Source organism: Photinus pyralis, unplaced genomic scaffold (assembly GCF_008802855.1).
Source record: "Photinus pyralis isolate 1611_PpyrPB1 unplaced genomic scaffold, Ppyr1.3 Ppyr1.4_LG2, whole genome shotgun sequence".
NCBI lineage: Eukaryota > Metazoa > Arthropoda > Insecta > Coleoptera > Lampyridae > Photinus > Photinus pyralis.
Window position 1 is genome coordinate 33,129,902 of NW_022170403.1, and position 72,089 is coordinate 33,201,990.

General features: G+C 35.5%; 2 protein-coding genes across 8 annotated transcripts; both read right to left on the reverse strand.

The window, feature by feature from the left end:
* Positions 1–3,205: 3,205 nt before the first annotated feature.
* On the reverse strand, positions 3,206–8,256 carry LOC116164418. Of its 2 annotated transcripts, none has more exons than XM_031478601.1 (6): positions 7,935–8,256; positions 7,746–7,874; positions 5,978–6,182; positions 5,751–5,926; positions 5,136–5,576; positions 3,206–3,387 (listed from the first exon to the last, which is right to left on the reverse strand). In XM_031478601.1, the coding sequence occupies exons 1-6, from the start codon at positions 8,118–8,120 to the stop codon at positions 3,274–3,276; spliced, it is 1,251 nt and encodes a 416-aa protein (XP_031334461.1). In that variant the 5' UTR covers positions 8,121–8,256; the 3' UTR covers positions 3,206–3,273. The 2 variants fall into 2 exon arrangements, with proteins under 2 accessions (XP_031334461.1, XP_031334460.1); XM_031478600.1 differs by having other exon boundaries at positions 5,127–5,576.
* Positions 8,257–16,298: 8,042 nt separating this feature from the next.
* Positions 16,299–60,620, reverse strand: LOC116163123 (tropomodulin). Of its 6 annotated transcripts, none has more exons than XR_004143673.1 (10): positions 60,435–60,620; positions 23,784–23,936; positions 23,559–23,726; positions 23,384–23,507; positions 23,108–23,328; positions 22,807–23,058; positions 19,833–19,980; positions 18,518–18,590; positions 17,786–17,843; positions 16,299–16,931 (listed from the first exon to the last, which is right to left on the reverse strand). XR_004143673.1 is itself a non-coding variant. In XM_031476973.1 (9 exons), exons 1-8 carry the CDS (start codon positions 60,486–60,488, stop codon positions 17,806–17,808), a joined length of 1,158 nt encoding a protein of 385 aa, XP_031332833.1. In that variant the 5' UTR covers positions 60,489–60,619; the 3' UTR covers positions 16,299–16,931; positions 17,786–17,805. The 6 variants fall into 6 exon arrangements, 2 of the variants coding, with proteins under 2 accessions (XP_031332833.1, XP_031332832.1); XR_004143674.1 differs by lacking the exon at positions 60,435–60,620 and adding an exon at positions 24,102–24,429; XR_004143675.1 differs by lacking the exon at positions 60,435–60,620 and adding an exon at positions 24,004–24,078.
* Between the last annotated feature and the right edge of the window lie 11,469 nt (positions 60,621–72,089).

A 72,089-nucleotide genomic window follows, 5' to 3' on the forward strand; every position in this document is an offset into this window, starting at 1 on the left:
ACCAATAATTCTTTTAAATTTTGTTTATAGTTTATTTTTTTCGAGGATGTATTAATAAAACATGATAGCGAGTTAAAAATTTTAGTTGCGTTGTAACAAAAGTTCTTCTCAAAAAGTGATGTCTTGTGGGATGTTGCTTGTATCAATTTTTTATTTCTAGTATTATAGGTATGATCAGCGGTTTTGAAAATTGATTTGTGTGCGTAAACGTATGAGCAAATTTCCAATATGTAAGTATTCACCACAGTCATGATTTTCAGCTCCTTAAAGTATTCTCTATAAGATTGTTTGTAGCCTAAGTTGCATATTATGCGTATTGCACGCTTCTGAAGCCTCAGGATTCTTTCCACGCTATGACAATAGCCCCAATTGATAATATTATATCTCACGTGAGAGTGAAAGTAGGAGTGACTATTTTTTAAATATTGCTAAAATATCTTCTTTTTTTGCCTGACAAACTTTGTCTTGGCCCTTGGGTAGTGTATGTTCGTAGTTTCTTGCGTTTTTACGAATTAATAACGCCATTTCTTATACTAAAATTAGTGATTACATTTTTGAAATCAGAAAAAAATTCTCGATCAAACGACACAAAAAGTAAAAATGACTTCCATAAGAAAAAACAAAGTTGATGATGGGTAACCGGAGATGAAACGTCAGACTTAAAATGTAACACTAGCATCTTGAGAGACAAAAGTGGCCATATTAATGTGTCATCTAATTTAAAATATCTCTTTAAATAACTTCGGTAAAAAACGATTGCAAAATTTCGTTTTTTTTCCGGATATCTCCGAAAGCAGTCTGAATTTTTTCTGTTTCAAAATTGCATTTTGTTAAGCATCAAAATACGCAACTTTGACAAATCTAAACTACCTATACATATCTCTTACAGTTTCCGAGATCCCCATGGTAGCCCTCGAATTTGAATCAGCCTATATAGGCGCGCCATGTGCTCTTTTTGGGCCCAACTTAAAATGCTAATATCAAAATCATTCACTTAAAAAATTAAAAAAATTGTCAATTTCCTAATGATCCTATATTTCTTTAATAAAAAGAAATACAAAAAATATTTATTGCAAAGTTTATTTATAATGAATAGTGAATAGTTAATTTGTCGTTCTCAAATTAAGGATAGGGGACCAGGTAAAAAAGTTATCGGACCTTATCTCATTTTTTTTAAATAGAACACTACAATTTTAACTAAAAAGATTGCATATCCAATTATTTTTCAAAAATATGCATTACAATAAACAATTTTTAAAAAATCAATATCAATTTAAAAAGATTTTAAAAATTTAAACACACTCAAAAGATTGAAATTTATTGTATGTTTTTGAATGATTAGAAAATTTTTTAATTTTTTTAATATTTTTTTGAATCACTTGAATCTTTTTGAATATCAGCATTGGTGTGTTACATTTTGTAAAAAAGAATGTTATATGCTAACTATCGACTTAAAACATACAGAGTGTTCCATTAAACAAATGAGGTTAGATCCGATAATTTTGTTCACACGCCCCTGTATACTTATTTTGAACACGGCAGATTACTGGACAATATAAAGGAATTTCAAATTCTGATTATACCATTGCAAGCTTGACCATAGATTACTATGTCTATACTGCTACGTGTTTATTTCGTCCGGCAGGATGAAATTTTCGGACATTCTAATTAAGATGGACGAGGGCGGTCTCCATTTTTGTGTAATTAACATTCGTAATTAAATTCTATTAATTGTCGTTGGTCAATGTAACGGCGTGGAAATTATTATGTCATACGAGAAAGCAGTCAAGGTTGTTTTTGTTTACATTTTATTTTATTTAAACGTAGGAAGTTCCGGGTATTGTTGGGTCTTTCTCCGTTACTTATCAAATGTAAATGCTTAATTTAATTGACAGTTTGGATTTATCTCTTAATGTCTGATAATAAATTGATTGGGAAGAATTACCGATCTCTTTTTTTGCCTCATAACGTGCGTTGAGGGGATAGTCTTTGTTGTAAACTGTGTATGATTGATTGTAATTTTTATTATCGGAAGAAGGGTTTCGCCTTAAATAGGACGTTAACAATAAAGATGTCGCTTTTTTTCCTCGGTCAACGTCAACGCAGAACTACGTTTCTTTGAAAATTTAAATCCGCTTTTTGCTACGTTCAGCACCGAGTTACGTTTCGTTGAAGAATTTTTTTTCGCTTCTTGCGAATTCCATCGTTGATTATTTGTTTTGAAGCCACGGCCAATATCGAAAGATTTATTTTTGTCCAATGTGAGAATGAAGATTAAAGAAGTTTCGTTTGTGAAGCCGGAAGCCGAATTCGCGGCTAATTATTGTTCTACGTTTTGAAGTTTTGGCCATCAAAGGTGCTACAAGGAGAGGTGTTTGTCGGTGCCCTCATAAGTGTGTTTTCAACGTGACTCAGTTTGAACTTCAAACTTTGAAGTTGAGTTTTTTTTTTGGGAACGTCTTTGTCTACCCGAAGAGAAGATGCTGCGGTTACTCGATTTCATTAGCGTAAAGTGTCGTTTGTGTTAATTAAAAATTGTTATTTTTGTGTATTTGTGTTATTATATATTACAATTCCGGGACAAGTTATGTAAGTAGTTAAGTCATAATTTTAGTCTATTTATAATATTTGTTGTTGTACCATTTTCCTCTCGATTTTCCTTTTGTGTGTTTAGATTAAATCGCAATTTGTAATTTTCACATTAATTTTCCGTGTGATTAATTCTAACGACTTCATTTCTAATTTACCTGTGTTTATTGGATGTTTGCCCAACGTCCATTTTAATTATACAAAATTTTGCAGTTCAGTTTTGAGTTTAAAAGGTCTAACCCACTATCTGTTAGAAGTTAACAGGTTAACTGAGAGCAGATTTGAATCTTTCCTCTGTATTGGATGAAGTTTTGTGCCGTGATAATAAATAAAGGTAAAGAACTAGGTAGGTTTTTGTTGTGGTGTTTTGTGTATGGTTTTTCTGGCCTACGGATCAGTGCACACAGCAATACGTATTATTAAATTTTATCAGTTGTAAATATAGTCAAATACAAATTTATCCCGTTTTTATTAATTTTGTACTAACCCAGGGCATTTTGCATTGTTTTAACGTGTTTTTATTGCGTGACAAAAAAATAACACAAAACTTCGGGCAATTGTAGGTACTATGAGCCGTTACAGACACAACACAAATCTGCAATAAAAAAAAACTGTACAAAGTATTTAAATGTATATTTTATCACAATTTAAATAAAACAGTTTAAAAATTAACAAGGATAGAACTTATTTACCTACAAGATCAATCATAGCAAAACGCCATGTCCACCACCTGGCTTGTCGATTATATTCTTCCCTATTATCCAAATATAATTTGCCAATGTAGGGTTCCATACATACCTACAAAAAATGCAAAATGAATTTTAACAACAGTATACTTAATGTTAACAGAAATTTTCAGTATTAGTACTTCAGTTAGGGGCCTTTTGGCGACGTGCTGACCACTTGTCTTGAAACTCTGTGCTTATTCCTTTATCAATCTATCAACGTGTATCTTATTTTAAAAAATCTCTAAAACGAGGGCATTAATGGAAAACAGCTTATCTTACAGACTTCTTTAACTAAAGCATACCTACAGTATTCCAAAGTGAAAATATGGTAGGCAAGTTGTTTAAATAATAGCTATTTATATATCAAGAGAACAAAGTATATAATTTACTCCCGCGGGCAAATTTGGCCAAGGGAGGAAATTATATTTTGCGCTCGTGGTATATATCTACTTTTATCTTCGCGTTCATCAATTCGCCCATAAAATCGTTTTCGCTAAAAAAACAGAGTCGACGCAACTTGGAGATAGGTAACGGGCGATCAAAAATGATTTGCTGTCGAGTCGCCTTTGGAAGTTCAGGTTAAGTACGATTAAAATAAAAACAAAAATTCCAAGGGTTACTCGACAGCAACTCAATTTTGATCGCATGGTACTAAAGTTAAAGGACATCAATTTACCCGCGATCGCCTTTTGTCATATAGCAACCAGCTGTCAATACTAACAATTGACAAGTAAATTCCAAGTTTCCAAATGTGCATTTAAAGTAACCAGAGTAGTTTGGAAATCTTTTAATAGTGACAAAAGCGATTTAGATTTGCAAAATACTCTTCTTGTGATGTCAAAAAAAAGAACCAATAATGCCACAAGGTTGCACCAAAAATCGCAACAAAAGTGCTTGCAGGTTTATTCGGTACGCAATCAATGATGCTCGCAATGATGCATAAAAAAACTGTGAGTAAGACGAATGAAATTGCAGTCAATATATTTTTACGAACTTTGCAAGGTAGGTATTTAATTAGATTCGCTTTGGTCTAAGTATTCAATGTTAAAAGCCACCTTAGCCGCTAAGAAAAATATGGACATCATAAGTAGGTAGGTACCCAAAATTAACTACATTTCTGAAACGCCAGAATGTAGGTTACAGACCAACACATTTACGTTTCAATGGAAATTACTTTACCTCCCGCAGGGAGTTTTTGATTACTTTACCTCCCGCAAAAAAGTAAACGCATACTTTGCTCCCGCAAATGAGGGAGCAAAATCTAGTTTTCGGTAGAGCGCGGAGATAAGTTATTTTGCGCTCAGTTAATCATCAAATGGATTTTTAAATTGTTTCTATTTTTTAAAATAAATGAGCATCAGATAATATTTACTTTCTTTTTTTAATGACATTCATACAGCATAACGAGCGATCAAAAATGGGTTGCTTTTGAGTCGCCTTTGGAAGTTCAAGTTAAGTACGATTTCCCATGTAAACAAAAGTTCCAAAGGTGACTCGACAGCAACTCATTTTTGATCGCATAGTACTAAATGGAGAAGCTATTTATTTTTAGTCACCAATAGCTAATTTCTACGCTTACATTGATGGTCTGTAAACAAATATGATCTGTTTACGGAATTAGGGCTCAGTATAATATACTTTCATCATGGCGAATACGAGGTATGAAGTTTATGATTATTTCTAACATTTTCTTTCATCCTTTTTACCTGAATTATAATCGCCGCTCATTTTTATCTTTCCATCCAGCACAGAAGTACATCACAACAAAATAAACAATAAGTACCAATAATACTGTAGGCGATATCTTACCGCACTTACCACGCAGTATGGATCAGTTAATAAAGACTGAATGGACAACAACACTTTATTAATAGTAAGTGCCAGAGACCAGTTGTGATGAATGGCATCGATTCCAATATCACCATGTCTTGAGATATTCGGGTGAAATATTTTAGTCAAGAAACGTACAATTGGTGGTTTCATAGGGTACGAGTATGGAATTTGAATATATAAGAAAAAATTTCCACCTTCATAAGGACTACCAATTGGGCCTTGTATAGCAGCCTGCCAGTGATAGCAAGCGATATCTAATGGCTTTGCTTGAATACCATCAAGAGGATCCATTCTCATGGATCTTAGCTCTGTCCTTAATCTATGTTTCCTCCATGAACTTTCTTCAATGTTGCTGCAATGCTCCTGTGCTGCCATCTGTTTGACACATTTAATACAGCAGCAATTCAGCATTAATTTAGTATACATCTGCAACAATGTTGAAATAGTTGATCACAATTATATGGTATAGGATGTACTGTTTACTTTCCACCAGTTATTCTTACTAATAAAACCATAAAATGGCTACAATATAACTATTTGGATTACGAATTTAAAATATACTGAAATCAATCCAAAAATAAAAAAGAGAATATTGCTTACATTATACCAGTCTATATCTATAGTTGGAATGCATAAAAGTGGCCATCGTTGCAAAGTAAGTACTCGCCATATTTCAGGTCTGATGTGCATGTGAAGTATTTCTCGCCAACGAGAGCATACTTGTCCTACAGTCCATAACGAGATCTCATCCAAGTATTGAAAAACTATTATTAATACTAAAATAAAATAATTATTTTACATAATCAGAATAGGTATACAATACTCGCCTTCAGGTGGTAATTGCTCAATATTAATGTCTATGGTATGTTGAATCACAGATATTCGATTCAACTCTCGGTCAAGCCTTTCAAAATCAACAGGTGGTGTGGAGGTTGGCCTATCTGCTTGATTGAGGGAGTGAAACTCTAATACATTGTGACGGTAAGTTACATCTGTGGGCTCATCGTTTCCCGAATCACTGTCATCACTTGCCTATAATTTAATAGTGACCTTATATGTGCAGTAAAAGTAAATAGGAAAGTAGCACTTAGCAGTAGACTTCCTCAATCTTATTTTTTAAATCTAATATTTATTATGGTATGAAGAAACCTAATAATACCATAATAGAAGAATACATTTAAAGACCAAAATAAAATATAAAAATACATTATATAATAAAAAATATATTGTACATGTGTCCAAGATAAGGATGTCTATCATGGTGATACCATCATAGGAGATACGACAATGGTTAAATTAGGAGAAAGTTTCGCAATTAAATAGTTATTATCACGCCATAAAGAAAACCAGAAAATTCCAATTACTTCCAACGATATACGAGACAAACCGAACAGATTTTGTTTTAATTTTTTTCCAATGTTATTTGGGCAGATACAGCAAATAAGACGTGTAAGTTTAGTGCATTTTCCATGAATTGATAAATACTTTCCGAAAGGGCATGTAACGGCTGTTTGCCTTCACTACAAAAATCTATGGTTAAAATTTCAAAATATATCTATAAGAAGAAAGTTGACATTGCGCAGAATGCGCATGCACTCGTCTGATTTTTACAATATACGATATGCTTGTCTTTACTAGAAGCATCTGTGGTTAAAATTTCAAAAAAATATAATAGAAATAAGAAAATTGACATCGCGCAGACACATAAATCGTCAAGATTTTTCTTGGTTGAGGTGCCAGAGCTATACGCTAACGAATGCAAAAAGAACGAAATCTTGAAAACTGTAAGGGTAGTTAAGGCCTCGAACAGAGGGATGGAGAAAGTGGCCATAACAGCGCCTTCCAACATGAGTGGGAAAATGCCCTAAAAACAAAAAAAATCACATTCTCATTGCCACTTTTTGAGCTCTACAAGACACCATTGAGTGATTTTCAATACCTACAATGTTTTGTTTTAGAGGAGTCATCAACTTTATGATGTATAGCATGAAAAACACAAATGTTGGCAACTCTGTTGAGGATTGTGCACCCGCGCACATCATCATGTGAGAATAGCAGAAACCTATTAGGCCAATTTCCTGCGAAATGGATAATTTGTTTGATAGGTATTCTGGCACGCTTAGGGCATTGTACGTGGGTGCAACATTCTGTGAAAATCAACAGTTTTCAAATTTTGTTTTTTTATGTGTGCAAAATAATAGTCATTAAATACAGTGTGTACTTTTTTATGAGCCTATAAAAAAATAAAGTTGATGATTTCTCCAAAACGAAATGTATTAAGAATCTCTCAAGCCTGTCTTGTAGAGTTCAAAAAAAGGCAATGAGAAAGCGTCTTTTATTTTTCTGTATCTGCCCAAATAACAACACAAAAAGATAAAAAAATCAGCAAATTTTGGTTTTTCTGGCATATCTTCGGAAATAATCGTGTAATTGCGCAACTTTTCCTTAGTTTAACCATGTCATATCTTCTACGGTTTCTGAGATCCCCATGCTAGACATCCTTATCTTGGACACAGTGTATACCTACAAATATGTTGAAAGGACTACAAATGTAACAATATTGCAGAGCAAAAGATATAGCAAATTTACACTTACTTCTGCAAAAGCTGTAATCTGCATACCTTCGGGAGGGAGCGCTGGGTATAAAAACGCATGACAGGTTGCACAAGTGGGATCTTCGAAACAAGGACCAAAATATCCATTACATGTGAAACATGTTGGATTCTAATGTAAACAAAATATTTAAGTACACAGTTTTGTAGTAGCGTACCTAGTTTATTGTACCTCAAATTTAAACAATTTCTGGGTTCGAGATTGATTTAATTTGTTCTTCTTACTTATAGTTCCATTGGAATTTGAATCAATATTATTTGTGTTGTAAGGAATGCTTCCCAAAAATAAACCATCCCTTATTTCATTTGCAAGTTTGTATAACTCGCCCAAGGTGTTATTGTCATTGTTGTCCTTCATTTTATATTTTGAATACAAAATAATTCAATAATCGGGAAAATATTAAAAGGATTTAATTAAAAAACATTAAGCATCAAATAAAAACAAATATATACTTTTAACCACAACGATATAATTGACACTTGACAGAACAGAGTTGTATAGTACTCGCCCGTCACGGAATTATTGGGAGCATTCCGTTAACTTTCTTTTAGAAACAAGCCCGTTTGGAACGATCACTTAAGTCAAATTTTTAGTCCCTTTTACTTCAATAAAGATAATGCTATCCAAAAATGTCATAAATGATGAAACTAACATTCCATAATATTGTCAATTTTTTAGTAGGTACCAGTAAAATGTAAACATTTGCATTGTATTTGATAACATGTGCTATATTAAATCAGAAACTAAATATTTATCGCAAACCATTTATTGTAGATTTAATTTCCCCTGTTGTTGTTTTTGGGCGAAGACTCTTTCGACCTTGTTCTATCTCCTGATAGGCTGTTAATTTCATGTGCGTATTCCTATAGTCGCTTGTTTTTACCACATAGAAACACGGTCTAGATTTATACAGCTCGATAAGTTCCGCCAGTTGGTCTTGGGTCCAAGACATTTTATTTTACTATTTAGTTTAGACTTCCGTATTTTTGCGACCACGTGGATTTTGATCAAAACATGTCAAAATGGTTATTGATGCACCAAGATTGTTGGGAAAAAGACCAAGAGCATTATCTCTATGACCAAAACATGTCAAAATCATTAGTTATGCACCAAGATCGTTGGGAAAAAGACCAAGAGCATTATATTGTAACGTGATGTATTAATTCGGGTTCGATTTATATCAATATTTATTAAACAGAACTAAAACACTATAAAATCCGTACAATTTATATCGATTATTTATATCACTCACACTTCGCAATTTATATTTCCGCGCTCGATGTTTACGTACTCGTTCGGTAGTAGACTGCCGCGATGTTCGGTCCGCAACCATTTATACACGCAAGCAATGTAAGTCCAGTACATTCTCGAATATTCCTACAAAATCCCACTATCGCGCGCGTAGAAAATTCCAGAGCGCCAAAGGCGACGTCATGTCTGGAGCATTTCCGTTACAATATCTCAATGATCAAAACATGAATTTGATCTATTTTTGGCGACTACGTGATTTTGATCAAAATATGTCAAAATTGTTATTTATAAACAATATTTATTAGTAAACAAGGAAACAACATTGAATAATGTTTATTTTGTATAATGATAACTGAAGCTGAACAAACTATTAGGTACATAAAAACGTGCTCTTCTCATTCTAATCTAAAACCTTGACTACTACCACCGATCTACTACATACACCTACTGGCTGGGTCAGCTCTACCTACTACGTCAACATTTATGCACCAAGAACGTTGGGAAAAAGGCCAAGAGCATTATCTCAATGATCAAAACATGAATTTGATCTATTTTTGGCGACCACATGGATTTTTATCAAAACATGTCAAAATCGTCATTCTTGCACTGAGATCGTTGGGAACAAGATTAAAAGAAAATTTAGTAATTAGAAATCGAGTACAGTCAATCTTCATCAGAGGCGCTTTCTTTCGGTGATCCAAACGCGTTTGGATTGTCAAATCACGTTCTTTCGAAGTGTGATCTTATGATCATGATTGCTAAAATCGTGAACAAAGTGAACATAAAAGTTTAATGATCACGAATTCCTAACCTTATAAATGCAAGGATATTTTTGCTCAAATGTTAGGTTAGTCAATATTTATAACTGAAGAAGAGCATAATCGTGCAAGTACTTCCACTTGTATTTAAATTATTTTCATAATCCAAACAAAAAATAGGTAATTCGAATGCAAATGTGTACTACGTAAACTTAACCATATTTTGACTTAAATTCGCGCGTTCTTTCGTAAAACGTGATCCTACGAATCACGATTTTGAAATCATGATTGCTAAGCAGCCGAAAGAAAGCGCCTCTGATGTACCGGTGTTTATACTGTGCAAGATAAACTGTCTACAGCAGTATACAGCTTCATCTAACAATCCATCGCGTAGCCACAGTTTTTCTTCCAATTCTTTTAACGTGGTTTATGTCCCCAGATCCAGACTTACTTTTTGATTTGTAGATAAAATGTGCGTATATTTACAAGACCATATGACCTCCTCCTTCGGTCAGATTTATATACACTACGTTCATCTTCTGCCGTTGGACTTTGCTGTCTTTTTGAAGGAGATTTCATCATTGTCATATGGTATGACTTGTCGATGATATGACTCATATCATCGACAAGTTTGGCTTCACTTCTACAGAATAACAATAGGTCTTTCTTTCGGAGGAACATAAACGTACTACCTAATTTTGATTATGAATTTTGTTGATTTGCTGTCACAGACACTTTTATAACATGCTACCGCACAAGTTGTTCCCGGCATATTGGATAAGAAGATAAGATAGCACAGCTTAACAAAAGGAGTTAAAAGCCGCTTTACATTAGGCAATTTTAGTGCAATGCAAGGCTTGTGCTATGCAATCTAAAATTGCCTTGCATTGTTTATTACGGTTTTCATTTATGCAATTAGGCGCTTTCTTTCGGCTACTTCGCAATCATGATTTGGAGATCGTGATTCGTAAGATCACGTTTTACGAAAGAACGCGCGAATTTAAATCAAAGTATGGTTAAGTTTACGTAGTGCACATTTGCATTCGAATTACATATTTTTTGTTTGGATTATGAAAATAATTTAAATACAAGTGGAAGTACTTGCTCCTCTTCAGTTACAGGTTATTATGTGGTGGCGCTTGCTATTAAAAAAAAAAGAAAAGAAAAAGCGGAAAAAACAAGAAAAAAATTTTGCGTTATTACACGCGAAACCAAATAAATTGTGGTATTGACAAAATTACTAGAAAAGTTACTAGAACTTGCGCCAAACTTGCAAGTGAAATAGAACTTTCTCTATTTATTTTTCTTGCACCTGAATTGCGTATGAACATGCGCAGTAACGTATCTCTAACTTGCATTGCTCTTGCATTGCACGAAAATTGCCTAATGTAAAGCGACTTTTAAGGTACTACAGGCACAGGTTCAATATTCATAATCTTATGCGCATGTCATAAGTATCTTAGACTATGAAAGAGACTTGCAGATGTGTTGCACACTGACTCCCACGGTACTGCGCAAACGCAAGCGCGCTTAAATTTGAATTTGCTTTAACGCGCTCGAATTAATAAAGCCTTCTGTCATCACTGTCAATTCCAGTTACATTATAGCCCCAACAACCGGCATGATCCTTTACAGCATAATATGGAATAAACACAACAAGAATTGTAACGTTATTATTTTTTATAATCAAAACCCTTCTACCATCACGGTGTACAGAAACTAAATTAACAGATTCTATCAGATAAGTCACTATAAACCAAGCTATAGACTATTGTGTTCCATTTTTCCTATCTCGCGTTAACTTCTGGCGCAGCTAGACTACTTGCGACAATCTCGCGCGAGAAACTTCCACATGTATTTACACTGTGAGCGATAAGTGTCGCGATAAACTGTCGGGCAAGTTGGATGAGCCATTGCTGTCCAAAGATCTCACAAAACTGAGACTAGTAGCACTTTTAGCTTCTGAAAATGCTGTCAGTTGATACCATGGTGTATTGGGTTGATGCCTACCAGTTTTTGAGAACTTATCTCACGTTATGGTGCCAATAGCACATCTTTGTGTTACCGCGGCTGCAGTTTTATGCAATGTGAAACACAAAAAGATGTGTTGGGGGAGAGAATGGATTTCAAGAAGAGAAAAGTATGGGGCCTACCATAAATAAATTGATGAGCTGAGAATCGGAGAATCAATCCCAACAATTTAAAAATTTTATTCGTATGTCAGCGGTAGATTTTCAGGAACTGTATTACAAAATTTAAAAAAAGGATACTCATTTACGTGCCACCTCTGCCACAATATAATAAAACTCATACGTTTACTCGCCAAAATATCGAAACAAAATGGAAAGTTTGCGAGAACTTGGTGAGCTGCACTTTTGCCTGTTTAAAGTGGCAAGAAAAGTGTCGCAAGAATTCTTCCGCGAGTTCTATCAAATGGAGTCGCAATGCTATTTACACTTAAGAGTGTCCGACAGTAAATCTTGATAAAATTACATTAACATATACCTACTACACCTACTTTTACAATAGGTAATCACTTAATCAGGTAAGGTAAATTATCTTCTATTATAACGTTTCCAGGTTATGTTTATTATTTACCCCTTACACTTGTAAGCAATTTCAAATTTTAGCGCGCTTGCGTTTGCGCAGTCCATTGAGTTACTAACTCAATCGCGTCCGAGGGAGTCAGTGTGCAACACATCTGCAAGTGTGCATGCGGTATTACGGGTCCCCTCTCTTTCCTTGTCTAAGCACAGTCATTGTTTAAATACTTTAAACAATGGCACAGTATAAAAGGTAATGACAAGAAAACGAAATTTGAACGCCCACCTGTGACGTCACTAGCAAGCGACTCGATCCCCTATACTGGCGGCCATATGGCCGAAATCATATCATACAATTTTCTATCTAATAAAGTCAGTTTCATTGATATTAAAAATATATTTCTTTGTTTTATCATGATTTAAATTTGTGTCCCTCTAAACTAAAAAAAACACCCATTACTATTTGATTGCCTAGCAATCATTAACAATCAAAAACAAAGAATTAAAAACAGTAGGTAGGTACTGCACCTTCCATTTGCAATGTCATATATCAAGAAGCAATTGGACAAAACCCTCCAACAAAGGTAATATTGGCCAATGATAGCAGTATAGCTGTCAAAACGTGTTTATTAGCTTCCTAGCGTTAGGTAGGTGGCTATTGCGATCACCGTTTTTTGACATTTCATCAAATGTCGACGTTTTAGATCATTTTAAGCAACTTTTAAAGAACACAATTTTTTCCGTCTGTTTGTATGTGCGTACTTTGGCAATTTTCCGAGGTAACGACTCGACGGATTTTGTTCAAATTTTGTGTATATTAGGCATACTGAAACGAAAAATAACGAGCCGAATTTTTGAAAACAAATTTTGGAGCGCCGCAACGGCATCGAATTTTGCGAATGTAGGTACATTAGGCATTATAAATGATGGACTGCCAGAAAATTTTTTTAATATCTAAGTTTTTAGCGCCGTGACGTCATACAACTTGTTTTCAATAAGCGATGAGCGATTGCAGAAGTTCGTTCGTTGCATGCTTTTTGATTTAATCCAAAGAACTAAGGTAAAATATCAATACCCATGTTAACATATATACAGTGAATTTTTTTTAAATGCGAAATAGGAGTTTGCATGCAATTTCCCTATGTTCGATTAAAAAAAAACACATCAATCTATTGAGTAGTTCAAATGAGTAGTAGACACAATTGACAGCTGTCATATTTTTAAAAATACCGCCTTCCAATTTAATTACGAAATCGGTTTAGTCCAGTCAAATTAGCTCTAAAGGTAGTATAAACTGGATGTTGTCATTTCACTGAACGAAACCAAGCGTATTCTATGTAAAAAAATCCGCTGAATCGGAAAATCATAGTCTCCCCGGCCCGACACGCCCGGAACATATTGTTATAAACAAAAAACGAAGAAAAAACGGGAAAATGTCGTGTTTTTTCACATTTGACTGCCAATATCTCGTTAACTATTGCTCGGAGGGAAATGAATAGAAATGAACTTGTTTAGAATAAAATTTTCTATAAGATACAGTTGGTCCGGAACGCTCATTTTCAACTGTTACTGTTTTTTAGGAAAAAATGTAAAAACAGTAATCTCTAAAATTAACTTTGTCATTGTTAAGTAAAATTCATTCGATCTTTTTGAAAATCCGTATTTAGTAACTACTTTTGATAACAAAACAATATGACAAACCAGATCACCGTAGGTTTCATACTCATTGATTAATTAGATAAACAAATAGAAAAAGAGATGCTTCGTCTTTCTATGGGGGAGTACAAGAGTGTTCTCAATTTTTTTATACATATTATAACCCTAAAACAATCTTTTCCAATAATTGTCCCGATGATTCCTGCAAATCGACGGACTGTGCAATTTTTTTTTCAAAATCTGAAGACTTTTCTTAGTTAACAAATGGAATAGCTCCCGAAATATAACAAAAAAATATAACTATAATAGGCGAATGTAAAGCTCTCGGAAAGCCGTACATTAAAAAAAAATACGTCCAAATCCGATTAATAGTTCACGAGAAATCAGCTTTTGACTTTGAAGCCAGTTTTTGAAACAACCAAAAATGGTTTTGGAAATCGGGTCGCACCGATCGATTCTTTACAGCGTGAACTTTTTTCATGCTTCTATTTCACCCAAATGAATGATTTTTATTAATCCGAGTGCTAAGGGCCGATTATAGAGCTACTTTTCTCGTTAAATCTCGGAAGCTATTCGATTGGTAGTTAACTAAAAAAATTCCACAGTCCATTGATTTGCAAAAAATGATCGGGACAATTATTGGAAAAGCGATTGTTTTACGGTTCCACTATGTATAAAAAAATTGGAAACACTCTTGTACTCGCCCAGTTTGAAAGACAAAGCATCTCTTTTTCTACTTGTTTATTTAATTAATGAGTATGAAACCTACGGTGATCTGGTTTGTCATATTGTTTTGTTATCAAAAGAAGTTACTATATAAATTCGGATTTTCAAAAAGATCGGATGAATTTTACTTAGTAATAACGAAGTGTTAATTTTCGAGATTACTTTTTTACATTTTTCCATAAATAACAATAACAGTTGAAAATGAGCGTTCCGAACCAACAGTATCTTATAGAAAATTTTATTCTAAACAAGTTCATTTCTATTCATTTTTTCCCTCCGAGCAATAGTTAACGAGATATTCGAAGTCAAATGTGAAAAAACACGACATTTTCCCATTTTTGTTTATAACAATATCTTCCGGGCGTTTCCGGCCAGGGGGACTATGATTTTCGGAATCAGCGGATTTTTTTACATAGGATACGCTTGGTGTCGTTGAGTGAAGTGACAACATCCAGCCCAAACTGTAATTTGACTGGACTAGTTAGGTTATTGTTTAGAATGTCAAGGAGGACACTTCGAACATTTATTGTGATTGTTTTCGGTATTTATTTTCTTATTTATGTATTGAATAGATCAAATTAGTAGAATACCAGGTGCACATGACCTACAAATAATTGAAGGTTGGTTCACAATGAGTAGTGGTGTCAGTGCGTGGCCTGTGAGGTCAAGTTATCGTAAGTTTAAGAAAAATGTATCTTAAAGTTGCTATGGCCTCACATAGCTTCTTTAAAAAAATCTTACCGAGTGCTCTTCATCATAAAGACTATTAGAGTTGCTGTTCATAGTCACACAAGTTGCGCGATTTGGGAATGTGAACCGTGCACACCTCATAGATTGATGTTTTTTTTTTAAATCGAACATAGGGAAATTACATTGCATGCAAACTCCAAGGCAAACTCCTTTGTTCGCATTTAAAAAAAACTCACTGTATATATATGTTGACATATAAATACTACAGTTTTTAGAATGATTAATTAATATCACAGATTTAAACACTGAAATCTAAGTTAATATACCGTAAAGAAAAGTACAACCTGACCAGTGGCGGTCCCCCCCTCATTGTCCATTTTTTTCATAAATTTTGTGTCGACCTCATTTCCATTATGCGAGATTTCTTTTATTTTTTTCCGTGTTGGGACAAAGTTCGGGTTTCGGCCCCTCCCTATACCAAATCCTGGGACCACCACTGAACCTGACCCATCTATAACATCTGCACCAGACCGCCGACAAAGAAGGTCATTGACAACGTAATGAGGGTGTAGTGCCATGTTAAGGGATAAGTTGTAAAATGTCATTCTTATTGTTACCTGCCGATTGAATTGAATAAGGAGTTTTGTGTTTACTGACTTTAGATAATAAATGAATTATTGGTAATAAGTATTAGTAATAAACACAAACAAAAGTAAAAAAAAGCGTGCGAAGACGTTAAGCGGCGAAGAGCGCTATTTGGTCTGAAGTAAGCTAGGGAGCTTTTCTGTCAAGAATTTGACTCATTTTTAATTAGTTGCTCTTTATTTTTGTACACCACTTAGATTAGGTCCAAAAAAACCATTTCTTGTCATAAAGTAGTTGGGCAAAATCTACCATTAATGGAGACTGAAAACATTTTATTGATTTATTGATTAAGGCTTCTGCAAGATAGCTACATGGATACAAAGACTAATATTTCAAGTGAAAATGACCACTACATGAAGTGAAATGAAATATAATTACTGGGCACGATCGATCTTAAGCAATTATGTTGTAATATTTTACCGTATAAATGCCACTCAATGGCGTTACCCACATTGAATGTCATAAAGATATATAATTATAAGTAGGCAATACAATACAATTCAAAACAATATTTACAGACATTAAATATACATACTAAAAACTAATCACTAAAACATAGATTACAATTATTTCAGTTCACCTCTTACTTTAGATATCTCCTCTATATGAAAAAGGTAAGAAGTTAAAAAATGCTATTAACTTGTGTCATTTCTTTGGCAGTGTTAGCAATTTTAATGGTGTGCCACTCCATCACAATAAGAGAAAGAGGGGATTCTGAAAACAACTGTAAAGACACATAAAGAACTGTAGTGTTTCCTTAATAATACATTAGCACATTATATCTAAAATTAAGAAGCCTGTCTAAGCTTAACTGAACTATACAACGCAGCGTGCTTAGTAGCGGGGAAGATAACCCACCATGTAGTTGCGGGAGAAACGTCCCATGCGACGTTTCCGATCTGCAAAGTAATACAATTAATGAGAATCTTTCTTATGTGTACACAGACTCAGAATGACCTTCGAGCTATAATATCAATTATTCTGACTCGTAATCTGACTAACTATAGCTTCATTAAGGTTAAGTTACTGTCTAAAAGCAAATTTATAATAATTAATTAGCGTCAAGTAGTAAAATCATGTAACAAATATAAAGCAGATGTTTACAATATTAAAAAAAATTTGAAAATCTACTGTTGACGGTTTAATACTATTTGGACAACAATGTACTGTTGTGAATTATAATTAGAATCATTGTGTTGCATTATTTTACTGTTTGCTTAGCTAAATCAGTAAATCCCTATGTGCAATAACGCAACAACTAATATCGGAGAAAAAACACACAGATAGAAATTCAATAGGATAGTGTTGCTGGTAGCTTTTATTGTGTGCTTTTGTCTACGATTATACTACACAAGCTCAAATGGGTACTAAAAACCTAAGGAGTTTAAATACCCAATACCTTTAAGTAGAGAATAATAGTATAACAGTTCATAAAACTGCCGTTTATTATTCCAAATATCAAATTCGAATTACTAAAGCATATGATTATGTTCGGTTTGTATTTGAAATAAAATCATGGAGATAATGTCATATTGGTCCTGTTTGTAACATTAAAACAATTCCAAATTCATGGAAACGCTTCACTACAAACTACATCATTTTAGAACAATCGGTTAACATTCACATGCATTTTGAAGATGCGTTCACATGCAGGAGGCAAATACTTAGGTTTTAAATATTAAGCATAAATACAGATTCGTCTATAACTATACATAAGAGAAGAAAATAATATTAAAATAGAATGAGTACGTACATATATCCTTTAATGGCATGCTACGAGCTGGTTGCGCCCAGTCGAGATAGACGACGTTCTGCAAACATACAGCACAAACATATATACAAACGAAGATTAAGTTAAGTATAATGTACACGTGGTCACATTGGATTAATCACAAACGCTAAGAAAAGTGACTCATTCAAATAGTGTTATATTTTTCTACACAAATCAAGGGGCTGTTATTATTTCACACAGTGCGTGTTAGACACAGTCCTTATTAACTAGTGTGTGTTAGTGCATACAATTTAAGTCAAATGTCATGGTTCTATTTTAACATTCTGCCAAGTTAGCATTTAAATAGGAGTTTGGTCCCTGTTGGTGAATGTAGACATTGCAATAAACAACGTCGTATCACCTCAGTGCTGTCTGTGGAAATTGACCTGCGATCGCTAAAATTTACATGATATGTACTCCTTCATTCCGACCATGCGGAACGATAGAAAATTGAATTGCCATATACAGTCATTTTAAGCAGCATGCTTTGTTACTGTAGCATGGGAAAATGAGCTACGGCAAGCGATTTATTTGAATTATGTGTACTGATAATGAATGTTGAATTAATAGCACCTTTGAAAAATAAATACTGATTTTTGAAATAACTATTGATAACACAACAAATTGCTACACACATTAAAATTCCTATAAGCTGTTATGGGCTACTGTATGTATAGTAAGCAGCTAATTGCAATGTTTTACAACATCTTGTACCTTCATTTTATCAAAGGTGTTTTCCTGTGGTTAAAGAATCTGAACTGCAACCGCAGCGCTAAGTCTTTTCGAACTGTAGAAAATGTGAACATTAATACAAATAAATTTGAAAATGCTCATTTTAATATTTATTTGTTTTACTACTTCAACTACTAATTTGTATGATATGGGGTGCACTAACTGAAATTGTGTTGTAACTTCATGATCGTTAATTGAATTGGTACTTGTCAATCAAGTCATGTTGGCGTGTGTTGGTCTTTATAACACCGTCTCGTTTTGCTGTAAAGCAGATCACTTGCAGAAAGAGTGATTTCGAAGCAACAGACAGAGATAGTGAGGGTAGTTTATTATCTATTACTCACACCTATAAAAGTGGATTTAAATGGTTTGCTTGATTTTAAAAGGGCGAGATCCTTCAGAACTGAGAGTAATGATGTATGCAGATCTTAAGTTTCGACGTTCTAGATAAAATAATATGCAACAATTTAATACATTTGGAGAATAAAATCCAAACAAAAAGACGCCTTCTTTTAATGGGAAATGTATTACTTAAATAGCTTCTCCAAAAATGTCTCACTAAATCAATTAAGTAAAAGATCTGTGCTAATGTTTAGAAGTACAGAACTTATCCAAAATCAAATTTGTTCAATTGAAATGAAAACTGCATTATGGAGTACTATCACCTACTGATAGTGATCGACCGCTAATCTCTCCACCTAGTGCAGGTTTTGTAAATACCTTGTACACTGTATACATTTTTAAAGAAGCTTGCTAAAAAAGTGTGCTAATTCATAATGGAAACAGGTGACGAAGCTCTGAAGTAATTCCCAAAAAACAAAAACTCGGGTCCTAACAAAATGAGTTATGCTGTGAGGAAGAGACAAAAAATTAGGTGAGAAAAACTGTAGTAACATTACAAACTTGGTTTAATGGATGTTCCTGTACAGTAAGAATATGATCTTAAAGAATCTCTGATTTACTACACAGTGAAATTTTCATATAAATTAGAACAGTGTTAAATTGCTAACTCAACACAACCATTTCTAAAAATGATGCATTTTGGCATCAAAGATAAACTATCAATCAGTATGTAATATCTTCCTCACCTATGTAAAAGTTATGTTTTAATAATAAAAGTAACCACAGGGAGAATGAAAGTTAGCACAGTGATCATAGTGACAAAGTAAAAAACCCAATTACCTAGTAAAATATAATAAAATCCGTTTTATAAATGTAATAAATAACCTAAAGAAGATAATATCTATAGAAACAAAAGTAAATTAGCATATTTTACTCTTAACTATCGATAACTTACTTGTGTCAATATTGCGCTGAAGATGTGCGGCAATGCGGTGGCGAGCATCATTATATTCTAAATGCAAACCCAATCGTAGTAGAGTTGGATTTTGTTCTACCAACGACGTGATCTCCATTTCTATTTTATTCCCCAAAACTTGTGACCTCTAAACAAATACAAAAAAAATGTTAAACGTAAAACATGGGTATAATGCTTATTATACGTGCAAATCATCTAGCAAGGTCACAAGAATCTTTTCAAAACTTTTTGTAATATTAAAACAAAAGTGGACGATTTGGACACAGTATATCAATAATAATTAATCATTAACAAATTGAGACAGGCCATAAACAAGCAAAGAGTACCTACTAAACATAAAAAGATACAATGTAATATAAATATGTGATCGATTTTTTCTATTAGAAAATCAACCAACAGGGAACTTTACCGAAAAAATTCCAGCTTTCTACAGCAAAATGACTACCTTCATTCACATGTAATATGCGTTTCCAAGGATATTCTTCTTAAAAGTTTAAATAAAGAAATCCAATTATAATTAACTTTCCAGTTATTCATATTTTAGTTTAGCGAATGAAATACCCATTACCCATAACCTCAAAACCCGCTACAAAGATCGATACTTTGTAGGTAGTGAACTGCATATAAATAGACACACTAAAACCCTTTATTTTTGTAACTAGTGTTGAAGCGATCCTTCTAGATCCAAAACATTCTCGAGGCGTCATCAAGTCGATAAAGGAGTTCACCAAATGTGACTCTTAAAAGATTTGTTGAGATATTGTAAGTAGTTTATTCTTTGCAGATAAGCAAATTGAATTGTGTTCAGCCTTAGTCGTACCATCGATGCTGAAGTGATAAATAGAGAAATCTGGGCTTGTGTTATAAATGTGAGTAAGGATAAGTGATAAATAATAATTAACTGTTATAAATCAATCTAGCTCCCATTTAATGTACGCTGTATTTCTCATCGGTGCGGAGATCACAATGGTGAGCCAAGGATTTTGATCCACCCTGTCCTGACCAGTACAATCTTGATAATTCAACATATACAGCGAGATCAATAATCATATGCTGCGCCGCTCTTATAAAATATCACATTAGTAATCATTTGCCGCAACCAGATATATGTGTACCAATACAAAACAAAAACATAACCTATAATTCCGATTTGAGATTCTTTTCTTATTACTTTCGTCCATTTCAAAACGGCTTTTTTCAAGACTACCAGTTTCTTTCGAATATTTATAAGGTGGGTAAATTACTTATAAATTATAAACAAACGTTTTTTTAGTTGTAGCATGTAAAAGGTAATAGGTTTACTCCGACATGCCTTTAGAAGAGAATAAGATGCATTTGCAGTCTTGTTTCCGTAATGGGACTAAAGACGAAAATTGAGTTTGGCAGTACTCGATACGTTTGTGAATACAGGAGTTTCGAGAAACCTTTTGAGCAAATTCTGAAAAAGCCGCTACGACAAACGGGTATCTCATACGGAATGTGTCACACTACTGTCTGGAGAAAATTGTACTTTTATCTTTTAAAGTAACCGTGGTACAAGAACTCGTCATCCAGATTTACAAAGCCGTCTAAATTATTGTATGCAATTGGTTTAATGCAAATTTACGAGATTGCAACGTATTCGGAACCGTTTACACACCATTGCCGAATTAAGAGCAGGTATAAAAGCTGCCGTTTGAAACATTACGCAACTGTAGTTACATTTCGTCTTCGAAAACATGAAGAAAAGAGTGGATCCCTGTCTTAATAATGGTGGCGAGCACTTGGAACAGTTGTTATAGTGTGCATGTAATTTACGCAATTACTTCAATATTAACGAGTTGTAAAAGCAATAAAATCGTTTCAATTTTTGTAGTAATTTGCTATTTGAGTAGCTTCACATAATTTGGAAACTCACAACGTGCTTAAATCATTGATTTCGATTAAATATGGTTAAACGTCAAAAGTTTACTTTGGTTTGAAGTTTAAGGTTATGTTTTAGTATTGGTGCACCACGCCTGTTGCGGCAAATGATTACTAACGTCATAATTTATTGAAGCGGCGCAGCAACTCATTATTGATCGCACTGTATGATACCATGCAGACTATCGAAGAGACCGAATTATTGAGAGTAATAGAAAAAGAGGCTAATTTTACTATGAATGTATGTATGCATTGACAAAAGTAATGATTACTTAATACGCAAACTCTGCAGCATAAGCAACCAATATGCCTATCACATCGGGCTCTGTTTGTTTCTTCAAGGAGGAGAAACCTTAATGTGTTGTTCGCATTTCAAAGTTGCACAATATATTCAAATGTTGGTTGTATATGCTGCAGTTTTTACCTATTCGGTTTTTGTCAATGACTGTACATATAATGTATAATTAGCGCAAGGCAAAGGCAAGCGATGTACTGGTCACTGGATGAATAAATATGGAACTGAATGGCGGGTGAACATTGTAATATCGAGAATTTTTGTGTGCACATCTAGTGCCAGACTGACGAACTGCCAGAGTATCAAGATTGTACCATAGTTATAATTAGAATGAAAGTTCGACATGTAAGAAGAATGTTCAAAGTATATGTTGAGAACAGGGCGACACCATTACATTGAAAGAGACACCTTTGCCGTTAGATAGCTTACTATTGAAATGATAAGCATGCAATGGCCAAAAATAGGCGATTTACTGTTGTAAAAAATATATGGACCAACTCTAAAACTTAATATGTACCACTCTTTTCGTGAAAACGGAATTATTTTAGCTACGTTTCTTTCTGAGATACAGGGTCAAAACGAAAAGTTTGACCTCTTATAATGATATAAAGCAGAAAGTTGCTAAACTGCAATCCTACAGTAAATTTTTTATACTTTTTCTGTACCTGTTGCACCCTCTCTGTAAATCTGCACTGTGGCGCATTAATATTAAAAACAACGCCAAAACAGCCACAATTGGCACAAAAATGCTCTTACCTGATTAGTAGCTCGGAATTCTTCAACTGATTTCGTCTTCAAAAGTGATTTAACCAGTCTCACAATTCCAGATGGCGAAATAAAATTAGTTTCTACATTTACAACTTTTAGCGTATTATTTTTTTCTAAAGCATCTGCCAATTTGAACGCTTGTCTATCGGTGAGGCCAACATTTGTTAAAGATAAAATTTCTAAATGAGAGTTGTTCGCCAACGCATCAAATAGACTGTCAAATTTCTCTTCAGAAATATTCTAAAATGATAAGCTGTTTTCAAACGTAATACCATTCAATCCAAAATACCTTTATGTTATTCCAATTTAAATCTATTAACTTAGGACTATCTTCTTTTACTTGTTTTAATGTACCCTCAGGATCTGTATCGTTAGGAGGATCCTGGGGGTATATTTTTTGTTTGGACGCTTTCGTAATGCCATCCCACCCGACACCTACAGGCTGTCCTTTGTTTAAAAGAGATGCATGATACTGATCTTGATTCATCATAGAATGGAATCCCAAAATAGCTACAAATTATTGAAGTCTGGCAAAAAGTTCCAATCATCACTTTTCTTCACTTACCAGCGAGATCAATAATTTCTTCTTGAGAAGCGTCTTGGAGAGCACTTTCGTACTCATCACCGAGGTCAATTGTAATTTGTTCATCCGCATCTTGTTCTTTTTTCGGCGGATCTGGAGGAATCCACTACAATACAAACATACACTATTTTTAAAGGTGACATTCAGACACAATTACTTTTTTCCCTCGAACTACCCCCGCAACGTACGGTTTAACATCTGGTACATCGGGCGTTTCAATTGCTTGTTTATTTATATGTTCAATGAGTTGCTTTCGATTTAATGGTCCGGTAGATTCCCTATCACAATCATAGCTACATCTTTGTGAAGGAGGTAAAAAACTATCCTGTAAATTACAAATATTTGAAGACTGGTACGTACATAACCTACATTGAATACTCACATCAGGGTCAACTTCTTTTGCAAGAATATTAATTTCTTCGGCAGATAACTTTGCTAATAAGTCTTCAACATCAATTTCCTCATAGGCACTAAGATCTTTTCCGTAGAGTTTTGCAGGTGTCGTCATAGTGGTTTTGGTGGTATTTGAGGATGTCTGCAAATAAAAATGAAAATGAATTAGCTTCAATTGAGGTGCAATTATACTAATTAAACATTATTACATAATCCTTGGGAAACTTTTATAAAATTAGAGAATCTCTGTGTAAATACATGGAATTGATAGTCACACCCATTAACTCTGCTTCCAATTAATACTGACCTGACCTAAATTAATGTAGTGAATTTAGGCAACAGTTTGCGGTAGAGGAGTTGTCTGGTTTATGTGGTGATTCACTCAAGATCGATACTTTACACCTGCACCTGGTTTGCGTTTGCCGTTTGTATTGATTGATGACATCACAATTTTTTATTATTATTTATCTCGTCTCCTACTCCAACAAATTTTTATTCCTACTCGTTTATCATTTATTACAATTCTCGTAATTTCCAACCTTCAATAATACGAGGATCTAGCACTTGAGTTAGTAGCGTAACGTGGTTAATAGTCATCCATTGACCGTCATCATAGAGGAAATACAATTTTACTCATGATTTTACTCTATGCCTATCTATGCCGTCATCAACCTTGAGCCGTGTTATCTGCTGCTTAAGCTGGATTCACATGAATACAAAATCCGACGATACGATCATCCGAAATGCTTATGATTGGTCAATAATTTGAAATGTGCTTGACATTTCAAACTATTGACCAATCATAAGCATTTCGGATGACCATATCGTCGGATTTCGTATTCATGTGAATCCAGCTTTAGGCAACTAACGTATCGTCATTCCTTGCTTCATTAGGACATAGATTATACATACAGTGAGTTTTTTTTTAAATACGAACATAGGAGTTTGTATGCAATGTAATTTCCCTATGTTCGATTTAAAAAAAAACACATCAATCTATTGAGTAGTTCAAATGAGTAGTAGACACAATTGACAGCAACTTTTGTATCTGCACTATTTTCACATAACCTCCAATTTTCCTAGAAAAAACCGGAAAAACTGGTTTTTTCGTTTTTATTCTTATTTTTGTGAAAAAATGTTGTAGGGGTTTGAAATTTGGAGGAAACATAGCTTGTTTTATGATAAAAAAAGAAGATAATTTTTTGGGCCCGTTAAGTCGAACCGTATCAAAGATCTCACGATTTTTTAAAAAACCACCTCTTTTTCAAGGGGATGAAAAATCTATTCTTTTTTCATCGTACAGAGGTGCGCGGGGTAGCAAAATTTTCGGGAAGACATATATTAATAAACAGTAATTAAAAAAATATTATTCCTATAGCAAAAATTCGAGAAAATCCCCAAAAACTGGAAAAACAGTATTAAGATATACACGGTTTTTGACATGATAAATCACATGTTGGACGTTAATAAAGATTTTTCGAAATCTGTCTTCTTGCTTCTTTAATGTTTGCTTAAATATTCTCTTTTGTTATCTTATGCTCAACTGTTTTACTTAAAACATCTTTATTATTTATTTTTTCTGCATTTTTACCGCAATAAAAGCAATTCGAAATAAAATCGAATTATCTTGCTTCCTGATTCGCGAACAATTTCTTTTTGTTCACTGACTCTTCTCCCTGCCTGTTTTATAGTTGATGCATTTGCGTTGGGCCTGTTGAAAACTCCAATAAGAACGTTAGTTTTACCGGCCATTGGCCAAAGCAAATGATTTGAGATGTAAAACCTGGAATAAACTTTATGAGGATTTTATTCATAATTCCTGTAAATTAACGATAATTTACGTTAATTTAGTTGCAAAAAAAGCTATTTACCTACTGTCAAAAACGGTATATCAAAACAGGAATAATACAGTGGTGCGATTTCTCCTAGCGTTACAAGCAACTAAGCGTTTTAAAAAGATATTTCATTATTTTCCAATACGTGGGCATTCGTTCTTGCCGTGTAACAGGGATTTTGGAGTTTTGAAAAGACTGATAAGAAGTGATCGAATTTATCTTCCAGAGGAGTATCAGGCAATGATGGTGTCCTGCAGGAAGAGTAATCCATTTAGTACTAAAGAAGTTACCTACAAAGATATTCTTGACTTCAAAAACTGGTGGCCGGCTAGTTATAAAAAAAATGCTTCCACCATTAAGAAATCCGGTGTTCCTCGTGAACCCTTTACTATTTCAAAATATAGACAGTTTGTGTTTGATAGTTCCACTCCGGGATATGTAACAACCTACGACTATATAGATGGCATTCATTCCTATACGCTTAAACTCCTAAAAGAGAACAGAGCCAGTCCTGTTATGCCAAGTGAATATGCGTACACAGAACCGCTTCCTATAAACCACAAGAAAATTGTTGATATTAAAAAAAGTCATGCAGTATATTACAGGTGAAACGTTGGAGTTCTACTATCACATCACGTCGTGGAAAGAAAGTAACACAGACGAAAATCTCGACGACTGAAAAAACATTATGTTATAATGCAACTTTTTGTACTCGATTAACCTAATAAAATATTTTTTTCTCCAACCACCTGAATAAGACGCTATTTTGTGACAGTGTTCGGTACGTAAAATTGACGTTTTGCGGATTAATCGCTTTCACCATGGCAACTGTACAAAAAGTAGATACTTTTGGTCCTAGTACCAAAAAGAAATTGACCTTGAAAGTTGGCCAATTAAAAAATTACAATCACGGAGATATGTCACATTGACATCGTTTTACATTGCAGGTTGTAAGATATTTCTATACATACAAATCAAATATTTTTGCATATTCAATGCAAATAATGCTGTTACCTATACGTATGTACATGTATTGAAAATGATTTACGCTCGCTATTTTTATTTAAACCATGTGTAACGTAATTTACATATTCGATGAACGTAATTTTAATACGTACCTATACAACCCGCCGTCGCGCGTAACGCCATCTATTTCAGACCCCTTGCACTATTATCTGTCATTTTGAATTCAAAATTTGAAAAAGTTAATTGCAATTAATTTTAATTAAAAAATTGTACGGTAAGTTTTTTATTTCAATACAAAATATAACAATATTAATTGTGTATACAATAAAATGACTGAAACTGATAGCGACATGGATTGCACTCCGCCAGAGATTACAGAAACGGCAGAACATGCTACCTCAAGATTTGCTCCCTACAAAGTCGCGAGAGGTGAGAAGTAAGAACGAATAGGTTATAAGTTAACCTAAAAACTAGAGTGGCATGACACTTGAGGACAAGAAAGCAGAAGTTCTTATACTAGTAGTGAAACTGTGACTGAATCTAAATTCGAATATAATTTGAAGTAAAGGGGGTTGGAGAAAAAATTTTATGTTTTATTCGTACAAAAAAATGCGTTTTCGGGACTCGGAAGGTTGCTGGACTCCGCTAACGCGTCGTCCAGCAACTATCTTCCTCGTCCCGAAAACTGACATTTTTTGTACTAATGAAACAAATAACTATTTCTACAACTGTCAAAAAAACCTGTCATTTTCTGATGAATTTCGAAGCGCGAAGTACTAGATTTTTAAACGGTTAATTAATAAGTAAGGTTGCCCTTGACAACGTGCGCGAAATCGTCAACAGTGAAAAAAAGTATTTCGCGCACGTGACAAAGTTGAACTTAAACAGCAAATTTAATTAACAATCGGTTCAGTTGTAGAAAAAATATTGTATATAACGCTAGCGCGAAGTTATTTCGCGCATTTGACTGATATTTTAACTCGGCTTCGCCTCGTCAAAATACCTTCAGTCTCAATGCGCAAAATTGAACTTCGCGCTCTTGTTATATAAATAACTATTTTACTGCTTATTGATCTATATTATAGTTTAAAAAATATTATGACACATTCTTGACTAAAAAAAAATTAAAAATGTTTTATCCACAAGCGCAGATCCAAATTGCAATGAAAAAAATATAATTCATCACATGTTGCCGCCCCCCTGAAACTAGCTTCCTGGGCTATAGCCCAGTGGCTAATTGGGCAAATTTATAGCACGGGGTCTACGAGCAGACGGACTTGAAAGTTTGTTTAACGATATAACCGAAGACCTACAGATATTTATTATTTGAAATTACTTCTAGGTTAGATAAATGTTATTAGAAACTATGAATGTATATACAAATTGCAATATTTTAATCAAGATTTGTTTGTTTTGGTAGTGTCTGCTCAAGCTCAAAGTTTCCGTGGCGCGCTTATAGCAGGATAATAATGGCTTTCGCTTTCACTCACAACATCGATAATCACATCATGTCTATACGTCAATCATTGCAGTTTTATTTTAGCTCGCTCCTAGATTTAGAATGTCAAGAATGGATTCACATTCAATGCGAGATTTAGTAAGAGAATGAAATAACGTAGAAAGGAAAGAGGAAGTAAAAGAAATTAATCATTCTCAAGGTCATAATAAGGAAGAGCTAGTGTGTTTTGAGAATTTCCTCGTCGATGTGGGGGTCCGGGGATTGGAAACTCACTGACCTGGCATCATCCCAACGCGCTATACTTGGAGATTCGCTCGAAACAGAGTATTTATAGAGCAAAGAAGCGGGCAGTGGCCTTCTGAGAAGAAATGGTGACGCCCGTGACCTACACATTCATTCATTTCGAAGTGTATGTTTTTAAAATAGCAAGTAATAAATCCAAAAAAATCTACAGGTAAGTGATGGCAACAACCCCAGTTTAAGTTTCAAGGAAACCAACGCGAGTATACAACCATTTTAAAAATAGATCTCGGAACGGCGGCTCGATATAAAACATTAAAAACCAATATAAAGCATGGCACGATTCTGAAGATAATGGTCGTTTCCATGTTATTTTGGAAACACGTCAAGTTCAGTTGTTCACACATTCATCAGAGGTAGATACAACAAAATAGCCAACAACAATAACGAAATCTAATCTTAAGCTTGCTATTTATAGGTACATTTTCTAGTAAGAGAATTTGGTTTTATGTCGTCTCTGTACATCGGTTTAGATTTTTCAAGTGGTAAACTATTTTAAAATGTTTACTGATCTGTATACGGTTGTAAAAACAGAAGATCACCACAATATTCAGGAGTTCAATAACTTTTCTTTAACTTTTCTAATAACTGTTCCTTTTTGGAAATGGGCTTTTTGGATTCCAAGATTCCAACGTAGATGCAAAGAGGTTTCTAAGAACTGTCGAGAACGCCAGAAAATGTCAAACATTTCTTTTATTTCGCAAAGTGCAAGTTCTTTGACAGGCTTATTGCAATTTTAGAAAAGATGCATAACAAGATACGAAGAATCGCATGAGATTTCCAGTAAGGGGATTTTTAAAAACTCGCATTCGGAAACACGATTTGTAATCCGGCTAATATTCAATAGCACTTCTCCTTGAACTCGTAGAAATCGATTGGGGAAGTTTTGACATCCCTGTCTCTTTCCATTCTCGAGTTAGACGATGAAGAGACAAACGGATAGACGGGCAGACGGAGGAACAGACAGACGGACAAAACCGCCACATAAGGGAAATTTCTTTCGAAAAATTTCTCTAAACAACGAAATATCAAACATACGCAAAATGTATCTTATGGGGAACCTAACCGAATTTCAATTAGGTGTATGTGTCCTGTCCGAGAGCTCTGAGATTAGCCCGCAGCGTTTATAACCAAGGAATTTTAACTTGGCCCTATTATATATTTGCCAAATATGTTAAGTTAAAATAAGATTCATTCACATAACACGAGACCTAAAAAGAAGCCTTTCCAAACGATTATATGGCACTTTTCTTACGTACAGCGTTGATCTCCAAACGTAGACCAACACCACGGCGGCGGATGCGTATCATCGAGATTTATCAGTGTCTCTTTGTGAATACCTATACTCTTTTTCATTACTTCGTTCTCAAGATATTCAGAATTGCAGTTGATCCTAACGAAAACTATGTTTCATTCAGACCTTCTACTTGCTCTATGCGAGTATCCCCTCCCGAAACTCTGTTCTCGAGATATCGTCTTTCAAGTTTAACATTCATCGAAAAAGTTCACCAAAAGTGGAAGACTATCAAATTTAGCTCCCGTCCATCGAGTCAATCAATATTGCACCAATTCCCCAACGAAAGTGATGAATACTTATCGATCTGGGCAAATAATTTCGATATTTTGATGAATATAGCGCTACTCTATACTGCATTCATTATAAGAAGGTAGTAGATGGCGCTGTGTTTGAAGATAAACACACACAGGCAAAATATAAAACGGCGCCAAATTATTGTAAAGTAGAAATATTCAGCACTGCGAACAGAAATAAATCTTTCACAATAACAACTAATGACACTTCGGCAGTTTAGTTGGTAACATAAACTACCAACTTACAAAATTCACCAGTCGTTTTATGTTTCATTGTAATACTACTGACTCGTGTTTTAACCAATCACAGTGAAGGTCAAAGCTTCCCTATGCTTTCTACCGCTACCTTCTTAAAATGAATACAGTACATATAGTGCAATACATTACTAACGACTAAATCGCTAAGGGTGTAGTACATACATCAGTACCCAGGTTCCTGAGTTAGGAATCAAAGTCAGATCCATAATTGGAGACACATGCCTCGGATAGGAAAATTATTTAATAATAACAAGTCAAAATTTGAACCAAATCGATGAAATCTAGGATGAAATCGTCTCGATGACATGAACGCATGCATACGTACCAACCTTTCCAACCAACCAAAATCAACGCCAGTTTCAAAGAAGAATTGTAAATACAGGGGCGGACTGGCCCGGGGGGCGGGTGGCAATTGCCACCTGGCCTGTAGGTCATAATGGCCCGTTGGAAATTTATAAGTATGTGCTGTATTTAGTTTCTTGCACTATTAATAAATTATTAACACGTTTCTCTCATTGGGGTTGATGTTAGGTTGTTCATTACAAAATTCTGTTTTTCTTTAAGTGTTTTACAATGAATTTATCATTTTTTGTCGTATTTTGAAAGTGCTGAAACACAATTATAGGCGACGCGCCTCGTTTGGATTACCTATGTATTTGTTTTAATTATCAGCTGCAACTGCAATTTTAAAAAAACTATATTCTAATTGATTTTCAAGAAGGGAATACTTTAAAATGATGCAAAAAATGTTTTTGTTGTGCACCGCAGAGCCCCCCCACCATCTTCATTACAGTAATACACTTTAATGGCCCGTAACCTATGCAATTCCACCTGGCCCGTAAGTACCCAGTCCGCCCCTGTGTAAATAAACACTGATATGTTATCAGAGTGTAACGTTTTTGTTTTCAAATTTTGTTACACATTGTATACTATATTTTATTCCGTTCTGTATATAATGAACTTTGGTTAGTTTGGTAATAATTTGGTACAGCTTAGACCATATAGTACATGGACTGCTAATTATAACTAAAATATGGTCAAGGACATCGCCCGGGTATTTGAGTTTCAGGGTAAACGAGTCTGTCCGAAGTTGTCCGATTAGACACGATTTGAGTCTGTCAACCTATAAATTAACAAACGTCAATTATTTAATCGCGTAGATATGCCAAACAAGCAAACCTATCCTTATTTGTGGACGTATAGAAGAGTATCAAGAAGAGATCAAGAGTATTTAAAGCTTCCCGTACTACGCGGTTACCATAAAAGCTACCTACTTATTACGCGATCCGAGTGGTGTTTACACGACTTTAGTTTACCCTGAGATTCACATACCCACGACTGCGGTGCCCTCTACCCGTGGCCACCCATTTTGTATTGAAAGCATAGGGTTAATAGCAGTCCATGTACTAAGGGGACAGACAATTCCGTATTTTTGAAAAAGAGTGATCGTTGCGTATATCGCGGAGTGACGAAAGCTGTCAAGTGTCGTTGGCAGATAATTATTAAGATAGATAATAATTTGGCGGTTTTAAAAGGTGGAACATTGCCACTTGAATTTGTGCGAATTAAAGAAATACGCGAAAGGCAAAAATGAAAGAATCATCGATAGATATACGTTTGCATAAGCAGGTGGTTTGAGAATCGAATGATATTTCAAGAAACAATAAGTAGTAGCATAGAGTAAATAAGGTTTACTCTATGGTAGTCGTCAAGGGACCTCGTGGAATCAAGTAGCCCTCTGCATAGTTAAGAAATGGTGTCGTAGGAATTCATTATCATCATCTCAAGAAAATCACATTCTTGAGATCACGTCTTAGATTTAGCATCGTGACTAGTCAAGCGTATAGACAAATCGACGGCATTCGAGATCAGCAGGTGTTAGCAGCTTCGGGCCAACGGCATCGCCGCGCCGTGCCGCATGCCATACAGATAATCGACAAGGAATTACAATTTGGTAATATAAACAGTTTATTAAGCGGCAGAGCAAAGCGGAATCGATGGTGGCGGCACTCCGACCTACAGCGCTCTCCAAATCTGGCTTCGTATGCGCGTTGCCTACCCTCCCAGCCGTAGGCTGGTTTTAGATAGAGTTATACTTATATGGGAGACGCAGCGTTTTTAGCCAATATAGAATCATTAATTCGATGTTTTTGACGTTGGAATTCATACAGTGTGTTGTTTTACCCATCTATTGTCATTTGAATATACGGGAAAGACTACGTTTGTATTATTAACAACAAAATGTAGTACCATAGTATAATACAAATAGTAAGCCAACCGGTTCGCGCCAATTCTTGATGATTGTAAAAAGATGTACCGGAATATGCTGCCACCTAGTTGAGAGTAGCTCAATATGCTCGTCTTAGAAACTACATTTATTATTGTCACGAAACGATCGGCATCAGTTATCGAAGCGGGAAAATACAAAACATGTTCGGTAATCGAGTTTAAATATTCTTCCCATATCGTATTCCTATTTCATATCGTCATAATCAAGCACTATACTTACAAGCAGAGCTGGAATGATTACTCAAAAAAGTATTCGAATACTAATCACAAATTACTTTATCATAAAAGTATTTACAGTAATTGATTAGGTACCTACTTTACAAAATTTGTATTTAATTACTGATTACAATTTGTAATCGATTTACTTTAGCATCGTAATTACATTAACTACATTTTTAAACTTACATCTTGCATGCGCACGTATCCATACTTTACCTATTTTATTTATCGTTAACGAGTTCGTTGATCCTTTGTTATTATTTATTAACGATCCTCGAGCCCGTTTATAATTTTGTATTCCTATCTGTCTGTCTGTCCGTTTGTATGTAAGCACCTCGAATAGAAATAAAACTAATGCCGAATCAAGAAAATTGTATAACGTTCCTGTTCCTTTTTGTATAATCCGCTTATATTTTTAGCGCATTTTCCAAGGAAGGTGGGTGCGCTATTGCAGCCACTTTCTCTGTCTGTCCGTTTGTCCGACCGAGGCCTCCATTCCCACAGTTTTCAAGATATTAAGTTCGTTCTTTTTCCATTCGGTAGCTTATAGCTCTGTCACCTCAATCAAGAAAAATCTTGACGAGTAATGTGCGCATGCGCAAGCTGCGCAGTATCAACTTTCTTTTTTATTAATATATTATTTTGTTGAAATTTTAACCATAGACACTTCTAGTAAAGGCAAACATATCGCATATAGGAAAAATCAGATGTGCGCAATGCACATGCGTGGATTGCGCAATGAACTTATTACTTAACTTATTTATGGAGATATTTCTTTGAAATTTTAACCAAATATCCTTTAGTGAAACCAAACGTATCGCATATTGTAAACATCAGATTAATGTGCGCATGTGCAATATCAACTGTCTTATTTATCGAAATATTTTTTTAAAATTTTTATCACAGGTGCTTCTGTAAAAGCAAACATATTTCATATTGTAAACATTAGATGTGCGCATGCGCAGTTTATACGCACTCTACGCAGTGTCAACTTTCTTATTAATGAAGATATTTCTTTGAAATATTAACCACAGATACCTCTAGTAAAGAAAAACATAGCGCACATAGCTATGGCCTTTTGGAAAGTACTGATCAATGCCGGAAAAATGCGCTGAAGTTACTCGATTTACTTTTTTAGCGCATTTCCACAAAAATAAAAAAGAAATGCGCTATTGTGGCCACTTTGTCTTTGCACCAAGGAAGGAATTTTTTCTGAGTTTATTGCTACAAAAGTTATTGCAAAAAACCCTAAAACCGTTTTTTACATGTTCCTTAATTTTACACTTTTACCGTTTATTAACGATCCTAGAGATCGTTTATAATTTTGTATTGCTGTCTGTTGTCTGTCTGTTAGTCTGTCCGTCTGTTCCTTTGTATGTCCCTCTATCTGTCCGTGTGAACGATAACTTTGTTTAGAAATGTCCGATCGCTTTTATTACATTTCCGTTAGTTATGAACTGAATTGCATGAAATTCAATATGGACATAGCTTTAGCCATATAATACGCAATGCCAAAAGTTGAGTCGAATCGATTCAAAATTCACAGTGCCCTTTTTGCATCTCGACCATTTATAAACCGAATTGCAAACTTTTTTATTTATAAAAGTATTTGAATGAAATTTGATACATAGGCACTTGGAATAAAGGAAAATCAAACGCCAGTTTCAAAATTTGGTTTTGCGCATGCGCAGTGCCAACTTTTTTATCTATGGAAGCATTTAAGTGAAATTTGATACATAGGTGTTTCCGAAATCTGTCAATTAAACTAAACCGAAGTTTAAACTGACGTTGTATAACCGGGCCTTATGGAAATTTGCACCGACAAATTTTAGTGGAGCGTAGCTTAAAATTCATGACAACGATTGTCGCAATAATAATCGTTGCTATGGATTTTAAGCTATGCTTAAACTACTCCGCTTAAATTTGTCGGTGTAAACGGCCATTACTACGTTAATTTCATGACAAAATACGTTCATTTGGTCCACAGTACAAAAAATTCACAGATTTCGCAATCCATGCAACCATCGGAGAAATTAGAAATGACAACCTTATAACGTCATATGTAAAACACCTCGTAAAACACAAATGACTCTTATTCAAATTTAATCCAATCACCCATCACTCGTCACCCTTCTGAATAATAAGCATCATAACGTAATCGTAATTCGTAATACCTATGCTCGTTTCATTCATTATGGGGAGACATTGATTTTTAATTGATTCACTTCAAACCCCATTTCAAGATGCCAGATGGATCCTTGGTCTAATTACCATCATCAAAGGATATGTGCGAAAATTTTAGATTGGAATTAACAAAACGTATCGACAGTATCCGCGGCTATTCCTTCACGTACCGATCACGGTCGAGTACCGTACAATCGGTGATGCGACACCGTTGTTTTTTCTGCGTGAACGAAACTCGTAACTTTGTACCCAAATACCACATACCTATACGAAACCATAAACATTTCCAATGTTAAAATTAGTTTCTCTAGTTGTACAAATAACTAAAAATTTAAAACTTTTGGTGTTGTTTATTTTATTTATTTGGTGTCAAGGCGATTGTAAAAAAAATTCATTATCAATAACATTGACTTTGGTAAAGTCAATATCAATCAAATAGGTTCGCATTAAAGCAAACGCTCAATTTGGAAAATAATTTACTGACCATAACTGTTAATTTCGTGAAGTAATCAGTTCTCGAAGAGACATGCAATTTTCACGCTGCGTTTTAGGACAAAAAATAGTTCGTTAGTGCTCGTTTCAGCACAACCGAAATGAGCGCCGGGACCGAATCTGTCTGACCCGAAACAGCTTCATGTCCATTTGGTTCATTGGGTTTTAACAAAATTGTCATTGGTAGCAGCACTCATTTTATCAATTAACCGCACATCTCTATAATCATAATATGTATTATACTGTGCTATAATTTATTATTCGTCATAGATCATAGATAAAGCCACCTTTTATTTATGATTACCCGTTGAATGTATTAATCGCAACCCAATATAATTTTATGATGAAGAAAAGGAAATAACTAAACCAATATAGACAACGAGCGACAAGGTCTCTTCCGGTTAACGAGTATTGACCAAAATTTAATCACTTATAGCCGCTTGACCACTGTCTACCTACTTATTACTGAAAACATAATTGGAAAATTCGAAATCGTTCGGGAGTTATCATGTATAGGTACACCGACGGACTGACAGACGGACAGAAATCATGAATTCGCGTAGGAGCTCGTTTAATAATAAAGAACTCCCTATATATTTTATTGCTATAATGACCTTTAATGGAACGTAAACGTATTAAAACAGGATATTAAATGAGTGGAAAGGAAGAATTAAATGGAGTTGATATTCTAATCTATAAAAATAAATGTTAAATGATAACTGTAGCATGCACCTGGCGTGGTATTACAGTAAGCCAGTGTAATATACATATTACCCTGTTGAAGTTAAACAAATTTCATATGGCTAACTGTACTGGGTTCAACGACATCTACTGAAGGGAAGATTCAATTACAATTGGTAGCACCGAATGTTGTATCATGGGCGCACACCACTTTACAAATATACCGACTCGTGACACATCTAGCAATCACAAATATGAACTAACCAAAATTCAAACGCGTTGTTTTACTATTGTGTTATAATATTATGGTAGTACTTAAAATTTTCCGCCTGATTAAAGGCCACACAGTGCACACTTTCTTTTAAGTGTACCTATATCTTTTTATACCGGGTGAATATTTCGAAACCGAACATAGGCCATTCACATGGGAAAAACGTTTTGCAAATTGTTGCATCCAATCGAAAGAAGATTTTTTTCTAATGATATACGAATTAGTTTATTTTATCAAAAATTCGACAATAAATCCAATTATACCAAAATAATGTTCAGTGGAAATTTCCTAAAGAATTGAAATAGGTTTTGTAAGACGCCCATTAAAATGTACGGAAAGCAAATATCGCGTACTAGAGTAACTATTTCCGCTGTAAACGTTGTTTATTATAAATACTTTGCCCTCCGCGAAATACACTTTACAAACAAATTAATGGCAGTTGTCATAAACTGATATTGATTTCGACTTGAATAACGTTTGAATCTGCTTTTTGTCTTCCTGGTCATGGTGATTGGGTTTATTGCCGAATTTTTTATAAAATAATGAGAAATACACCTGAAAATGATATTTAGCATCTAAATTGCACATTGTGTTGCCTATACAGGGTGTTACATGACCGCATGTAAAAAAAATCGGGTGATAGAGGGGATCAAGACAAGCATTTTTTCCAAATAAACCGAGGTTCCAACGTGTTTCGTTTGGGAGCCACCCCCAAAGAAGTGGTGAAATTTGGATTTCTTCATTCATTTTTTTCTTAGCAACCATAAGAGTTACAAAGATGGGTAGCACGTCTTCGAATAGGTTTTCGGGTACGCCCTATCCGATTTTGAAAAAAAAATTCCAAAAGGGCGCACCCCTGCTTGGGGGTGCGAAAAAAAATTCTGATTTCCACGAAATTTGGTATCCTGTTCGACAATTTTGTTCCTTAACTCATCAAGTACGTACACAACAAATTTCGTGGAATTCTCTCCATTTTCGTTGTCCGGCCAAGAATTGCAGTGACACTTTTTTTCGAATTTTCAAAAACTAATTTCAGATTCGTCATTTTCATGTTCAAAAACCCCCAGATACCAAATTTCGTCGAAATCACTCCCAAGTAGGGGTGCGCCCTTTCGTGGTCGGAATTTTGGAAATTTTACTCCTACAATTAAATAATGTAGTTTCTTCTGCTAACAAAACGCAAAGGTAAAGTGAGCTGACAACACTTATATTTTTAGGTAAAGCATTTGAAATGTCGACCCCATTTTTCCTGTACACTCGTACCCTCTTTATGAAAAAGTTCACAGTCAAAATTTATTGTCCCGAGTTTCAACAGCTAAGAACTAATGACAAGGAAAATCTTTCTGCTTGCGGTACTACTCGTACTAGGTAAGACATATGCACGCGATTTATAGATAATTGATTGGCTTTTCTGATTATATCATTGTTTATGGTGTATCTATAACAATGATATTATGCACATTCCATTCCATTTAATATAGATTCGCAAAAATAAAGAATGAACTTTAATTCTTTAAAAAAATGCTCAAACAGGTAGAAAGGTGGATGGGATGCCCATATTGATTATTGACTGTCGACTAATAAAGACACGTTTTTAAAGGGCGCTGAAATTGTAGAAGTGCTTTCGGATACATCAGATTTTGATTGTAGGTGGTATCAGCAATTTTTATGGATAAGTTCATTGGCTTAAGGTATTTATTTAAAGAATAGGAAAAGGAAATAATTAAACGTAATTAAAAATAGATCTGAATGCTAGTTAGTAGTTACGTGCGTTTACATTGGTAATTAGTTAAACTTCACATGTTACTTTCATCTTCGTACGAACAAAAACGAAATATGTTGGCGTTTCAAAAACGCTCTTAAAATATGATTGTTTTTATTATCAGTCTAAAGTTGTTCTAATATAGATTCCTGTGTGTACAATCTTTTTAAACTGCTGAGCTCACATCTCCAATTACTACCTACTTTATCTATGGTAACGCCATGCACAATATGTACAGGATGTGCCAACGAAAATTTGTACCTAAAAATTCGGTAAAATAAATGTTTTGCCAAAATTAAAAAAAACTGTCGATTTTTGGACCGAGGGGATCAATTTTTATGCAAAAATAATTCTTACAACTTTCACCCTGTGCGAGGAGTTGCAAATCCCCACACAAGTGTATAAATGAGAGGAGGGGCCAAATGACCCACAATTTAGAAGGGCGTTCTATTATTTCTACAACCTTTTTTTGAAATTGATCGATTAGTTATAGAGAGATCGCGTAAAATTGACATTTTTTAGCGGGGTTTTTGCTTAGGTAGATAACTCTTATGTACTTACAAAGTGATAAAAAAAATCATTCGTGTTGGTGTTAGTTTCTAACTTTCTCCTCAAATTATTAAGGTAGCCTCAACCTAATTCTTCCGGGACCATATGGGCCGCTTTGGGACTTGGGAGACAATGGCGTAGCCCAAAGGTAGCTTGTAACAGATTTAGAAAATACGCATTAATTCGGGGAGAGTATATGATGTTTGTAATGTGTGAAATTTAAAAGGCCAAATCGTTTTATTTTGAAAATCCGTAGAACACACACACACATCAACAATTTTGTTTTTGCCGAAATAAAACATAATATATGGAGTAGTATAATCTAGTATCTACCTGTGGAAGTTTGAAAAATAAATCTTGTCGCATTTTTACTACCAGTTGCGTAACTATACTATTTTCGTGTGGATATCAAAGTACCAATTTATTCTTACTTATTAAATCTTGTTGCTGACGTACCCCCCAGTGCATCTCAACTTATACAAATTGTCCCTTTATCGCAGTTTTTCGTCCCCGCTTATATAATAAATAAATGCCAACATTGCAAAATGTTAAATTAATAAACGTATTCACAATCATTAAGTTTGGCAAAATATCCGAATTCCACATCTTTCAGATCTTCATAATTTAAAATAGAATGTCCCCTTGATCAGCTGATGAATAAACGTTATAAAACTTGCTTGGAATGTAATAATAGTCTCTTATTGTTTATTAATGTTTATTTTGAACAGTTCGACGACTAAACGTGTTTATTTTTATTTTAAGCTGGAAAACTAGGGTCGGCATTAATTTCGCGAAAAGACGGTGCTTCCATATAGTGATTTTTTAATCTTGATAATTTGATAACATAACGTCTTTAGACATCGTATGTAACTGAAAGCCAAAGTGATTTTGCCTGTTAATTATGTTGTTGTCCAAAATATGTCAAAATCCTATTTGTCACCAATTTGGTATGGAATAAGAAATTACATTACTCAATGCCAATGAGATGACATAAATACTTTGGCGACTAACGTAGGTATGTCTTTGGCCAAAAGCGGAAAGTACATTTTATAGTTTTCCGGTCCGGGCGGTCTTGCTGGTCATTTTCCATGAGCGGGTGTGCAAAGACGTCGTTTATTATGTAGGAGTAATAAGATGTAGCTATAAAACTAGTAAAGACTACCAGAGTACCAGGTATTACCAGCATAGATACCAAAGACTACGAGGGGGACTACCTGCCATAACCACGTGCCAAACACTACCAGTGTAATACTATCAAAGACTACTAGTGGGACTATTAATGACTACAATCTGTATTCGTAAGCGTAGAATCATTTTCGAGGTCATTTTGTAACATATTTCACAAAGAACTTTTACTAAGTAATATTTTTCGTCATAGAGCACCACATGATACAGGTCTTTTTTCACTTTTAATTTAGCAGTTACCGAATTTGATTCAACTTTTGAAATACTTCCAGCATCGTTCCGCAGTTGTCGGTCTTCTACATTGGCGCCGTTCACTATTTCAAATTTAACCTTGCCGTATTGGTTTAGTGCTCAATTTTTGGGGCACTTGCTTCTCATAGTTCGAGCTTCTATTGGCGACACGGGAAAAAAAGACCGCGATTCGAGCTCTAAGAAGCTTTTGGGCGTCAAAAGTCGACTACCCCTCGAAGACGCGCGCCTTGGAAAAGGTGGTTAATTTCGTCCCTAGGAAAAAAAAACAAAATTCAGCAGGGGTTGTGCGCGTTTACGAGATCTTTACGACGACACCAATTTGAAGACAAACGGACCAAAAATATAGAAGATGAAAAACTAAAAAATCATTAAGTTAGTACAACGCGCTGGGGGATGGCGCCCAGATGTCGCCGACCCCACATCATGTAGCTTAAAAGTTGTTAATTACACGGCCCCAGTAGGTTAGGTACATGTACAGAGTGGTGCAAATTCGTGACTCACCATTGGGATCCCCGTAACGGTGATAGATACAGTGTACGTTAAATCAGGGCCAAGTTGCCCCTTTTTGTGACTAAAAACGTGCATTTAAAATGTTTGACAAATCTTTGAACATAGCTGAAATATCGCCGAAAAACTGACAATGTCAAATTTCGTTTTCATTTTCCCTAGCTTAAACGACCGGAAATAGACGATCCCCGTTAGTACCTCCTATGGGCACTTTTTTCGGAGAGTCTGAATGTGTTATCAAAATTTCCATAACTGCACACTAGATGTAGAAGATACTCCTTCTTTCCTATTTCTTATGGAAGCCATATTTGATTTTGACGGAATTAGATAGAGAGCACAAAAGGAAATTCATTTGAATGCATCGCCGTCATTGCCATTTTGATTCAGCAAAATCTAGTTACCCGTGGATGTTTTGTTGAGAAATGAATAATTATAAAACATTAGATTTTGAAATTTTTCTTGTACTGTTATGGAAAAGTATAATTATACTTTGACACGTCATTATTTTTCTTTTTTTGTTCTCTCTTCTCTCTCGTTTCGTAAAATCCAACATAGCGCCCATAAGAAATAAGAAAGTAGTAGCATGTAGCTTCTACACCGTCCATGGGAAAATGAAAACCAAATGTGTCATTTTCAGATTTTTGGTGACATCAGTTACTTTCAAAGATTTTTCAAAAATTTAACGTGGCCACTTTGTCCGTCCGGTCGCTACTAGATCTTTGTTCTTAAGTGTTATCGTTCTACTTTTTTCTCTTTTTACTTCGTTATGGTGTCGCGACTTGCATCAAGGAAGGAATTTTATCAGCGTTGATTATTAAAAATTCATCAAAGTCCTCGTGTGAGATCGAATGGACTTCAGCGCATTTTTGTGTGGCAGATCACTGTTTTATTAGCCAGTGTTGACTCCACCATCAATAAAATCTTGTCGGGAGCAACCATATTCCCTTCGTCGGTGTCCACTTCCGAGGCCCCATTCACCCGCAATTCGCGTAGGTATAAAGTGTTGATTTTACCATCACTAAGATCTCGTCGGGAGTTACCATATTCCCTGTATCGGTACCCACCTCCGACGCGGACGTCCCGTTCAGCCACAATTCGGACTTGAAGTTTTGACTCCACCATCAGTAAGATCTCGTCCACGCAGGAATCGGAGAAAAACTGTAGAAGAAGATAGAAAAAAACTGAAAAATCTCCAGGTAAGTATAACACGCCCAGATGTCGCCGACCCCACATCTTGTAGCCCCGTCCCTAAAGTTGTTAGCTACACGGCCTCGATAGGTACATGTACACCCCTCGTCTTTTTACAAGCGTTCTTCTACGGGTCAGGTGAGATTTAATGCTACCTTTTTACAAATAAGTTTGAAAAACTGCGCCAAAAAAGTTATACCTAGTAAAAAATCAATTTTTCCATCTACCGTAATTTTACACTTTTGGCGTTTGTTAACAATTCTCGAGATCGCTTACAATTTTGTATTGTCTGTCTGCCTGTCCGTCTGTCTGTCTATCCGTGTGCACGATAACTTTGGGCCGAAACGTCGGATCGCTTTGAAAATTGGTACGCATGGTCTGAAGGATCTAAGAAAGGTCGCTATTGTTTTTCAGTTATGTACACAAACGGTTCAAAAAATTACATCCCAAAAATTGACCAAACCTCCAAGCGGTTCTTGTAACATTTTTGTTACAAAGAACATATAAATGTCCGGGTTTTATGTGTTAGTATACATGTTCCATAAATCTCAAGCTACTATGCACGAATTAAAAAATTTTTAAATGCTTTGGTATTTGCGCAATCCAATGTCGTTTGCGTTTTGTCCGTTCGTCCGTCCGTCAATCCGTCCGGACCCACTTTTACCGTTTCGAACTACTTCTAGGGGAATGGTCCTAGAGTCCTGGAATGTTTTGCAGTAGGTAGCCTATACCTTGAAGGTGTGCCACACGGCCATCAAATTTCGCTGTCTAGAAGCCCCCCCCCCCATGGGGGGAGTGGAACTAGTTTTATCCTCCATGGTCTAATGAGAGGTCTCAAAGGTGTACAATACAAATGTTTTGTTTTCTTCTCTTTTTTGTAAATTATTGGAAAAACCTAATGGAATAAAATATTATTATTGTTAATATATCCATTGGTGATGTCAAAACAAAAGCTATTTCGGTTAAAAAAAATGCCCTTTATCTGCACAATAGTTGTGCACAATTTATACTTGTTTTTATTTGTTAAGAAATTTAAATGAAATTTTGTATAAACGTACCTCGAGGTATAAGGGAATATACCTGATCACGATAAGAGGACGAGGAGGAGGGCTATGGTTGGTAAAGATGAATTCCTTTCGTTGAGACCTTTCATTAGAGTACCATGAAGGATAAAACTAGTTCCACCCCCCATACTTTGATAAGAGGACAGAAAGAAGGGCAGTAGTTGGTAGAAAACGGTTCCTTCCGTTGAGACCTTTAATTAGAATACAATGAGAGATCAAATTAATTTTTAGACAATGAAATTTGATGGCTGTCTGGCACACCTTCAAGGTATAGGCTACCTACTGCAAAAAATTACAGGACTCTAGGACCATTCCCCTAGAAGTAGTTCGAAACGGTAAAAGTGGGTCCGGACGGACGAACGGACAAAACGCAAACAATAGCACATTTTTTTTAATTCTTAAAAAATGCTGATCTCTGAGGGGAGCGAATCAACTCCTTAAGGAGGTGTGTTGTAAAATTGATGAATGTATGAATATCTCGATGATCGTTCGGTATTCAGTTGTATCACATTTTTGTGCTTATAAGTTCTATACGTTAAGATGATTCTTATAAAATCAGGTTGAAATGACATGGTCAAAGAATAGGCCGTGCATACGTAGTGCTAACTTTCTTATTTATGGACGGATTTTATTGTTGAAAACGAATTTGGTTAGAGCAATTTATTTTTTCGGGCAAAGACCATTAATGTGGAACTCGAGATTCGCTTTTTGTAAATCGTTTAAAGATGAATCTAATCACTCATGGGCATACTATAGAATGCATTTTTGTGCTTTCTTATTTGTGGACGCGATGCGGAGGGAGACAAAAAGCAGAGAGATAAAATCTAACATTTTTCCCGTTTGTATTTGCGCAATCCAATCTTTTTATTTGTTAAAGTACTTAAATGCAGGCCTTAGATGTAGATGTAGCCCTTGAATAATAGTAAAACCAGTGCCGAGTCACAAAATAAAGGGAAAAGTAATGCTGAATCAAAAAATTCGTTTTGCGCTAAATACCGAACGATCCTCGAGATCTTCACACATACATCATTTTTACAACGCAACTTAAGGGATTGACTCTGTCCCAGCAGATCAGCATAGTTTGTAAAACAAATTTTTGAATCGACATTAGTTTTACTTTTATTCGAGGTCCGTATAAATTTCATTGAAATAACTTAACCAATAAAAAATTTGCAATTGCGCATGCGCAAAACAAATTTGTTGATTCGGCATTAGTTTTACTTTTATTTGAGGTGACTACGTACAAAATTTCATTTAAATATCTTAACAGATAAAAAAATTGGGATTGCTCAAATACAAAAGTTGGGTGCGCATGCGCAATTTTTAATCTGCATTGTTACCTGAGGTTTACGGATTTTACTAACAGAAAACCGGACATTGATATGTTCTTTGTGTAAGAACGATATTTTATGGTAGTCCTTAATAACGAAAAAAGTAAAATGTCAACGCAACCCCTATTTGATAAATGCGGCAAGCTGACTGGTCAATTATGCGCGATTCTGCACATATGGGTGCAAGGGATCGTTGCGTGCGCGCTCGGGTCACGATCGTAAGGGATGCTAAGTAGAGCATCGGAAGTAGTAGTGAGTTTGGCGTAATATAATAGCCCTTTAATGTGAGTGTCTCCCACGTGTAGGGGGTGAGTGTATTGTGCAGGCCATCGTGCTGGACGTGCTTTGTTGTTGGGCTACGGTAAAACCCCTGGCAGATATCCGGATATATTCCTAGGCGTTTAGAGTGCATTATGTGCATGTGCTTATGACGCGGTCCCGGGTAGCTCCCGTTGATTGTACCGCTGAGTGATCTACTCGCTCGAGTAGATCATGGTGTCGACCCAATACGAACAATAAAGGCGTGACGTCTCTACACCAAGTTATCGTGCACACGGACAAACCGCCGGACGGGCGGACAGACAGACTGACGAACAGACAGACAGACAGCAATACAAAATTATTAACGGTCTCGAGGATCGTTAACAAGTAGGTATTGCGCATGCCCAGACCCAAATTCGTTATTTGTGAACCAATCCTTCTGAAATTTTAGGGTAGTATTCTTCTTATAAACCGAAATCGAAGTAGGAAGTCAAAATGGATTGCACATGTACAACGCTAACTTTTTTATTTGTGCCCAATAAGAATGCAAGTGAAACGAAACTGCGCTTTTTGTAAATCGTTTACGAATACTTTTTTAACTTGTTGATTTTGATACACAAAGTGAACACATTCATATATAAATAGCATTGAATTTAAATTCAATGATAAATAGTTCGGGCAGCTAGCTACCGGTCAAGGGTACTATCACAGATTAAAATACTCTGTCTGTGGTACTATTAAGGTACAATCAAAACACTTACGCACTGTAATCGGGGAAAGATGTAGATGTTATTTAATCTCGATCAACACAACTTACACACCACAACAAGAGCAAAGAAAGAATCACGACTCACGTGTATACCTGCAATCGCAAATAACCCCAAGCAGAAGAGTGGAAGATCCGAAGATCTCGTTACTCACTTCCTGTATTAAACCATCTGTGCAACTTCTTTAATTACCGTTCATTCCATAAATTACTTTCACTTGCTACAATCCTAACAGGTAAGCTGGATGCAGTGCGATTTCTAATTGCCTTCCAAATAAGATAATTACCTACCTTACTGCATCCTTTAATGGTATATTATCACATCCGGTCCGGTAGGAGCACATCATACCGGTTTGTCTGACTTACCTACTCCTCTTCTATATGTATATGATCTTTGTATCTAGTAATAGGATAGTTAACAAAGCTACCTACATTAAATTAATGTGTCATCTTTTGCGAATATGTTACGTGTGACCTACCTATATTATATCCGAGATTATATCTGTAACTCGCTCTATCAAGTATTCGTTACTAAATAAATATGCCAAAACGTAAACGTATCATGCTTGAAGATCAAATTAAACTTTTGGCTCCAATTTTTGAGCACCCAAGGTATAAGCTTTTTGACTATAGATTCCGGAAGACGCCATTATTTATTGGTCTATTTTATTTGCATTACGACGAGCATTTTATTCTACATTTAGAAGAAACTCAAATAATTCAAGAACCGTTCACTGTAGACATATGGTGACTTAAATTCAATTGTAGTTCAGCGTACTTTCAGTGGATCATTGAATTAAATTTATCTTCGTTCAAAAAAGAATGTGTATGTAAAATATATTGTACATACATTGATAAAACCTCGCGTAAAACTCAAATACCAATGTCTAGATTAAATAATTTCTGAATTGCGGCCTCGGATTTGGATTGCTTCAAGGGTCTGCCCTCAGCCCTGTATTGTCTCTAAGAATGATGTGGGAGGGTCCGTTAACTTGGCCCCCCCACCGAGAGATTTGATGGTCGGATTGTTTTAAAATGAATGCGCTCATTATGCGCTCATATGCGCCACCGATAATAACTCTTGCGCCATTATCGTTTTTTAGAAATCCTAAAAAACATTGGGGGGGGGGGGGTGAACGTAGCCCCCCCCCCCCGTACGTATTTTGTCGCTTGTAACTAGGTCACCTGATACATTTGGTTATGCGCTCAATTGCCACTTGAATTAAAGCTAGCGCCATTACGGTTAAGCCATAAAAAAATTTTAAAAAGTAGGGGGGGGGCTAACTTAACGTTTTCAAAAGTTACGTTTTTTAACATTTTTTTTCTACTACAACGTACCTTTTATCATGCGCTAAAATGCGCCGTAAACAAAAATCTTTGCGCCATTATAGTGTTTCAGAAACACTATACAGGGTGGTGACTTGCGTAACGCATCATAGGGATTTCAATGTAAAATTCATAACATGCGATTATTGGCTCCCCAAATTATTTTAGAGCAAAAATGTATTAAGGTTTTTTGTAGGAAAAAATTTTTTACGTCAATCAACCCTATTAGTTTTCAATTTTTTGCATAATAAAGACGGAAAATTGGAAAATAAAACCCCCATCTTTTTCAATAATCTGTGATGCCATGGAATTTTATAATACAAAAACTACGCCAATATCCGTCATGCCATGGAATGTCCGCTATAAAACAAATCAAATTCTATCAAAAAGTATTATATTTAGAACAGCGAATTCAACATAAAGAAAGACCAAATTACTAAAAACGGTTTCCTAATATAACAATTTACAATAAATGTTCGAATAAGTCACCATTAACTGCAATACAGTAACCAAGTCGATCATAAAAGCCATTTCGAACTGCCGCTAATTGATAACTGGATATCTTTTTGTTTTAGAAAATTCCATGGCATCGCAGATTATTGAAAAAGATGGGGGTGTTATTTTCCAATTTTCCGCCTTTATTATGCAAAAAATTGAAAACTAATAGGGTTGATTGACATAAAAAATTTTTTCCTACAAAAAACCTTAAAAAAACCGAAATTTGCGCCGATTTCGTTTTAATTTTTTTGATGTTATTTGAACAGGTATAAAACATAAAAAAACACTTTCTCGTGGCCACTTTTTGAGCTCTACAAGACACCGTGAAGAGATTTTCAATGCAACGTCTCGATTCAGAGAAATCATCATCAACTTACTTGAATTAAAGCTTGCGCCATTGAGGTTAAGCCGTGACAAATTTTTTTAAAAAGTGGAGGGGCTAACTTAGGGTTTATTAACATGTTTTTTTTACTACATCGTACCTTTCATCATGCGCTAAAATGGGCCGTAAACATAAATCTTTGCGCTATTATAGTTTCTGGGAACCCTTTTTAGTCATGCCTTTTTAGTAGATACACTATAGAACTATATATGGGTATACGTTGAAGTTACTCGTATGTTCTAATTGTGCAATTTTAACTTGGTTTGCAATAATGGCCAATAACTCATAGGTATTAACTTACTTGGTTTGGAGTTAATGCATTATGCCGCAATGTAGTTCATGTATTAACGATCTTTGAGACTCGAGATAGTTTATAATTTTGTACTGCTGTATGTCTGTCCGTCTGCCTGTGCACGGTAACTTTGTTTAGAAACGTACGGTCGCTTTGAAAATTGGTACACATGTTCTTAAGAATATAAGAAAGGTCGCTATTGTTTTTCAGTTACGTAGACTAAGAGGCCAAAAAGTTACAGCCCAAAAACTGCCCGAACCTTCAAAGAAGGGTATCTTTTATAATAAATTCTTGCTACAAAGAACATGTAAATGCCCGGTTTTCTGTGTCAGTAAATATTCCTTAAACCTCACGCAACTTTGAAGATGAAAAAAAATATTACGCATGCGCAATCCAATTTCTGTATTCGTTAAGATATTTAAATTAAATTGTGTATGTACGCACCTCGAGTAAGAGTAAAAGTAAAACTAATGGTAATGGGAATGCGGAGAAGTCAAAGATATTATTAAGACGATGGGTGTTAGTGTTATTTGATTTGGTCGTCTGTTAATGTACATTTACATAGTCATAGGACTGACTCGATAAAGTAATGTGCTCACATGCGCACACCGATGATAATTTTTGCACCATTATCTAATTTTTAAAAATGCGAAAATGCATTTGAGAGGTGTTAAGTATACATCACCCCCCCCCCCCACTATGTATTTTATCGGTATCTTTACCACCCGGTACATCTGGTTATACGGTTAATTGCACCACCACCAATTGTGGTAACGGTTAGTCATGAAAACTTCACTTCACGTTTTCAAAGGTCACGTTCTTAACATGTTTTTTTGCACTACCTTGTACCTTTCACCATGCGCTCAAATGCGCCGTAAACAGAAATTGTTGCGTCTTTTAAGACCCCTTTGCAGTATACACTGTGTCCAAGATATACACATCCGAAAGTATACAAGATATGACGATGGTCAAATTAGAGAAAAATGCCCAATTAAAGAGTTATTGTGCTTTAAAGAAAACCAGAAAATTCCAATTATTTCCGATGACATGTCACAAAAACCGAGATATGGCCAGTTTCTCCGTCCGTCCGTCTGTCCGAGGCCTTAACTACCACAGTTTTCAAGATATTTAGTTCGTTCCTCTTGCATTCGGTAGCTAATAGCTTTGGCACCTCAACCAAGAAAAATCTTGACGATTAATCTGCGCATGCGCAATGGAAATATGTCTTTAAAATTTTCCACCACAGATACTTGTAGTAAAGACAAGCATATGGCATATTGGAAAAATAACATGTGCGCATGCGCAAACTACGCAATGTCAACTTCCTTATTTATGGAATTTTTTGTTTGAAATTTCAACCACAGATGTTTCTAGTAAAGACGAGTATATAGCATATTTATTAAAATCAGATATGCGCATGCGCAAACGGATGCAATGTCAATCTTCTTATTCATAGAGATATTTCTTTGAAATTTTAAGTACAGATACCTCTAGTAAAGCCAAGCATAGTGTATATTGTAAAAATCGGATGGGCGCATGCGCGAACTACGTAATGTCAACTTATATTTATAGAGAGATGTTGAATTTTAACCAAAGATTCTTCTATTAAAAGGAGAAGATATCGCATACTTTAAATATCAGATGTGTGCATGCGTACACGGCGCAATCCCAAGTTTCTTACTTATAAGAATATTCATGCCACTGTTGTTTTCTTGAAAATATGTATCGTATAATAAGAGTACAATTAGTATAAATAAACTAGAATACATTAACTCCCACCTCAACCCCAAAACCATTGTTACGCTCGTTCTTACGTTACGAATTACATTGATGATTTGCCAATCGTCATTATGAGTTATTAACCATTCTCATTTAGGTAATGACCAGGAAAATTATGCATGGAGTACAATGCGGTGTATTGCATTAACTCCTAACCAAATAAGATACGTTTCAAAGAGACGTCAAAAAGTAATATATATCATTGCAAAACCAAGCTAAAGTTGCACAACTAAGCGCATAATTAGAACATAACTTCACCGCATAACCATACACACTGTCTTCAAGAAAACGAACACGGGGATTTCCGAAACCATAAAAGATATGACGATGGTCAAATTAGGGAAAAATTGCGCAATGAAAGAGCTGTTATGATGCTTTCAAGATAACCAGATTCTCATTACTTTCGCACCCGTGCACTGCGCACAACGTCCTAATTGTGCGAACATACCTATCGCACACATTTTTCATTTTGCAGGAAATTTGTTTGTAAAGTTGATGATGATTTCTCTGAAACGAGACGTCGTTGCATTGAAAATCTCTCCACGGCGTCTTCTAGAGCTCAAAAAGGGGCCGCGAGAAAGTGTTTTTTTATTTTTTATACCTGTTCAAATATCAAAAAAATTAAAACGAAATTGGCGCAAATTTCGGTTTTTCTGGTATATCTTCGAAAGTAATCGGCATTTTCTGGTTTACTTTAAAGTGAGATAATAACTCTTTCATTGCACAGCTTTTCGCTAATTTGACCGTCGCGTCGTCGTATCTTTTATGATTTCCGAGATTCCCATGATAGACATCCTTATCTTGGACACTGTATACTATCAAAGAGTACTCTTTGATACTATATAGTGTTTCTGAAACACTATAATGGCGCAAAGATTTTTGTTTACGGCGCATTTTAGCGCATGATAAAAGGTACGTTGTAGTAGAAAAAATATGTTAAAAAACGTAACTTTTGAAAACGTTAAGTTAGCCCCCCCCTACTTTTTAAAATTTTTTTATGGCTTAACCGTAATGGCGCTAGCTTTAATTCAAGTGGCGCAATTGAGCGCATAACCAGATGTATTGAGTGGCACAAATACGGGTAGCAAAATGCGTTATGGGGGTTCCGTTCATTTGGCCCCTCCCAAATATATTTAAGGATAACCAAAAAACAAGAATGGCGCACAGATATATTTTTACGGCGCATTTTAGTGCATACCTGGGAGTACAATTTCGTATGAACAGATGTTGAAAAAAAGTAACTTTAAAAAACGTTAAGTTGGCCCCCCCACTTTTTGAAAATTTGTCACGCCTTAACCTTAATGGCGCAAGCTTTAATTGAAGTGGCGCAATTGAGCGCATAACCAAATGTATCAGGTGACCTAGTTACAAGCGACAAAATACGTACTGGGGGGGGGGGCTACGTTCACTTGGCCCCCCCAAATGTTTTTTAGGATTTCTAAAAAACGATAATGGCGCAAGAGTTATTATCGGTGGCGCATATGAGCGCATAACGAGCGCATTCATTTTAAAATAATACGACTATCAAATCTCTCGGTGGGGGGGCCAAGTTAACGGACCCGATGTGGGACGTGTTTCTAGAACCGCGGAAGCGGTCAATTTTACGAAGCTCTTGATAGAACACATAGGAAATTATTTTGTAAATTACAGTTGTAACTGGGAATTATACTAATTTACAGTTGTAACTGGGAATTAGTTTATAATTTACAGTTGCAATTGTGAATTACACTAATTTACAGTTGTAACTGGGAATTATGCTAATTTACAGTTGTAACTGGCAATTATACTAATTTACAGTTGTAACTGGGAATTAGTTTATAATTTACAGTTGTAACTGGGAATTTCTAATTTACAGTTGTAACTGGGAATTTCTAATTTACAGTTGTAACTGGGAATTTCTAATTTACAGTTGTAACTGGGAATTATCCTTGACAGTTACAACGGTAAATTGGTTTAATTCCCAGTTACAACTGTAAATTAGTGTAATTCCCAATTACAACTGTAAATTATAAACCGAGTTATAAACTAATTCCTCAGTCAGTGAAATATCTAGGAATCACACTCGACAAAAAACTGAATTGGAGCAAACATATCCAGCTTAAAGCCGAAAAAGCAAATAGGGCTTTCTGGCAAAGTCGCCGCGCTATTGGCAAACTTTGGGGACCATCCCCGAAGGCTGTCCTGTGGCTGTACACTGCCGTGATTAGACCTATGTTCTGTTATGGAGCAATTGTCTGGTGGCCTAGAACCAGACTCTCCACAACTGTAGCACTCCTTAATCATGTGCAAAGACTAGCGTGCCTTGCCTGCACAGGCGCGATGCGAACGACCCCCACAGCCGTCATGGAGGCCCTCTTGGATCTCCCTCCACTAGATCTCCACGTGAGAGAGCAGGCCATTCTGGCATTCCTGCGTCTGAAAAATAAGGGGTTGTTGAATAGCAGAGGCATTGAGGGGGGCCACTCCCGAATTCTGGGCGAGGCGATCAAGCGAGTGCCTATCCTAGAGGGGAGATCGGACTCACTCACTCCTCAATTCATATTAGGGAAAAACTATCACATCTCCTTTGATGAGAATATGGCATCCCAACCAGATATATTCATCTTCACGGATGGATCTAAGACAATGGAAGGTACAGGCACTGGTATTTACTCCAAAGAACTGAACTTCCATATCACCCAACCACTAGGTAAACTTCCTACTGTATTCCAGTCAGAGTTGGTAGGATTAACGCTTAGTGCAAGAACAGTTCTTATGCATAACATAAAGAACAAAACTATCAGAATCTCAAGTGACAGCAGGGCTGCCTTGCAGTCACTTGGTCACTGTAAAATTACCTCTAGGATGGTTTCCGAATGTCACCACGTACTAGAGCAAGTAGCAAGCAGCACCACCCTTGAGCTCGTATGGGTCAAAGGGCATGCTGGAACGGAAGGTAATGAGAAAGCCGATAAATTAGCCCGACTGGCCTCAAAACAGGCGTTTTATGGTCCAGAGCCGGCTCTTCCACTTACAGTTACAACTGTAAACAACCTAATAACTCAAGACACCCAAACCCAGCACAGGGCTAGGTGGAACTTGATGTTAGATTGTCGCCATGCGAGAGAAGCCTTCAGAGGACCATCTCGTAGCTTGGCGCGTTTTTGTACAGTGCTATCAAGGAAGAACCTAAGGTTACTCGTGGGCATACTTTCTGGGCACTGTAAACTAAACAAGCACATGCACTGCATCGGTTTGGTGGAATCACCATCTTGTAGAGGATGTTACACAGACGACGAGACGGCATACCACATACTCTGTGAATGTCCCGCTCTAGTCCAACTGAGACGATCCATGTTGGGGGAATCCTGGCCGGACATGGCTACGATTAGAGCCGCCTCCCCTTCCAGCGTCCTAAGGTTCATCTCACGTGTGGGATGGCTTGAGTGATGTTGAGGGGTCGGGCGACCCTAGTCAGGGAGGTAGTACAAAGGGCCCGAATTTGAGGCCTAAGTACGCGTGGACACTGTTCACCCTCCTATCGTAATCCAGAATCCAGAAACTAATTCCTAGTTACAACTGTAAATTAGTATAATTCCCAGTTACAACTGTAAATTAGAATAATTCCCAGTTACAACTGTAAATTAGTGTAATTCCCAATTACAACTGTAAATTATAAACTAATTCCCAGTTACAACTGTAAATTAGTATAGTTCCCAGTTACAACTGTAATTTACAAAATAATTTCCTATGTGTCCTATCCAGAGCTTCGTATAATTTGACCGTTGCGCGTCTTTTTCTATCTGCTACAATCGCATCTTTGGTAATGATCTAAAGTGAGTATATGACATTTCTTAAAACATGTCTCCTAATCTTATTTAACGAATTTTTTAATTTTGTTCCGAATAGTTTTTCTTAATAGCCTAAGCCTTCTTAGAACCGCGGAACGCGGTCAAAATGACCTCACCCAACATTTATTGAAAATGTTCGCTCAGATGTAATTGTTTAGTAGGTATGTCAAGTGAGAGCATCTTCTATCCCTAGCCGGAAACGTCAACAATTCTCAGCAGAAAAATGCAGAATAAACGGGGCATAATTGCAAACGGTGTCCGCAACCTGTATATAATGTGCACAATGCTTTGCAATGATAACATGCGAAAAATGGGTAGGCATTCTATAATCAGTTCGTAAAGATTGCAATTTGCAATATTTTGAATCTTAATCATTGGAATTTAGAAATAACTAGCATGAAATTAATTCGCTGTAATATGTGTTTGATTTCAACGGTAACGCCGTATATAATATACTATGTGAAAAACTCGCGGTTCTAGTGCATAAATAAAACACCTTGTTCTAGTATATGTCACAGAACAGTAGAACGTGTAAGTTCAGACAGCTGGATGGATAGCTCGCTATCGCGCAATGGATGAGCGATGAATAATGCTTTGCAATGCGATGAATTCAAACCTCTTAATCTTGAATGCGTGAATAAATTTAGACAAATATTTTAGGCGATGCGATGCGATTCTTTTCGTTTCTATGCTACTTCCTAAGATCCTCGAGATCGTTTATAATTTTGTATTGCTGTCTGTCTGTCCGTGTGCACGATAACTTTATGTAGAAACACAAAAATCCGATCGGTTTGAAAATTGATACACATGTTCCTCAGGATATAAGATATAAGAAAGGTCGCTATTGTTTTTCAGCTACGTAGACTAATGGGTCAAAAAGTTACAGCCCAAAAACTGCCCAAACCTCCAAAAAGGGATTCTTTTATAATTCTTGTTACAAAGATGAATGTCAGGTTTTCTGTGTTAGTAAATATTCCTTAAACCTCAGGTAACTATGCAGATGAATAAAAAAAATTGCGCAAGCGCAACCCAACTTTTGTATTTGTGCAATACCAATTTTTATCTGTTAAGATATTTAAATGAAATTTTGTACGTGGGCACCTCAAATAAAAGTAAAACTGATGTCGGGAATAAAATATGTTTTGCGCATGCGCAATCCGATTTTTTGACATCTCCGTTAGTTATGAATCGAATTACATGAAATTTTGTATGTATGCACCTCGAGTAAAAGTAAAACCAATGCCGAATCAAACATTTTTTTATTTCTTCAGATATTTAAATGAAATTTTGTATATATACGGACCTCGAATAAAAATAAAATTAATAACGATTTAAAAAATTTGTTTTACAAACTATACTGATCGGTGAGACAGAATCAATCCCTTAAGGTATGTTGTAAAAATGATGTATGTGTGAAGATCTCGAGGATCGTTCGGTATTCAGTTGTATCGGAAAATGGGCGATTTTATACTTCTGAAATGCCAGAGAACGTAATTTCTTTGACGGTTAATTCACAGAAATAGGTCAGCTTATTTTTTTTTTAATAAAAATTGATCCTATTGTTCATAGATAGGATTAAACGCCTTGGAAAAGCATAATAAAAATCGTGAAAAAAGTAACACTTTCCATACGATTTTGTGCCAAATAAAGTCCGGTAATGTAATTATTATGCAAAAAATTATCTTTTATGCAAACCTTTTCCTGACCCTGACGCAATGACAAACACAACAACAAAAGAACTATTATCCAATTTGGGCATTCAGTTTATTTATGTACTCGTAGATTAACTCAAATTTCGTTTCGGAGTTTGAAGCGTCTCATAATGAAATAGTAAGATTTCTCGTTCTCAAATGTTTTAAAAAATTTAACATGACCTTACTTCAACGGAAAGAAAAATTCTTAATAATTGCAAACCAGTGAGAGAGACAGAAATTAAATCGAAAATGTTTTGCTTCGGGACATATTTTGTGTAGAATTTTCCGTAGAAGTTGGGAATGCTTTGCCCGTCTGTCCGCCCGGCCAGTCGTCCGTCGGTCTATCAGTACATTATTTTTAGAGCATTTTGTGGTAAACTGATGTATTTTTTGTAAAGTATTCCTCAAGACCTAGTGACTAAGGTTGTGTCAACGTCAAAGTTAATATCGGACAAATACACTTGCGCAATTTCACGTAAAATACGCGATATTTAGTCCATTAGTGAACGTAATACACCCATGTTACCATGCCCATATTACATTGGGCAGTGTGTCTGTGTTGAAAGGGGAGAATATGGTGCCTTCCAGTCTTCATGGTAGTCTAAATAAAAAATTGTAACGAAGGAATGTTCACCTGCATCGCCCCTTGCATCTCCTCCCCCAAAGAAAAAATTGTTTATTTTTTTACCAAACGCATCAGTTGGTCGAGTGAAAAATGCAAGTGCGAATATCTTGAGAACCGACTGCCTGAGAATCTCAGGCTGAGATATGTACTTAAGAAGGAAAAATGAAAGGTATGAAACGGATCTATCTGTCGAGGATGTCAAAACCTCAGGTCACAGGTGCAAATATCTTGAAAAACCAGTGTCGGAAGAAAGTACTTTCCAGACAACCCACCGAAAGACAAGTACAGTATCCTATAATTATTTCTAAATATGATTCGGTCATCGCGGATAACCCGGTATTAATTTAAATAATTCAAGTGTACGCAAGAAGAAACTGTGGAAGCCCCATGTTCCTCACTATAAAAGTAACACACTAAAATGAAGAAGATATTGTGACTGAAACGGACTCTTGAATTACCTATACACTAATTTTCAGATATTTATTCGTTTTCTTTTCTTATACAGTAATCGACTAATTAGTTCGTCGTTTGAGACCCCCAAGTTAATGAATGATGAGGAACATTTTACTCGCATACTACGTAGAAATTTAGTTTCGTAAAACAAACCATAAATGCTTGCATTCATGGTGTAGGTAAAAGTCCAAAGGTATAAAATCGCATGATCTTAGAATCACTATGCGTCGCAAAAAGCATGAAATTTAATTCATTGATCTATTCAATCGACTGTTGGGATAGGTCTACCTTTAGACTTAAGAGTAACCGAATCCAAAATAACCGATATCGATTTATTTCAGTCGGCAATATGGTGACAGAGACGAAACTAGCGCACTTAGTATCCGTGGCGAATCAGGCCTTTGCGCCCGAAAACAAATTCAATATTCTATTATACTATTCTTCTAACCGGAAGTGACTGTCAATTTTAAAAGTTAAATAGTACGCGCTGTATATTTTTAGATTTCTGGATTCTACAGACGATTTTACCCCCGATAAGTTGTTTTGAATAGTATATACAGGGTTGGTAAAGAAATAGGTAGTATTAAACGATATGCTAGCATAACAGAAAAATATAGTGTAACTTTGTTATTCAATTGAAGATTAGTAAATGGATGTATTCTCTTGAAAAATATACCGAGCACACTTGAAAATATATGATCCAATTTGAAAAATATAACGGTATAAAAATTATTCAAAATCCTTGCTGTTGAGAAACTTAAGCAAAATGGATTTTGTGGTAATACAGAGTATAGCTCATTCAGGGCGACCTATATTTAATTTACTTATTTTTTCGACCAACCTCGTATGAATTACCGAAAACAAGGTAGGTATCAGATGCAAGATTATCTGTAAAATTCAGGAATCTAAAATATACCGTGTGTAACATTTATATTCTGAAATTTCAATTCCGGTCAAATCAGAAGTGATGGGAAGATTCTATCTACTATTTCGAGCAAGTTTGTTAATTATATACAAACGTGTAAACTTAAAAGATTGCTCAAGTTTCGATGATGGATTGTATGTGGTTACTGGCTAATTGTAAGTTTTAGTGGAATGTTCGGGTCGATCCCTGTAAAGAATCATTTCCATATAGATGCACTGTAGCCTCTGGGGTTGCCCAAGGTTTAATACTTGGGCTTCTTTTGTTCCCTGTTTATACTTCCCAGAGTTTTAATTCGATAAACTGTTTTTTCGTTACTGCGTTTGTTGTACGGTGTATACAGTGTGTCCCAAATCGGGTGGGATTGCATGGGTAACTTTGTTATTATTAAAGATAGAGAATTGGTTAAATGGGCAATGTTTTGCAGTTTTGGATGCTTATTTAAAATTTCCTTATGGAAATTCAAAATGTCGCATAGGTTCGACGTAAATTCAAAAACACTAAAATTGGTCATTTCCTTGAATGTCTTATATCATCGAAAGTATAAGAGGTATAAAAAAAAGTTTTATATAAAAGTGACCGTCTTTGATACGATTAATTTAGAACTGATGTCAAAAAAAATTCAAGATGGCCACTTTTGAGGAACATTTACCAACTTCCTAAAGTTAAATGGGCGCCATATTGGATTTTTAGATTACTTGATAGATTTTTAAATTCTCTTTTCAACGAGCTATTATAACATAAGATTGAAAATAAGATACCAGTTATATTAACGGTTTTTGTATTTTAATCAAGTAGTCTGTGACGAATAAAAAAAAACAAAACAAAATCTATTCGAGGCAACAAAACAATCAAAATAATTACACCAGATAATTAAATACTGGCCATTATTAGTGAAACACACTTCAAGACAGTTTAGGCAACGTGTTGCCATTGATGATTATTATTGTTATTGTAGTGGTAGTTACTTCCACTTTACTTTTATTTTTTAATTAAGTATTTACTTTTATAATTTAATGTACTGTACATAATTCGTGAATTGTGACCTGAGCAGCCAGTTTGTTGGTAGGTACCATAAACTAACCCTTCCTTCGAAACATACGTTGTCGAGAAAAATCCTTAAAGGAAGTTTATTGGAGAATTTGTAAATAATGGTGAGCAGTTAAAGATCCATTGAAGATTACCGGTGCAATTACATGACTTCCCTTTATGCCATAAAATACATTAATTTAAAAAAATATTACTTGATTTCAGCGTGAAACTACAACATGTAGGTTTTCCTGTGACGAGTAGTGTTCATAATGTCGATTTGAACACTTCACAGTTAGAAAAATAAGATTCATCTGTCCATATACTCGGACTAGTAAAACTGTTAGTTTCGATATTCTTGCGGATAAACCACCTACAAAATGTGGCCTTGACATTGTGTAAAATAAAGCGAAGTGTCTTGAAATGTCTTTAACTGGATAATGGCATGACTTTTTTCGAGGGGATAGTTTGTAGTTATACCACCATTTGTAGGTACGTAAGTATGGATAATAAGTCAATAAGTGATGTTATAAAAATCAAATTTTTCTAGACCTAATGCTTATATAAAACTTTGGAGGGAGTTGTAATGCCCAAACCCCCCCTCTCATGAGTGCGTCCCTGATTTTTTTAAACATCTGATGTAATTATTTTCATTGTTTTGTTGCCTTGAATAGATTTTGTTTTGTTTTTTTTAATTCATCACAGCCTACTTAATTAAAATATAAAAACCGTTGATATAACTGGTATCTTATTTTCAATCTTATGTTATGATGGCTCGTTGAAAAGAGGATTAAAAATCTATCAAGAAATCTAAAAATCCCATATGGCGCCTATTTAACTTTAGGAAGTTGGTAAATGTTCCTCAAAAGTAGCCATCTTGAATTTTTTTTTACATCAATTCTAAATTGAACGTATCAAAGACAGGCACTTTTATATAAAACTTTTTTTATATCTCTTATACTTTCGATGATATAAGACATTCAAGGAAATGACCAATTTTAGTTTTTTTGAATTTACGTCGAACCTATGCGGCATTTTGAATTTCCACAAGGAAATTTTAAATAAGCATCTAAAACTGCAAAACTTTGCCCATTAACCAATTCTCTATCCTTAATAATAACAAAGTTACCCATGCAATCCCACCCGATCTGGGACACACTGTATAATCCCTCTATCTGTCTGTACCTACTTTCGATGTGTATTCTTTATCAAAACTAGTAGGAAACAGAGTTTTTGGTTTAGTCAAGATCACCACTCTTGCGCCATGATGATTTAAAAGAAGAAAAACCTTCGTATCGTATAAACAGGGGCGTGCGCTTTACTTTATTTGAGAAATTCGGGTTCTTGTTTTTGTTGGTGGCTGTGATGATGGGTCGAGGAAGTGCAAAATTGTACAACTTTTCTCAAGTGGTAGTTGAGAAATTAGTATACCTACATTTCTGGTACCTATATAGTTGTGGTGGTGTAAATTACGCTTGACGGTAGTGCAATAAAATGCGCTATACCTATTACTAGTTTTTTCTTATCCTATTAGCACAGATTTAAATATTTAATCTGTGCTATTAGGTACTCGTACTCCATTTTGTAATAACTCTCATACAGGTTAGCTTTTCCGGTCCCCGTCAGTGCTTTGAGTGAATGAGTCACAAAGGAAAAGATTAAAAGCTATACAAGTTAGTCATATGAAGATGACGTATATTAAAATTTGGCAAAACAAACATTTGTTCATTGAGCAATCCTTCTTTATTTCTATATGTATGGAAATATTAAGCAATTATTATTTAAAATAAGCTCTGGGGGTAGTGTATCTCGACTCAGGATCTTCACGGATGGTTACAACTGCAGTTGGACAACAAATAAATTGTAAGGTGTAATGAGGAACGGTGTATAATGAAACATTCAAAATAAGAGTGCCAAAAGTATTTCTAATATTAAATTTTATGATTTTTTTCCACAAAAATCTAAACACCGTATAATTTTAAACAACTGTAATGTAAACACGAGCTCCCTTTGCAGGATTATTTATACAAATAGTGCGAGTCAAGGTGTTTTCTACGTGAATAGTGCAGTTTCACTGTACCGACGTATAGAAAGAAGGCGCTAAACGGTTTGAATTTTGGCATAATATTTGTGGCAAGGACCGAGGGATCAGGAATAAACTGTTGGCGCCCATAAATCCTACGCGAAATACATAACTATAAGCATTTTTAACAAAGGCAGGCACAATGCATCCTAACAACAACAAAAGATCTAAAACACAAACTGTAGAGATGTCCGTCCCTTTCATTTTGGAGTGATACATAATTGCGAACGTGCGAACAATGGCAAATTTTGGTTGGATTTTAAATGAAAAGGTAATTCTTTGTGAGTAATTCAACTATTATTGCCAAAAAGAACATACCACTGTTTTGACCTTCGTGTGCATATCTTTCGCCCAATCCTGAAAGTACTCCATGGTCCATACTTTAAATAAAAACTGTTCGAGACAGGAAAACTTATTTTAATCACAGACAGGAGAAAATATCACCAACACTAGAAGAACGGTTGACGCACTCAACGATCGCGGCGTCTCGACTAAGACGTCTCCATGAATTCGGATACGGATTTTGAAAGTATATTTTAATACGCGTCTGTGGTGGTACACCTGGTGTGTTCCGACTTAGTGACTAATATTATTATTGTTTCAATTTCACATGTAGATAATTAATGAAGAGAATGTCACAAAATTTCAACTTTTCGGAAATATAATTATGTATATTGTGCCAAATACAAACAGACGCAAGTTTAATAGACATTGGCTATTTTAAACACGCATGGGAGTTACGCACTCAAAATATAATTGTCCTTGGTGATTCATCCATATAAAATATTGTTCAAAGTTTAAAGGAAGGATACACATTTTTCTGATTCTAGACGACATTATCCACGAGGCGTCCGCGTTGACACCTGCCTATAAACTCCGAAATTTTATAGCTTTTTATTCAAATTGTGTTTATACTTCGAAGGAATAGTGAACGCATTTCGTTGTCAGTAGGTACTGCGGCCTATAGGTACCTATCGTTAACATTGTCAAATCAGAATCACGGAGAGTCGGAAGGCAAAGCGAAATGTTCTAAAATGGCCAACAATGAAAATACCTATAAAGCGTATGTACCCCAAAAAACCAAACTATTTTCACACAAAGTATAAATAAGCGTAGGCGCTAATGCTTAAACTCAATTTTTGTAGTTTATTTATATTGGTATTCGCAGCTAGATGAATACCGGCATTCAATATATAACATTTAATAATGGAATGGCAACACTTGGCGAGCTAAAATTAATCTATATTGACATAATGGCTTCTTCTAGGTACTGTAGTGTAACAACACTGTTTTGAACTTTGTTTTGAGTGTTATTATACCACACTGTACCTACATCTTACAATACCTAATGAAAACCAATGCTTTCGATAAGCGCCCTTGCTTTCCACCGTTTCTTTTTGTTGTTTTATTTTATGGCAGTCCTTGATAATGAAAAAGTAAATTGTCAATTGTCAACGCAAGGATCTAACTGTCTAAGCTCCTATGTAAATATTGTTGCTTTAGGGAGGTAGGATTTTTAAAACAAGGCAATTGAAATCAAGGATTTTGTTACGCTTTGTAATGACATGGGGACAAATTTCCTACAACCTATCTATGTGAAACAGCTTTTTTGCTTTCGCTCCGTAGAAAATAGCACCAGCGACTTTATGCCCAATATGGAACCAAACTGTAGCTATTGCAGTACATCGATATGCAAACGTATGAGCCTGCTACCAAGGCCCTTCCCCGCACGTGATCTCGTACCGCGATCGGTTATCATTTGAGAAATATCTCGAGAACGGGGTTTCCGAAGAGCGTACACGCGAAGTAAAAATGGAAGGCCTGCACGAGGCGCATCAATGAGTATACCTACGATCAACAGTTCAATTGCAGGAGTTTCGAAAGATATGCCATGCGACCACTCGGAAAAGGGAAACTCAACGAGCCGTATCAACAGAGACGGAGAACTGAGGAAATATACAGGATGTTTCAAAAGATACGCATATAACGCATGCGAAATTTTTAGGTATGACATTTGCGATTTTCTCAAAATTTGTTTCCTAAAGTTCTGATCTCGATGCAATTTGAGATCTGGAGATCCTTGAAGATGAAGATAACGTACAAGTTGGACACAGCGTATAAAAAGTACTCGTTGCTATTGGCAACGTATAAAATAGTTATTTATATAACAAGAGCGCGAAGTTCAATGCGCGCATTGAGACTGAAGGTTTTTGAAAGTTTTTGAATTTTTTTTGACAGTTGTAGAAAAAAGTACTTTTTCTACAACTAGTCTAGACGATAAAGACATCTAACTGGACATTTTGAGGTGGAAAAGAAAAAATGGTGGAATATGTTCAGTTAGGTGTCAGAAACAACATATTAAAAATCCCACCCCCCAGACCCTGTGCTAAAGGCTCCAGCCACCCCACCATCCCCCAAAAACCGTGTTTTCGCTCTTTTTGGCTGATATCTCGCGATCTATGAGGTCTATATGAAATATTTTTAGCTGAAAATATTTCTGGGGAAATTTCATACAAGGTAGATACTCAGTAGTTAGCCTAGATGTACCTCTTAGCCTAGGAAATTCATAAAAGAGGCGAAAATCATCAATTTTCGTGGCTTTTTGCAAATATATCGCGACCTTTAGGGCTAGATGAAATATTTTTAGGTGAAAATGCCCCTCGTGAAATTTCTTACAAGGTAGATACTCAGAAGTTAGCCTAGGTGTACCTCTTAGCCTAGAAAATTCATAAAAGGAGGCGAAAATCATCATTTTCGTGTTTTTTTTGCGGTTTTTTTGCAAAAATATCGCGACCTTCAGGGCTAGATGAAATATGTTTAGCTGAAAATGCTCTTCGTGCAATTTCATACGAGATAGGTAACTGAAGAGTTGGCGTAAAGTCACCTTTCACCTTCAACTTTCATGTGTGAGGAAATATTCATTGTAAAACAAAGTATTTCTATGTACCATTTATTCACGTAGAAACAGTATTTTCATATTACAATATTCACACATTCATTTATACGGTATACCTCAACGTAATCATTATCCTCTGCAGATTCCACTTCTTCAGGCTCTTCGACGTCCTCTAGTGCTAGTGGTTCGTCTGAAATTATCGACTCATAGTTCTCCTCGCCTTCCGCTTTACCTGCATGAGTACCCTGAAGTGACGACGTCGCATTTAGGCACGAATATAATATTCTCTCGTGTGTGCTAACTCCTAAGTGTCCGGTGGAGAAGGTTTACCTGATTTTCTGAAACTGCGAGCAGTCATTGCAACCACGTTCATAGCCACATGAAATAAGTTTGAGGAGACTTTCCTGGGCTGGATCCGAAGTCGTTGTGATAAGCGTCAGGAAAGTCTCCTCAAACTTATTTCATGTAGCTGTGAACGTGGTTGCATGACTGCTTGCAGTTGCAGGAAATCAGGTAAACCTTCTCTACCGGACACTTAGGACACACGAGAGAATATTATAATCGTATACATAATTATAAACATTTTTTTGACATAATGCTTCTTGTTGTAGGTCTGAAGTGTAATGAACTCTGCGTCCAGTGTCATGGAGCATCGTGCCTAAATGCCACGTCTCTTCAGGGTACCCATGCATCAGGTAAAGCGGAAGACGAGAACTACGAGTCGGTAATCTCAGACGACCCACTACCACTAGAGGACGTCGAAGAGCCTGAAGAAGTGGAATCTGCAGAGGATAATGATTACGTTGAGGTATAAATGAATTTGTGAATATTTTAATATGAAAATACTGTTTCTACGTGAATAAATGGTGCATAGAAATATTTTGTTTTACAATGAATATTTCCTCACACATGAAAGTTGAAGGTGAAAGGTGACTTTACGCCCACTTTTCAGTTACCTATCTCGTATGAAATTGCACGAAGAGCATTTTCAGCTAAAAATATTTCATCTAGCCCTGAAGGTCGCGATATTTTTGCAAAAAAGCGCAAAAAAACACGAAAATGATGATTTTCGCCTCCTTTTATGAATTTCCTAGGCTAAGAGGTACACCTAGGCTAACTTTTGAGTATCTACCTTGCATGAAATTTCCCGTGAAACATTTTCAGCTAAAAATATTTCATATAGACCTCATAGATCGCGAGATATCAGCCAAAAAGAGCGAAAACACGGTTTTTGGGGGATGGTGGGGTGGCTGGAGCCTTTAGCACAGGGTCTGGAGGGTGGGATTTTTAATATATTCCACCATTTTTTCTTTTCCACCTCAAAATGTCCAGTTTGCCAATTTTACTCTCTATCGCCTAGACTAAACTGTCAAAAAAACCTGCCATTTTCTGACGAATTGCGAAGTAGTTTGACATTTGTTGTTTTGTATTATGATATTTGTGTGTACATTCAGGAGAGTACTGATGTACCTAACCATTAATTCATTAGAGAAACGCATCTAGGCGCTTTTGCAAGAACACAAAAACCGAAAAAAGAAATTACCTACTCAGAAGTGAAGACAATTTTTCGGAACTTTTAATGAAGATCATTTAAAATATTTAGAATTGAGTACACATAAGGGTTTTACGTGGAGTCGTGAAACGATTGAAAAAGCGATGCAACTATATTTTTCTTGTGATGTTAAAGGCTAAAAACTATACGCTCACAAAACTTGCCCTATCCAAAAATATCCGCACAATCCAAGAGCGACTGCAAAATACATACTTTCCGATGTTTCCGACTGTTGTTCAATTTCAAATTTCGCGGTTCCCAAACTGACCGAAAATGGCTGCTATTCGCGTTACTTTAGTAATCTAGGGATTTTATTTTTCCCCATTGATTTTTTCCCCCAAAGTTCGACTCCATAAGCGTAGGGTAAATCGTAGAAATTTATTTTATTAATAACAAATAATTTTGTCGATGTTTTTCGATATAAAAAATAACACCAAATATTTATACAAACAATACTCAAACTTATGTACAGAAAATGTTTCTCACTTTAAATCATAGTAATGCGCCCAGCAGGGCCAGGGCAAGCGTATCTATCCATCGAACCTTCTCACATAGTGGTAACTGTATTTTCAAAAATATTTGCTAATGGCCAAGACAGTCGGACCCGGCACGCGAAATGTTCAATCAACCCGAGTAGTCACCTTACGCCCATCCACCACCCATCACTTGGGCGTAGATAACCGACAGCAACCAGGTTGAATGAATTTCCGACGGTGTATTTTATTTAAAAAGCCAACTGAACATTTCGGTCGCCATTCTCTTGCAGCAACTGAGATATTTTTAGGGTTAGGCTTAATTTAGAAAATAATTTCATGTTTTGTCTGGTTTCAATATCGTATTTACGTTCAAAATTAATTTGGCCCAACAAATATACATATACGTGCTGTATACAATGGTCTAAACTATTTCCGGTTGAATTTATATAAATCAAAATCAAATTTCGTTTGAACAATTTTGTAGGTACCTACCTACTCACTGTGAAACAAGTAAATTATGAGGCATTAAAATATTGGCAGAAAATACATTATGGTGATCGAAAATAGCAATGTAGTATGCAACTAAGGCTGTTCACCTAATAAATTCCACTACTACCATTAATCGCAAGTTATAAACTAAATTTAAATACGTAATCCCTTTATTTTTATGCAAACATCGAACAAACGCTGAACTGTGAAATAGTCCTAACTCTCGTTTTCTTTGAAGCATAAAACCGAAACATGACAGTTATGATATGTACTAAACAGGTGAAGCAAATTTGATTTAACAGTGAAATTTGTAACATGAGCAAAAATTGTTGGATTTGTAGACATAAACTATCTCTTTTGGTCCAAGAATAGGTTCAGACCCGGACATCCGAGTACATGTATAAGTTGAAAATTGGAATACAGAGAGGTCTCATGCGGTACGAAGGAGGAAATTTCTAAATATCCAAAAGGAGACTCTCGATATGCATGGTGAGTTTTTTTTTCTGTTTACTATGCGCAATCCGGAATGTAGCCAACGTAGAATTTAGAGGGACTATTAAATGGGGGAAAACGAGCTCAAGTTGATATGCTTCTTTATCAGCCAGGTAAGTGAATTTTAAAGCCAATTCACATTATCGCTCACGTTACGGTCAGATCACGGTCCGCTCACGGTCCGGCCAATTATTGTAGCGTGTATTTATTTCTGCGGTCAAATGCACACATTAGCCGAACGAATCCAATCGGCCGAATTCGTGCGCTATGGATGCGCGTCTACGCAACGGTTCGCTCTCCCTTCCGTCAAAATATCCGCAGCGAGATAGACCACGGTCAAAAATCGTAGCGTACCGTGAGCATATGTCAATAGCCAGGTTGCGGACAGCATTTTCCGTTATGTTAGACGGCCATTTTTTCTTATAACATAAGAAATATAAATTTTTGTAGAAATAATTTACGGTATGAGGGCTTTTTGTACGATATATTTATAAATAGCGGAACCAATGAAAATGAAGTTCTTATAATGTGTCACTGCGCAGTACGTAATCACTCATAAAAATAACATTTTCCTGCTAACCTACAATTGTGCAGTGTTTATGTTGGCGGTAGTTCTTTTCTTTTTGTCTAAGAGCATAGTAGGAAGGAATGCTTTATAAATAAGGATACTTTCAATGCCATCAACTTCTAAAAAAAGGAGTTCATTTTCACCAACTTTGGACATTTTAACACAATGTAAAATAAAAGTGAGGTTAAGACTCCTTCAAACTTATAAGCAAAATTGAACACGCCAGCACACACCGCAACTTAACTTTGCTATAAAAATGTTTTATACTTATAAACTTATATTATAAGGAAAAATGGCCGTCTAACATAACGGAAAATGCTGTCCGCAACCTGGCTAATATTCCTATTTAAATAGCATGTTACAATATTTTGAGCGGAGCGTGACATGAGGTATAGTGTGAATTGGCCTTTACTGGCGATAGGAGAAGTTGACTGGCGAACCGTCAGGCGAGCCTGTCATCTCCTAGAGTCAGTAAAAACTTACCTGGCGTATAATGTACAATATTTTATTTGTTACTCATTTGTAAACAATAGTAAACGTAAATAATTAGTTCTGAAATTGATTCTCGAAGAAATGTCTAAAATATTTGTTGTCTGATCCTAAATTTTAAAATCAATACCCAAACAAACGACTTGAAAAATTCAAAAAACATGTCCGCAAATTTCCCACTAAATAGACAACCATAACAAATTATTTTTTCACAATCATGTACCTATGTCAATTTCCAACAGTTTTGAAGTTTGGAAGTGAGCAATTGTTTAACATCTTTTGCGAACCTCGCCGAGGTCGGCAAAGTACTTACCGACTTGCACGCCAATGCCGACTAGATTTCAATGTTAGGCTGACAGTGGTGGAATTTGTATTGTATTTAAGACAGATTGTGAATAAAAGAGTATACAAACCTCGCTGGTCAGTGGTTCATAACCGACGCATCGCGCTAGGCGTAGGTAATGAACCACTTCCCAGCTCGGTATGTTGTTGTTGGTAAGTTGCGTAAATTTTTGCAGGCGTATTTTCTGCCGCTCGAAGATAACACGTATAATTCCATTTAAGTAACTTTGTGATTTTTACTCTCGTGTATATTTTATATTCTTACGCCATCTAGGTATTTCCTTTATTAAATGTAAATTATTCTTCTAGTAGAGTTCCTAGTTCTTTGTTTTGCCGTTAGAGGCCATCCAAGTGTTATATATTTCTTATTTCAATAGTACATTGTTTCGCCGCCTGAGGTCGTGCAGAGATTTTCTTAATTTTTTCAACGAATGCACTTCTTTGGTCAAAACCAGACTCAACTATTATTATAAAAAGAACGTACACGCCATATTGGTTACTCGACATTTTTGTCTACTGTTAAAGGGATTTATATGGCTGTATAACTTTGGTGAAGTTATTTTCTGGTGATTTTGCTTTCGACACTACGCTAACGCTGCTTGCAGTTATTTAAGTTCCAAGTCCGTTTTCGGCTTCTTACTTCTGACTTAACTCTTTTCTTCATTATTAGCTACATGATTATTGCCTTCTACATCGATACTGCAAAATTTTCTCAATATTGTGCAATGAAAATTCATTGGGAAGATTTCACCGCGATCTTGTATCAATATTAGGTACTAGTGTTGGGCAAAGAGATGGATTAACCAATTGTAATCAAAGGATAATCGATACGGTTTGATTTGATTAATATCAGTATAAACCAATATTTTTAATAATCGATTATCGATTATTTCAACCTGTAATCGCCCAAGGCTAAACATTACTACCTGTTCAAAGTTTATACCTGGAGATTACATATTGTTCGTAATTGGACCGAAACCGTTTGGAAATTAACGATATTGCTCCGATGTATCTGCGGAAGCCTGTTTTGATTTTAATAATTTTCACCGACTGCGTGTTGATCCTCTATTTAATAAAAATTCATTTAAATTTAAATATTGACATTGCAGCTCTACACTTTACAGTGTCCTATTTGTAGTATTTTTGACTACACATTTGTACATCTGAGCTTTACAATATGCGATATGCTTCTCTTTACTACAAGACTCTTCTTTGGTTAAAATTTCAATAAAATATCTCTCTAAATAAGAAAGTTGACATTGTGACACATTAACACTTCAGTTAAGATTTTTCTTTGTTGCGGTGCGGGAACTATAAGCTACCGAATGCAAAAAGAACGAACTAAACATCTTTAAAACTGTGGGAGTAGTTACGGCCGCAGACGGACCGATGAACGGGCGGATAAGTGACCATAAAAGCACCTTCCATTCCAAGGTTTCGGAGGTCCATGAAAACTCAGCACTAGCTCGAGTTGTAAGACCCCGGTAAGTTACCTGATGCGATGTTTCTTTATATGACCCCCCAGCGCGAAAAACAATCAGGCAATACCACTCCTTACGACCGTATTTACAGATTTAGTGGAATCATTCTGTAGTTTGACCATGAACAAATTGTAAAAGAATTTATTTAAGCGGTTTCTGAATGAAAAAAATGTGCAGAAAACGTTTGAATAAAGTTACAACCCGGAAATAAATGGTTTTTGGCTCATAACTAAGTCAGAATTGCTTTAAGGAGAAAAATGCAAAATTGAAGAGCATCAAAATCCCTACAAAAATGTATATAACACATTTTTTTGTTAGAGCAGTGGTTTAGGCGCAATGCGTGTATTTATAATTGCGAAATACACTGCACCAATATAGACGAGCGACAAGGTCACTTTCGGTTGATGGGTATTGACCAAAATTTAATCAGTTAGTCCCTTGACGATTGCCTACCTATTACTGAAAACAGAATTGGAAAATTCGAAACCTTTCGCGGGTTGTCATGTGCACAGATGGACGGACCGACGAACGGACCGACGGATAGATAGTCCAAAATCATGAACTCGCTTTTTGTTGCTTGTTAATAAGCCTCAAAACAAATTTTATAAATCTCTTGTAACGAATACATTCTCTCACTGTTAAAAAAATTTCGCTGCAGAATTTAATTCGCCTTGTATTTTACAACATAGTTACATAGTTTATTACAATAATTAACTAATTTATTAAGATTTATGTAATGTACGACAGAACTACAGTATTTATGATTACCGTATACCGACCCGCAGACGGCAGAAAGCGGAATGATTTGTCTATAAGTATATTTCCCTTTTTCCAAATCGTGAGTGAGATCAGGCTCTGGAGAATTTGAACAACGAACTCCTCGACATTTTGCGCACGCAGTATTGCAAAGCCCATGCTAGCGGCAAGAACAACATTGTATGGCAACCAGCTTTAGATTTACATAGATCTTATAAGTTCTAACAATTCTTATGGAGCAGGAGGAATGTCTGTCTTTATGGGGAGCATTTTTCCGTTTATCAATCCCCAGACCCCAACCCCATTATAAAGGATCCTGTTTGTTTCCTTTTCATTCTTGGACTTGGTGATACATTCGAAGGCTGTGGAACTTAATAGCAGCTGATGTTGGAGGTTACCTACGTCTCCACCTTTTCGGAAAATAATTTAGTCCTCAACTGATCTCAACTTTCAGTTGGTTTTCACTTATAAGTCGATATTAGCTCCTTCTCTCCGACCGATTTGATGTTGTTTTGTGTAGCTCTTAGGTTCAGGAATACCTCTGGTTGATTTTTGACGTTGTGTTGTTGCAATAACTTCACTGCTACTACTCACTTTGCCAATTCCAAACAATCAAAGGAGTATCGCATCCTAAACAATCTAAAAAATGATGTCCTGCCTTACAAGGCACTCATCACTACAACAGAGATAACAGGTAATCATTTTCTCTGTTGCATACTTTATCAATGAAAAATCTGACCAAATTGCATACTTCGTCCGATAAAATATTGGACAATTCACTAAAGCAGGCCTTCCACGTGCATTCATTTCATCGAACTTTGAATTAACGCCATGTCTTCGAACTTGGAACAGAATGTTGAAACACCACTTCCACGTTCGCACATGGTTCGTACAAACATTTAATGAAGGGTGTAGTAGATTCTTAAAAAATTAAAAAGCAAGTTTTAAATTAGCATATGCATGATTAAAGCGCATTTTTGGTAATGCAGATCAGTATTTCATTAGCAAAGTTTAAACTTATCGATAACCCGAGTAATCTAACTCAAAATAGACCTGCACATCTACACTATAACAGAACGCTTCTAGTAAAAATTTAGTCTCTAGCTATTGTAATTGCTGAGATCACAGCCGGACAGTCAACTAGCCAGTCATAACGAATATAATACCGTATTTTTTTCCAAAAATGCGCTAAAAATTAAATTAAAAATACGCGTTTTACTTAAAATTGGGATACGTAACCCAACACAATATCTACTAATTGCGACAACGAATAGGTAGTACACGAGTGCTGATGAGATATTTTAAACGTTTACTTAAACAATATAAAGGGTCTTAAATTTTTTTACTATGAACCCCATAAAAATGCCAAAAAAATGCCCCTCTAAAAGATGTTTGTATCCAAACGTATTTTAATTTACTCAGTTGATAAACATCAAAAAATGTTTGATGTGACACCCTATATATTAATGCACAACTATTGGCAAAATGTTCCATTTTCCTACGCTAGTGTAGTATCGCACCTACTTCGCCAATTTCTTATAATTCTTTTAACAGTAAAGATACTCATGTTTATAAAATATTCGCCTACCTATACAACGCAACCCGTCGGTAGGGTATTATATTAATGACGTATACTTAAGCAACTTACACGCAATAGTTGCCACATAACGTTAACGATGAAATGCGCTTGGCGATAATTCAAGTAATACCAGAAACAAAATTCCCATGATAAAATACAAATTTCTCGAAATAGAATTTCGGTTTGCATAACACTATGTAATTAATTGTTCAATGCGTACGTTCTTGTGCGGTAATGTATAATACTATATGTGCAGCATTTCACGCAAGAGATCACTATGTAATGACTTATAACGTTCCTTAACATATGCTTTTATTTTAGTTTTAAGCTTGGCCGCTCAAGCAGTCATTAGCGTAGGTACAAGGCAATTCTTAAGTTCTTGAATATGCACTTCTTAACGGGTTAATTAAAACATTAACTTGATTTAAACCCGGCATCTATTTTGAGACATTATATTTTGAAATATAGAATAATGAGATCTTTGTATTAGACAAAGTTGTTTGGCAAATTGAAAATTATTCGTAAAAATAATAATATAAACATGCTGCCAAAAATGATTTGGCGTTAGTAGGAGTAAATATCAAATTGAAATGAAAAAAATATACCTAGGTATACTTGAAGCATATTTTTCTAATTTAGTGCACGCCATAACTACGTTGATAAATTTTAAACGTCTGTCTGTACGACATAAGATTAATGTACTACCACGCCAATAATACGACAACAATTTTCGAAAAATAGGTACCCACTTCGAGTTATTAGCTTTGCGAGTTCACTCTCTACCTATTAATAAAATTATATCATCGTGTCATAAAGGAAAGTATTCATAATTATTTACATTCAATATGCCCGT

Coding starts and splice junctions, on each gene's coding strand:
- LOC116163123 (XM_031476972.1), bottom strand. CDS start 60,488: ATGGAGTACTTTCAGGATTGGGCGAAAGATATGCACACGAAGGTCAAA. Junction 23,059..23,107: donor TAAATTGGAATAACATAAAG/GTATTTTGGATT, acceptor TTATCATTTTAG/AATATTTCTGAAGAGAAATT. Junction 19,981..22,806: donor AATTCCGAGCTACTAATCAG/GTAAGAGCATTT, acceptor GTATTTGTTTAG/AGGTCACAAGTTTTGGGGAA.
- LOC116164418 (XM_031478600.1), bottom strand. CDS start 8,120: ATGAAGGACAACAATGACAATAACACCTTGGGCGAGTTATACAAACTT. Junction 5,927..5,977: donor TGAGCAATTACCACCTGAAG/GCGAGTATTGTA, acceptor ATTTTATTTTAG/TATTAATAATAGTTTTTCAA. Junction 5,577..5,750: donor TAGATATAGACTGGTATAAT/GTAAGCAATATT, acceptor ACATTGTTGCAG/ATGTATACTAAATTAATGCT.